Source organism: Miscanthus floridulus, chromosome 7, assembly GCF_019320115.1.
Source record: "Miscanthus floridulus cultivar M001 chromosome 7, ASM1932011v1, whole genome shotgun sequence".
In the NCBI taxonomy this organism is placed as follows: Eukaryota; Viridiplantae; Streptophyta; class Magnoliopsida; order Poales; family Poaceae; genus Miscanthus; species Miscanthus floridulus.
Window position 1 is genome coordinate 2,131,593 of NC_089586.1, and position 72,089 is coordinate 2,203,681.

Below are 72,089 nucleotides of genomic sequence, written 5' to 3' on the forward strand. Positions count from 1 at the left end.
CTTATAACCTTACTCCTTATAACTCTCTCAGTTGTTTACAAAATTCTCACTAGGTGTTCTTTATAAGAAAGGACCTTTTGAATATCAAGCTCATCCAAACATAACTGTTCCTCGGGTACCCTTAAACATTTCTTAAGTTGTGACACATGGAAGACGTCATGAATACTTGAGAGCTGCTCAGGTAACTCTAGCTGATAAGCAACTTCTCCTCTTCTATCAATGATCTTAAAAGGTCCCACATACCTAGAAGACAACTTTCCCTTAGTACGAAACCTCTTAACTCCTCTCATAAGTGAAACTTTGAGGAAAACAAAATCACCGATCTCAAACACCAAATCCCTTCTTCTAGTGTCAACATAACTCTTCTAACGAGATTGTGCAAACCTGCTGGCCTCTGATGCTTTGCATTTACTCTTTGGCATGTATCGCATATGGCCATATATTTAGCTACATCTCTCTTTAGTTCGTACCACCAATATCTCTCTCTAAGATTAAGATACATCTTAGTACTTCCCAGGTGTATAGAATAAGTTGAGTCATGAGCTTCCCTCAAGATAGACTCCCTAATAGATTGTACTTCTAGCACATAAATCCTTTTACCAAACCACACTGTTCCTTGATCATCCATATGGAATCTTGGTGCTTTACCGATCACTATACACTCAGTAATGTCCTTGATTTTCTCATCATCCAGCTGTCCCTTACGAATCTCTCATTCTAAGGTAGGTTCCACCTCTAATTCCATAGTATTAGCCACAATACTCAAATTCAAGTGTTCAAACTCTTCACATAACTCCCTGGGTAATTGAGTTGCATAGGCCAGGTTGACATAACTCCTCCTACTCAGAGCATTTGCTACTACATTAGCTTTAACCTGATGATAGTGTATCTCTAAATTATAATCCTTGATTACTGTGCTGCCTCAAATTTAGATCTGACTGTGTGAATATGTACTTCAAACTCTTATGGTCCGTATAAATCTCACACTTATGACCAATCAGGTAATGCCTCCAAATCTTGAGAGCATGTACTACAGCCGCTAACTCTAGATCATGAATCGGATAATTTAACTCAGGTTTTCTCAGTTGTCTGGATGCATATGCAACAACTCTACCCTCTTACATAAGAACACAGCCAAGACCTCACCATGAGGCATCATAATAGATAGAGAAGCTTTTAGTAAGATCAGGTAAGGTGAGCACTGGGGCAAAAGTCAGTCTCTTCTCCAATAGAGCAGTCATAGGTTTTGCTATCTTGGAAACCCCTCGATAAATCTCCTATAGTACCCAGCCATACCAAGGAAACTCTGAATCTCACTAACATCCTGATGTGGATTCTAACTCATTACATCTCTAACTTTCTTGGGATCTACCGCTACTCCTCCATTAGAGATGATGTGGCCAAGGAAAGATACTTCTTTTAGTCAGAACTCATATTTACTAAACTTAGCATAGAGCTGATGTTCTCTAAGCTTTTGCAAGACTAGCCTCAAATGATCCTCATGCTCTTCTTCATTCTTAGAGAAGACTAATATATCATCAATAAACACAACTACAAACTTATCAAGATACTCCATGAATACTTTGTTCATCAAATACATGAAATATGCAGGTGCATTTATCAAACCAAAAGACATAACTGTTGTAACACCGTCGATGTTACACTGTACAGTCTTTTGCTAAAACATTGCATGTGCATCATACTTATGTGTAAATGTGTGTAATATAGGGTGTAAAGTAGTATACGTAACTTGAAACATTCATCGGAAACATGAAACGAACGTTATATTTCATATCGCGTTATGTCACTTAGGGTTCCAAATGATTTTTTATTGAATGAGAATGCTATAGAAGGTCTATACGGAACTTTAGTAAAGTTTGTGGTACAAACTTCATAGCTGATGATGAAATACTTGTGGTCAAGAATGGGATTTGCTAGCTAGTGTATCGAATGGCTTCGAAATAAAATTCAACGCGAAACCGATCAAGGCTTTGTCAAATTTCTTAAGTTAGAAAACGGTGTGATGAGGCTAAGTTTGGGAATTTTTATAGGAGAATCGGGTTCGGTAGTGGTATGGTCTTAGGGCTTGTTTTAGTGGCCTGACATACCACCTTGAGTGTTAAATAGTTGGTTTAGCAATTGAAGCATGGAGATGGATTTTTGGGACGCTTTAAAAAAGCGTGCAAGACACGTTTCCAAAAGGTAGCAGCGTCTGACCGTGGTCACCGTGACTTGGCCGACATCGCCGCTTGCCGTGCGTGCACCACCGCCTAGGCCGCACCACTGTTGTCGCACCTTGGCACGCGACTCATGCGCACACACGCATGCTAGGGCCCAGCGAGCCTAGCCACTTTGCCTGCCATTGCGTCCACCTAAGCCACTATGCTCGCCGTTGCATCGAGCTACATCCCCAGTCGTGCTGTGCTCCTACTGCCGCTCATGCGGTCACTGCTGCTTCTGACCCTTTCACGGCTGCACGCGCATGGGTTTGCCCTACCTACCATCACCATAACATCCGTGCCCGATGCAATGCCACGCTGCTGCCTCCTAGACCGGCGCCAGCCGCCTAGGCACGTAGGGCCAAGCCGCCATCGTCTTGTGAGTCAAGCCGCTACGGTTGCACGTCGTCATGCTGGTACCATACGCATATGTGGAACCATCACCATTGCGCTGCCATCCTCCCCATTTAGTGGTTGCGCCACACCACGCTCCCCGTCACGTCACCTTAAATGGCGTCGCGTCAGCCGACCGAGCCATGCTAAGGCAAAACCCACAGTGCCTGGCCCTATCCTCGTAATTGTGCGCGTCTAAAGCTTGATTTGGAGTCTAGCATCATGCCAAGCCTACTACTATTGCGGTCGTACGATGTCGGGGCATCAATTTGAGTTTTTGCCATCACCGACCACCATAAGACCAAGCTAAGTCATCCATCTAATTGGCCTTGCATAGTCCACCTCCTTCCAATTAACCGTGCACCCAACTAGCCCTGTTAGTTAGCCTGCGATTAGAGTCATCCCGGCGAGCTTCCATCCTCCAGTGAGGTAATGCGGGGTATTTTCCTCGTGGTGGTCCACCATGACCATCGAGGCGGGTGCTCGGCAAGGGCGTCGCTCTGTGCTCTGTTGTTTCAATTGAGCAGTGCTTTTGCGTCGTGTTGACTTAGTTACCTTGCCCATGTAGCAGTTTCGCTGGTTGAGCAGCAGGTCACCGAGGACGCCGTCACTATGCTTGCCATGAACTAGAGCAATCCCGTGCTCGTGGCCAACCACCCTACTGAGCCCCACGACTTTGTCTAGCCGTCCTTCACATATCTGGTGAGGCACCTTCGCTCCTAGGGTAGCGGTAGAGGCGTTAGGCTAGGTTAATTCACCGATGCTGATGTCACCACGGCCAAACCCTACCATGGTATGTGGCCATGCCTCTGTGCGACACCAATTGTGGTGTTTATTACCTCTATAGAATGCGCTTGTGATGAGGAGTGTTGCGGTGGTGAGGATTGAGGCCGAGGAGGTCCGTACTCATTGGCGTTAGGCCGGAGGGGTCGTGGCCTCTATTAAGTTTTGGCTAGGGACTATGAAACGTGAATTCAAAGCAAGCCGAGGGGTTAGTGAGAGCGTTAGTGAGAGAGGGGAATAGTAGAAAGGACTATGGGTCCATTTGATTGAAAGTCGAGGGCTTTTTTGCATAAATGTCGATGCGCGTGGGTCTTCCCTTCGTGGGCCGAGCCACGTTGGGCCTCACCGACGTGTCACGTGCACGCGCGCACTGTGCCGGAGTGGGCCGAGCCGCTCGCACTTTGGGCCGCGTGGTAGATTAGGTTTTCTATTTTCTAGTAAGGTAATAAATGCTTATTCAATTTAGTTTTGAGCTGAACTTTGAAAAACTATAGTAAATTCTATAGATGTCCAAAAATAGTGAAACAAAATTTGTTAGGTTCACAAAAAATACTATCTATCTGTTGGTGTAGTTAGTTTATAGTTAGCTGTGGTAATGATAGACTCATAAAATCACTTTAGAAAGTTTAGTATTATCTAGCTTAATATTTGAAGGAATTTTTGTGGCAAATTGGTGATAGCTTTAGCCATGAAATTTTTACAGTAGGCTCATTAGATTATTATGTGCTTGTTGTAATTTTTGTAGCCCTAGAGTAGGTTGATAAAGAGAATAGCTAGTACTCCTTGTTTTATCATATGTAGAGTAAATCAGTATTAAGAGTAAGAAGGCCTTTAGTTGCTAAGGTAGTACATACCATGTTTCATACTTGTTAGTGGTAACAGTAGGTAACTTAGCACCTTAGTCGGTAGAACTCGCTTAGTAGCTTGATAGATGTATTTTTATTTTAAGAGTTGTTGTTGTCGTATTACTAAGTGTTGCATCATCATTTCATGCATGTAGATCATGAGTTGGTAGAGTTCGTGCCTGTGGACGAATAGGACTATGAGGAGATTATTGAGGAGTACGAGGAGGAGGTTCTTGTATAGGAGGGAGCCCCAGATCCATTTGTTGCTGACTTTGTTGATACACCGCCTGCCCAAGGCAAGCCCCGGTGCATAACCCCTATTTTTGAATGATTATGGAATATATATATATGATGTGCATTTACGTTATAGGCATTTTATGGAAACTACATGCATAGATATATCTACCTATGAGTCCTACTAGTATAGGCCAAGTAGTTGTTATGCTCAGGATTTTGGTAGCGTGAGAAAATTATGATCACTCATGATAAAATGGTGGAAAGGAAAAATAGTGATTGGGTAGGGATATGGTTTGGTTTATTGGTGGGTGTAAGAGGTTGTGTCCTATGGCCAATAGGGCATAGTTTGGTTACACTTTTTCCCTGTCTGTATCGATTAAGGACCAGCCGTTGCATTGGGCTCTAGGCAAGTCACAGATTTATTATCTCAAGCACATACTTAGGTATGGGCGCAGGGAAGACTTGTTGCTCTCCAGTCGTGGGTTCTAGCTCTTTCTGGACGAACTGATTGGAGGAGGGGATGGTGGAGGTCCTTGCACCGTACTGAGTCTGGGACTCAGGAGCAGGGGCTTAGAGTCTAAGTTTGGATGGGGACCTAGACCCCGTGATAGGAGGGTGATGGGTTGGTCCTGCTTGTGCTTGGACTACAAGCGGGGCATGTGTTTTTGGGGTACCCAGCTGGGGGTATTGATTCATGAATCACCGGGCGATCCGGTATGGCTTGTCTATGGTCTAGCACCATAGTAAGACTGAAAGATGAAAGGTGAAAAAATGGAACTAATTGCTCAACTCTTGCTTGAAAGTAGAACATGTGCTTACATAGAATGGCTAGATAAAGAATTAATCATGGCTGCTAATAATAACATAAATAAGGATCCACTATTAGCATTGCATTCTGAAAAACCATAAAGCTTTGCATATCCCTTGGAGTCAGGAAATTATTCTCCCTAGTCGGATAAGTCTTGCGAGTACATTATGTACTCAGGGTTTATTTACCCCTATTGCAGGTTAAACTTGAGGAGTACCCATTGTGTGAAAGATTCTTCTGGTGGGCACAGATGGATCCTTGTTCATTACTGATAGGTGTTTATTATCATTCCATTGTTTAATATTCCACACTCTGAATTGGTACTATAATAATATACTTTTAAGAAATCTGGATGTATGAAATGGATTAAGTATTATAACTCGTTCTTATTATTGGATCCTTGGGGGGAAATGTGGATCTTTCGGGCTCTCCCTTGGGATGTGCCCGACGGAACCCACCCGCTATAGCTTGCTTTCGAGGTGCTTAGTGTCTGGTGGAAGATGAGCGCCTCCATAAGTGCGTTATTCCAGGCGGTTCTGCCACAACTGTGAACTCATATAGTCCATATCAGGTCACAAAAGCGGGTTTGGGAATGTCAGAACATCTTATTCTCAATAGATGGTATCTCGATCAGAGGTTGATCTTGGAAAACACACAAGCTCCTTTCAACTAGTCAAAAAAGTCATCGATTCTAGGTAGTGGATACTTGTTCTTAATTGTTACCTCATTAAGTGATCTGTAATCTATACACATTTTTTGTGTTCCATCTTTCTTTTCTACAAACAACACTGGTGCTCCCCAAGATAAAGAACTAGGTTGGACATAACCCTTATCTAGCAGTTTCCTTAATTGTTTCTTAAGTTCCGCTAATTCATTCACTCCTATTCTATATGGCCTCTTAGCTATGGGTGTAGTTCTAGGTAAAAGTTCAATATCTCATTTAGGTGGCATACCTGGTAACTCATCAGGGAAGACATCTGGATACTCATTTACTATCCGTATATCCTCTATGGATGTACCCTTCAGTTGGTTAACCCAACGGATTTCTGAAGCTGACTATGTTGCAACATACTCAACTTTCTCCCTAGATGGAGCGGTTAGAATCATAGAACTATTCTCACAATGTATAACTACCTTTCGTGGCCTCAACCAGTCCATACCCAAGATAACATAAATTCTAGATGAGTCTATGACTACAAGGTTGGCTTGAAATTCTACCCCCCTTATGATGAGACTAGCAGCTAAACACACCCAATTTGCTTTCATTTCCCCTCTGGGTGAGTTTACTAACATGGGTTTCTTCATAACATATACAGGTATGCCATGCTTCTTTATGAAAGTATATGCTATGAAAGAATGCGAAGCACCAGAATCGAAAAAACTATAGCTGAGTTTGTGTTGACCGAAAACATACCGATCACCACATTAGGTGCCTCTTGAGCTATCTCTGTAGTCACATGATTGATCTTTCCATGGATATAATTCTACTGCACATTAGCCAACTTCTTAGGACATCTATTGGAGTAATGTCCTGGTTCACCACAGCTAAAACATTTGTTGTCATTGATAGCATTTGGCGTCTTTGGTGCGCCATTCTTTGGTGGAGCATTAGGAACATTGCCCTTCATAGGAACATTGTTAGCTTGGTGCTGACATTGAACTGGTGCCCTGTACTGTTGTGCTGCTATGCATGCTATGGCTGCTGATTACAGTTGATCAGGCTTGACTGACCTTGATAGCGCTGCTGTGGGTAAGCTTGTTGAGGAACAGTGTAGACACGAGTGTGGCTCCTAGACTACTACCCCTGGAATTTCCTCTTCTTGTCCTCCATTTGACGGCGCTTGTTCTCTACAACCAAGGCCTTGTCCACTAGCTACTAGAAACTAGCAAAGGCATGGGACAATAGTTGGTACTAGAGACCATCATTCAGACCTTCCATGAATAGCTCCTGACTCTTATCATCATCTTCCACTTTAGTAGATGCGTACCATGACAATTGTATAAATTTGTCACGATACTCAGCCATGATCATGCCTCCCTATTTGAGAGCAAGGAATTCCTTCTTTTTCAGCTTCATCAACCCAGTAGGAACATGGTGAGTGTGAAAAGCCTTACAAAATTCTTGCTAAGTTATGGGGTTAGCTTTAGTATGGCCAAAGCGGAAAGACTCCCACCAGTCAAGTTTAGCCCCTTGCAGTTGCCTAGCTGCATACAACACTTTCTCCTGGTCATCACATTGTGCAATCTCAAGTTACCTCTCAAGTGCACGTAACCAGTCATCAGCTTGGAGAGGGTCAGTGGAATGCTTGAAGATAGGCGGATGTCCCTTCAGAAATTCTCCCCTCTTGTCTCTAACTTGAGGGGTGCATTCCCATTTCCATTCCCATTGTTCTGCATATTCTGAGCCATCTGCTGCAGTAGTTGAGTTTGCATTATCATCAGTTGCTCCATAGTGACAGGGGGTGGTAGAGGCAAGTTCTTGTCCCTTGGTTGTTCCTCCTAGTGTTCACCATCTATAGATACGTCATATAAGTCTCATATGTCCAGGCATGTAATATTTAAGATATAACAGCATGTTGAAGGTAGATGATATAGAACCAAAGTCAAGAGATATATAACGTATACAAGAAAGATAAGCAGTCTGAATTTTTCTGGCAAGTTGGTCAGACAGTAGTGCAGTAAAATGAATATATGTTTCTCTCTATTTATCGTATGAATGCAAAATTTACATTTCTAGAAAGCTTATAAAATTCTCTACAACTTTTATTTAGAACACATGCCCAGATTCTAATGTTTGGTTAGGCAAAAATAGATGACAAGCAATACTGCTCTAGATTTCTGACAGCACACAAACATCAATTTTGCAACAGCTATATCTCACAAGCTGTAATAGGTATTGAGGTTGAGTATTAGAACAAGGATAATTTTTGCAACAGACAATAGACAAAATATAGGCAATAATTTTATAGTAAATTAAAAACAACAAAATAAAGGTGATATGATCCTAAAAACGTCCATTTCTAACTAGGTTGATCGTCCTACAGTCAGTTAAAGCTTTGATACCAATTTATCGCACCCAATTTTGCATAGCAAAATCAAGTACTCATATATGTGCACCCAGGATGTCCAAACACATATATAAACTCAAATTGTAATAATATCAAAGTAAAGTACTTTATTACATCGCATATCTCATCGCAAAGTTATCACATAGTCTTGCTCATTAGCAATAATATTACATAAAGCAAAAAACTAAACCCATGTCGCCACATGGATTCCAACTGGTGGACTTCAATCTAGTAGTCCTAGACATCTTTAGGGAACTCTTCATATATGATATTTGTTACCCATCTGGGATTTTCATTGAATGTGAAATAAGTGTAAGTGCATCATGCTTAGCAAGTATAACAAAGAGATCTATGAGGCTCAAAGGCTAGACATGGTTTGACTGCGGTTAGCAATTTTAGTTAATCAAGTTTTATTACACCTGAATCACTATTTTAGTGAATAAACCAACCCAAGTTGTATTAATAATTAATCAAGATTGAGTCAATCCCAAACCAACCTTGGTAACCACTAATCATGAAGGATCTAGGCCGCTCGTATCCGTGAGCCCGGCTATTATAACAAGTTAAATATTTCTACAGAAATTATATAACTTTACCCACCGAGCCATGATTCCCAATGCCAGGGTTTGTAAAGCCCACACCGCCTCTACCAAGGAAGAGTAGCAGGGTTTCACTACATAACCCTTTGCTAGTCGCACTAACAAGCCGTAGCTGCTAAGGCTTCAGTCGTCTAGCCATATGCGGCCCTCCTCTAGGAGTGGCACTTATGGCTATGGTATAGTACACATCCTAGAAGGAAAAAAACATATCAACTAGTGCCCCACTCTTGCCCTTATGGAAAGCTACAGATGAGCTAGTACAATCTAGATACCATGCTAAAGTCAGAGTCATTTGACACTTGGGGTTGTACGAAACCTCTAGGGTGGCCGCTTGAGGATTGAGTCCTTATGGAGAGGCACTAGAGTACTCAAACCCAGCACTCTAGCCCCCTAAACAATTGCTATAAACATAATTTCAGCATATTGCATATACCATTAGTCACGTTTATTATTTATTTTGAGTTATGCGCTGCAGCATCTATCCAAAATGCATCCCAAACCATAGGTAACAAGGATATGTAGTACAAGAAATAATCTAGGTAAAGTCCATAAGGGCAATTCAATTTTAAACACATGCATATGTATGAATTATAGAGTTCATAGGTACAAGGGGCCTATGCTACACTTGCCTTTCTAAAAGTTTTCTTCTTGGTACTGCTGGTCACCCAACTGATCCTTAGCAACCTCAAACTGATCACCCTCTAAACGTGTTCCAATTCACCAATCAAGCATTTATTCCCATCATCACATGCATATAAATATACTTCTATTAGAATAGTACACCAAATAGTAAAAACTGAGATTGAAAATCTTATAAAACTAATCTACGTACTGCTACGAACACATGAGCGAAAGAATCACTCTAATCGGCTTTAAAACGCAAAAGTTATGCATAATACAAGTTTCAATGGCATTTCTGTAAATAAACTGAACTCAAATTTGAATTTAAACTAATAAAATCTGAATTTTAACGTGTTCTGGATGGCGCGTACTATTATTAAAAAATACAGGGGCTAAAATAGATAAATATAGGACTAAAAATTCAAATTCAACCTCAAACAACCTAGCCCTACACTCAACCAAAAATAGTATGTTTCGTCATGAATGCAACAAACATATTTCTAAATCTTATAGTCAATTTTAATTAGCCAAAAATTACTATTTAACCTAGGTTAAAATACACAAAAATTAATTTAATGCTCAAATTTAATTACTAAATTCTAAATAAATCTTTAGGGTGTTACATTGGTCTCTATGTTGTTGATTCTCACGAATCGCTCTACCCGGCTAGGCTCGTCATCGAGTCGCTGCCAGGCTGTGGTGATTCGTGTTTGTACACCATGGAGTACTCCACCATAATTGAGGGGGTGGCGTATCTATTGTTCCTCACTAGGCCTCCCTCCAGCATAGTGGCTGCCGCAGACCCAGATGAAGTGGCCTTGCTACGTCATCCTGAGCGGGTTGTGCGGGCCGTGTTTCTTGGAGCCTCAAGGGGTTCCTAATGGTTTCATTCGACTAGATGATGTGCCCACCATAGTTGTTTTGGCGAGCACAAATGTTTCGCAAGTGAATCGCTCTTGTGGACTTGGTCCTCATCGAGCTCGTCGTGCGGGATTTGTCCTTGCCGAGGTCGTTCACTCAGTCTTCTTCTTTCGAATGTGTGGGTCGGCCACGAATGACTATTTTGCTTCTAGCTCGGGTGGGTCAGCTTACTCGAGCGTCATGCATGCTGAGGGCTGCTTGACCATCATAGACCTTACTGCTCCCGCATGCAGTTTTGCTAGCGTGTGGGCCTATCTTGTCGTGTTGCCACCTATGTTCCTCTTGTTTAGGTTGGAATGTGCTCCTTCTCCATTAGCCTTGAGAGCGCAGGTGCGTGTTATAGCCTAGGGGTTGGCCTGCAAAGCTAAATGTTATGTGGCCCAATGTTGCGGTCAAGGTGTCAGGGTCAGGTCACCGATTTGTTTTGATGCAAGAGGAAAAACACACAGAGGGTGTAGGCTTCGATTCTCTCTGTTCCGCCTGCTCGGGCAGAGTGGCAATCTACTTCCTTTTGCTTCTCATCCACATGAGTGCTCGACTTTGCCCTAGAGCTGGTCCAGGAAGCTTGGTCTGGGAGGCATCTCGTTGCGGTTGAGAGGTTGGGAAATAGTTTGTCGTTCTATCCTACCACGAGTATGCATGGAGAGGCTCAAAACAGGTCCCTCGTTCGACGACAGATGGTGCTTGGGCTCTTTTGCACATAGTGTGCAATTGGCGTATTCACTTGTCCTTCTACTGTTCTTTCACTTACTTTCTATTCGAATTGGAATGTGCTTTAGCCCTTAGATCTGTGCCCACAAATGCGTATTTTAACCTAGGGCTGGCCTGTGGGGCTAAAATGTGCGTGATCCGTTAGAGCGACAAAATGGTGAGGGATGATCACAGGTCAGGCATGATGCAAGAAGAAAGTGGGGGAATGACATGAGTCCTCTTTCCTTTTCACTCCCCTAGTCCTGAGCGAACAAGCTTCCCATTTTCTATCAAGCTCGTGCGTAGGTGCCTGGCCTCACCTAGGAGCTAGTCCATCGGGTCGGCGGGGCGACCTGAGCGAGAGGTCAAGACGTGGGTTGCCAGCTCATCGTGGTGGGGGAGCGATCAGAAGACACTCAAGAAAAGGTCATGGTGGGGGACGCGGGTTGCTATGTCGTGGGACATGTATATGCGCCCTCGTGTGTGGCCTCTACTAGTGAATCGTATATGGCTGCTAGGGCGAGTCGGGTCGGGTCGCTCAGGAATTTAAGCAGCTCTAGGATGTGGTGCTCGAGAACATTGTTTCGTGGCTCGTTCCACAGGTTAGCTATGGTTTTCTGGAGCTAAGGGCAATCCTACATGTGTATGTGGACATGTTTGGGCAGAGAGGTTAAGGTCAAAGTGGATGTGACTGACCGATGTACCAAAAGTTGTCATAGGACTGGTTGCCATTGCTTGAGGTGTGGCGAGCTCTCGATCGTCTGATCATGGCAGAGTTGTTGTTCGAGGTGTTGTGAGACCCTAGTGCTTGCTCGCGATGGAGTCGTTGTAGTTCTTGGGCAGCGAGCTGATGGGGTCACTTCTTGACTACTTTGAGTAGTCGTAGCTGGCGTGGATCAGCCTCTTGGGCAGCCGTGGACTGGTCCCTACCAGCCTGACATCCTCAAAGGGCTCATGACCCCCAAGGGATGACTTCTTCGCATCTGGCCTGTTGTAGTTTCTGGTCAAAAGAGCTCATGCATTTTGGAGTTTGAGTCCTCCTGGCGCGACAACGTCATTGTCGTCACGTCTTCGCCTCTAGGCGTAATTTCCGCTTTTGATGGAGAGCTATCATGACCTATCGCTGCGGGAGCTAGCTTTGAGTGCGACGTGGTTTGATCCGCTCACCGCGCTATGGTGCACTCAAGGAGCCCACTTCCTCGAATGCACGCGCCCCCAAGGGACAGCTAACAGTTTGTGGAGAGCTATCGCTCGGCTTGTCTATGAACCAGGATTGGATCCTGGTTTTGGGCTTAGCCCTGCATGGCGGCGGGTAGTTTTGCCGCTCATGTGTGCCCTAGCTCATTGCGTCCTGCCAACGGTGGAGACGTTGTCTAGGGTGTGGCTTTACCGTGGAATCCAGTTTTCCCACGCGGTAGGTCTAGACCAGGTAGGAGCCAGTGGCGGGCCTTGACCCATTGGTTCAGGTGATCTCGTGATTCCTAGAAGAATGTGGCCACCACGGGCCATTTCTAGGGCAAGCTTGCCATGAGCCATAGGCCTTTGGCTTCCTAGGTGGAAGTCTTGGCCCTGGCCAGTGATGAGAGAGGGTATTAGGCCCCCTACATCGGTGAACTCCAGGATGCAACCCTCGAGGGCAGTTCTAGGTGTTCATCTACCATGGATCATGGGGTCTAGACCTCCAGAGTGGCGGTCTAGGCCATAACTGAAGGCGAAAGCGAGCATTGGCCCTTTGGTGTGGTTAATAGCATGGTTTCCCAAAAGGATGTGGCCGATCGAGGCCATTCCCTAGGTGAATTTGTTATGAGCCATGGACCTTTGGTTTCCTAAATGGGAGACCTAGCCACGATCGGTGATGAGTGAGGGTATGGGCCCCATTGGGTAGGTGAACTCTAGAATGCAGCCCCCAAGGGCAGTTTTGAGAGTGTGCCCATCGTGGACTGCGGGATCTAGATCTCTAGGGTGGAGGTCCGAGCCACAGCTGAAGGAGGATGAGGGCGCTGGCCCTTTGATGCCGACAAACTCATAGTTTTCATAGCGGATGTGGCCGTCGTGGGCCATTCCATGAGTAAGTCCACTAGTGGTGCAAGGTGCCATCACTTCCTTCTCAACAATTGAGAGTGCGCGACTGTCCCCTACTTGGCACACCAACTATCGGTGTTTCGTAAACTAGACTAGTAAACTTATACGATTGCCATGCTGCTCTAGAAAGATGATGGTAGCATCCAAAAGACACGAGGATTTAAACTAGTTTAGGCCAGAGCTCTACGTCTAGTCTCAGAGATGATCGCGTGCATGTTCCTCGCTTGAATGCTCTGAAGTTCTTACAATGGGAGTGCAAGAATGGTGGAAGAGGAAGAAAAACCTATGCTAGGCGATGGGCTACCCGAAGGGAAGCTTCAAGAGCCCTGTTATGATGGAGAGTGAGTGAAATGAGTAGGGGAGTCAAAATGTTTGGAAAGGGTGCCCTAGTTGCCCTTATATAGAGTTCGGGGCCAAGGCACATACAAAGCAGGAGGTTCTCCCGACCAAAGGGTCGTGAGCCTGAGGGGGGCCTAGCTAACTTAGCTTGCAAGCTATGCCATCTTGTGGAGCACATCCGGGTGTGGCTGTCATCATTGTCTTATGGCCACATCGTGGCATGGTGTGGCATGGTGCTATGCCAGCCGTGATGGCACTGTAGGCACGATGGTGGTTCGACAGCCATCCTGTGCGACGTGGTCTCCACTTGGGTCTTTGTCATCATCTCCTGGTTTCCTAGGGCGTCGTACAGGAGTTGGTGGATGCCCCTAGGTAGTGGATTGCCTTGTTGTCTTGAGGAATGGGGGCCATGACCCCTATCGCTAGGATCGTGGTTCCCGCCAGCCTATCATGGCCCTCATCGTGGATTTCATCCCATAGTGGGTAGGATCATACTCTTGTTTTGTCAGGCCGTATTTGGTTGGTGGTCATCGTACCTATCGTCACCTCTTTAGAGCAGTATGGTCTTATCTGTGTGGCATGGCACAGGGTTGGTGTCTGACCGGACCGAGATGACTGTTGTCCCCTTATCCCTTGCGAGGTCAGTGCGTCACGCCTGTCCTTGTCAGAACAAGCATACTTGGCGGGGCTCAACCTCTCCCCGTCCCTTCAGGAGTCATGATGGAGGAGAGGTCTTGTGTCCTCGGGGCATCGTGCGGTTAAGGCAGGAGGAAGGGGTCACGGCTAACCCTGTCCTTAGCATCTTGGCCTGGTTTGTTGGACTTAGCTAGGCCTCAGTCGTTTGGGCTTTCGCTAGCTGGTGTATTGTGAGCCGCGTAGCCTGTTAACTAATCGGTGCCTTGAGACACCCCGGGGTTATAACCCCGACAAATAGCAATGTTACATATATGCACTAGATACCACTAACTCCTACCTTGCTATCTAGGATGAAGAAAAATGGTGCTCCTTCATCCATTGGGTCAATGAGGAGTGGTCTGACCGCACGTAGGTGTATTTGAAGGCGATGTGGAAGTATGTTCTGAAGGATAGAAGGGCTCAAGACAGACCTATTGAGGACCATGAGGATGTAATTATTCAGCATCATCAAGTGGTGGTGGAAAAGAAGCCACTGTATATGAAGTTAAAAGGGCCTCCAAGATGCAACAGATGTAAGCTATCTTTTGGTTTTTAATAGCAAAGTTAGGTATATATGGTAAATATGCTAGATGTAAGGCAGGGCCCTTTAAACTTGTAAGGCTATGTTGGGTCCTCATATATGCCCTCACTATTGAAAGGGCCTTAGGATAGATAGAGGGAGTGAATAGCCTATAAAAATTCTTTCAAAGGCACAAAGAAAACTAGGCACACAATTAGTAACAAATGTAATCCTTAATAAGCATTATGGGCCTAGCCTAAAACCAATGCAAGCGCTTCTATAAAAGTCTAGTTAACAAAGCGCCAAAGCAACAAACCAAGCACTATCAACTACTAGCAGAGAGCACAAGCATGAGCTAAACAACTACTCAAGCATGAACTAGAGAGCTACTTGAATACTTGCAAGAACAACTACACGTCAAACAAAGTAGAGCAACCAAGCTACTCAACTAGAACTAAGAACAACTACTGGAGCAAGCTAGCAACAATAGCAACCACAAGACTAACAAGCAAGCTAGCTAAACAACTACTCAAGCAAGGATTGCACAAGTAAAAGAGCAAGTGCCCAAGACAATGGAGAAAATGATTTTTCCTCCAAGGTTCAATTACTTGCCGGCAACATACATCCCTGTTGAGGCAACTCCAAGGATTGGCACTCCTTTGCAAGCTAAACAAACCCTCAAGCTTGGCCCCTATGTGGGTGCTCTCGTATGAGCTAGTCAATGATCACCGAAGATGTCACCACTAAATGAATAACGGTCAGATCCCACAGATATATTTAGACAGTCACTAGGTGATGGACCAATGCATTCTGTGGCACTCCACCGAGGCAACCGCTAGAGAAATCCGATGGTTGCCTGTAGCCAAGATGTGTTACTCACAAACTCTGCTAGTGGTTTCCTCTGGTGACCCCCAAGGGTACCACCAGAGAAATCTGGTGGGTTTGGAAACCTTCTACACAAGGTTTTTGACACCACTGGAATACTCTGGTATCCCCAATATCAGACCACTGGAGAAAGGGCTTCTCCTTTTAAACTTCCTGCGCACACACAGATCACCGCCACATGCCCCCCTCTGGAGCCTAAGCTCTGGTGCTTATAAGCACCACCAAATAAATATAGTGGTCCAACAATCAATGCAAATAGGTTAAACAAACATGGGTCAGAGGATGGAGCCTAAGCTATGGTGCTTCCCTACCAGGGGCATCGAATAAATCCGGTGAGTGCAGAAACCCTACACTAAGCCCTTCTCTCAAACACCTTTTCAAATGTGCTAACTCCCAGAAATGTACTCCATTGAAAACAAATACCTTTAAGCACTTGATTTAGCATTTTCAAAACAAATTTTCAAACATTTCACTTGCTTCGTCCTCACAACGTCACTATGTCTAATGCATATGCCATGTTAGTCCTCACCTAGTGGCACTAGATAACTTCAATTTCTTTAGAGTTCCCTTCTTAATAGTACGACTATCTATCTTAAATCCAATAATCATGCACTCTATTGCACCTTAGCCGGCGAAACTAAAACCCTATGAGGTATACATTATCCTTTGGGCTTGTTTCCATCTCCAACTCCTTTTCATCCAACTTGAGCACTTGATCACTTCATGGCCATCACCATATCCTCCATGGTTGCTTTCTTGCTCAACACTTGGTGTGGACTATGCCTAGCTTAATCAACACTTAAGCACAATCATTATTAGTCCAACCAAACTAGGGTTTTCAGCAGCCATTAGGGTTTGGGAGCTTGAACTCAACCATGGTGGTGAGGGCCATGGATCATAAATGGCTCATGGGAGGATTGGTAGAGAAGAGTCAAGGAGGAGGGTTGGGGATGGCTCACTAGTGCAAGGAGGTGCTCTAGGTGCAGGAGCTTGGCATGGGGTTTCTCAAGGAGGGAGATCCGCTTTAGGGCACTGCCATGAATTGAGGAAGAAGAAGAGCTTGGGAGAGGGTTTGTGGATGAACGTTAGCAAGGACAACATGGTGGACAATGTGCTCCTCTGGCTATGCTTCGGCAAGGCACTCTTCTTCTTGCTCTCGTCTCTTTCTCTATTATGTTGTTTTGGGAGAGGAAGGGAGTGAGAGTGAAGGGAAGGGCTGGTGTTGGTTGTGTGAAGGTAGTAGGGCTAGGGCGGTGTGTGTGACACCTCACATTTGGTGGATCATCTTGGAGTCACGGTGACCATTCGCCTGCACTAGTCAAGGTGGGGCTGACGTGGACTTAGGCGGTTCGTCGGTTTGGATTTTTGGGTGGGCTTCTTGAGGTCGACTAATTTTGATAAAGAGTACATCTACTTGGGACCAGGCCGAGTATAACGAAAAATAAACCCGCTGGAATACTGGATCTGGGCCCAAATTATAGGAGCAATACAGCTGAACTCGTGTTATTAGGCTCTTGGCATCGAGTGGAGTGGCTCAGTCGCGGTCGTGGCCCGGACTGGTGGCATTTCCAATTTGCCATTCGGATGCAAGCCTCGTGCTCTCGTCTCCCTCAGCAACGCTTTGCGAAATTTTCATCTGGTGATCACATACGCATGCATGAACGAAATTTATGATAAAATAAGCACAGTTTCACCCGAATTCAATTTGCATTGCACTTGATATTACAGCTCCGAGACCGTCAGCAAGCAATAAGCGGCCTCACGTCAAGCATGCATCTAAAAGCTCGAATCAACAAGAGAGACGACACCGTACACATACACGTTATATACCACCCCCCGGCCCTGCAACTGCATGCAACGCGCGCGCGCGCGAGCTCTCAGTTGTGGCAGACCTTGGCGGTGGGCATGGTGACGCAGATGGGCGCGTACTTCTTCGCCTCGGGGCTCCCGTTCTTGGGGTCCGCCATGGCGGCGCCGGCGCCGCCGATGGCCGCCACGGCCGCCGCAGCCGCCGCGAGCATGACAGCGCGGCGCCCCTCGGCGGCCTCCTCGGCCGCCGCCGCCAGCCTGGCGCTGGCGGGCTCCTGCTGGCAGCGGTCGGCCATGGCGGCCCTGACCACGGCGAAGCTGCCGCGGCGCGAGGGCGCGGCCACCGCCACGGCGGCGAAGGACGCCATCATGGTGAGCGACGCCATCGCTTTGCGCTGGGGCTGCTGGTGGCGACGGTGGTGGACTGGTGGTGCTGCGTGTGGACGTGGATTGCTTGCGCTTTGTGGAAGAGCTTTTGGCGGCGGGCCTGCACTGCGTGGTTGGTTATGAAGCTGCGGTCCGGAACGGAGAGGGCGCCTTATCCCGTGTGGGGTGAGCGGCCACTGGGCCGCTGCCATGTGGCCTGGCGGCGTCACGTGGCGGGGGCGAGGGCGCGGGTGCTGGATAACGCGAGGGTGTGGTGGCCTGGTGGGAGATGATAACGAACGGGCGGACCGCACTGAGCCGTTGCGATCGGGATCGGGGCCCATCATCAGCTGTGGCTGGCCTAGTGAATTCCCACCAGTCATTCATTCATTGATCTTGGTTCAAGAGAACCTATCAGTAGTAGCTGATAAACATTACATTTGCTGTGTATAGAGAGGATCGGAATTACATCGCTGAAGTAAACACACCACACCAACCCTGTTCGCTTGAACATTTCAGCGAAGCGAACAGGGCCCAAACGTGTCCTATGCCCTTGTCCCCCTTCGGAAATCATTGTGCCCAGAGCTTTGCTTCAGCGTTGCAAACTACCATTGTGCGTCTGAGGTTAGCCGCATCGTCTCTGAAGATCACGTCGTTCCTTCGCTTCCATAGTCGCCAACAGCAAAGGGCAACAAAGGTTCTGAAATGCTTACCTGAGATGTGTGGTGGACAGATCAAAGTATCTAAAGATTCCAGCAACGGTTGTAGTCTCCGTTGGCATGCTGATCCCAAGTTTAGACCAGAAAAGTTCAGCAAAGAGGCACCCAGCAACTATGTGGCTTGCTGTCTCATTCAGTTGTTGACGGATCTCACAGGTCGGACTATCCACGATCATCTTTCGATGGAGATTGACCCTGCATTGCACCCTTTCCTGTGTCAGCAGCGAAAGAAAGAACTGAACCCGGGGAGGGACGTGGCTTTTCTATACTTTGCCTTCAAACTTTCCTTGCCAGTAGGCAGAAGGGGCCACGGCGCCGCGCCGGTCCCTGACTCCCTGGTGACCGAGAGGACAGTAGACTGAATGATGCTGCCCAGCTCCGTCAGTTCCGAAGTCACCCGAGGTGAGTCGTGGTCGTGGCACCACGAACTGGGTATCCTGCACTTCAAAAGCAGAGAGACCTGCGCCACCGTACTGTTCTTCTTACAATGGCCACCGATCTGCCTGAGGTGCAGGGCTGGAAACCGATCTGCCATGGAGTCATCATTATGCCAGGCGTCATACCAAAAAGAGGTCTCCTCCCATCGCCGACGTCCACCGTGGTGACAGCTTTGTATGCCTGCGCATGAGTTTGTGACCGCACATTTTAAGCTCGAGCGATTGCTTCATCAATTTCAACCCTGAGATTTTGTTGCCTCGCGTAATAATCACTCAAAATAGTTACCCTTCCTAAAAGAACTAACATAGTTATAAATGATGTACGTAAAATCTGTTCAGGCTGTAAGTATGCAAATGAAATTAGCACAGAAATTTGACACCAAGGTCCATGTACAAACTACAAAATCTAAGCTACAAAATTTGGGCCAATTGCTAAGCTACAAAACTTGGGCCAAAAATGAAAGCCGACCCAAAAATGAATAAAGAAAAAGATGAATGTATTTGGATCTGTAAATAAACTGAATAATTTACATAACTTTCCTCGCGGTTAGTTGCCGAGATGAGACCAAGATATCTCTTGTGTATATATTTGTGAGGGCAAAAAGCAGCAAAACGAAGACTACTTGGGCGCTCACTATTCCGAAATGGCTAATGCTGTTGCCAATCTCCATCCAACTACCGGTATTCCGTACCTGTGGGTAAAATGAACAGGAATATTCAGTACATTATTTTTTGTTGAAGCAGGAAGTCCACATTGAATACATAAGGCTAATGTACATCAGAAAATGAAATACAAAACAACTTGGTGCAGTTACAGCTTCAAATTTTCCAATGATGCAATCACACAGAGCCCTGTTCGCTTAAACTTATCAGCCGTACCGTTTCAGCGAAATAACAGTATTTTTCTCCCACAACAGATCAGCATCAGCATCAGCATCAGCATCAGTCGTTTTTCCAGCCAGCCGAACAGGGCCAACGGCTAGTTTGCTACTTTATTCTGTTAGCATATAGCAAACTATGGCGTCCAGGACATGGCAAACCAAACAAAATTTACCCACTAATGGACAAAATTGAAAGAACAATTATATAGCAACTAAATATGGTCAAGGCCATGGAGCATGTCTTTTTTCTTAAATGTAAAATGCATGAAATTGGGTTATGAATTATAGAAGGGAAAAGATGTACATACCAGGAAAAAGAAATGAATAGTCATTACATCTGAAAGCAGTATTACAAGAAAATAACAGCCCAGTCGTGGGATGCGGACAACCTTGGTAACCGCACTAAACGTACATCTGCAGTTGTCACCAAGGTCAGCTTAATGAAAAGTAGCATCAAGTTCAACGCAAATTAAAAGAATATACATAATTAAGGTAAGGTGTTATAGAAAAATGTCCAAAGACCTAACGTTTGGGGGAAAACCTCATCTTTACATTTATTTGTTATAGCTTGTTAACCTAAGCATGAACTGCCTTTTTTTTTTTAGAATGCAAGAACTGCCAAATTAATCTTGAAGTTGCTCAACAGATAACTATGCGGAGAGTATATAGACAGTCTATATAGAGATATCAAAATGAACATTAAATTACAAATGGATTGTTGCCTATTTTTATCTTTCTATAGCAGAAGATGACCTAATTTGTGACAAGAACTTTCATTAAAGACTTACATGACAAGCATGAACGGAATGAACAACTTAAAGATAAGAAGTCCTGCCATAAGAAATGGCTGCCAAGAGAAAAGAGAAAAACATTAGTGTCTAGAATAATAATAAGTAAAAGGGTCATTCAGAGAAATGTAACATATAAACTTACACTAAATACTGTAATGAATCTGTACACAGACGAGATCTCAAAGCTTGCAATACTTGCAAAATTACCAGTACCAAAGAAGGCGACATTAAATAAGATCACCTGCAAGACAGAAAGATACCATTAGTTACACTATTATGTTTTCTGCTAAAACTACAACAAAAGTGCTCTTAGTTTCTATTGATAATAAATGATTGGATATTTACAAACAAAATACACATATGCATATAGTGGAAATATGGAATATAATGCAAGTATGAAGATAGCAATACATTCTGAAAAGAAAAAATTGTCAGCACGAGACGAGTATCCAATACATGCATTCATCGTAGTTTCTTGTTACATGTTATCCAAAATTATTGAATGTATAACCATATAGAAGCAGGAAGCATTTTTTTGGTTATAAATATACCAATATCATTTCCTTGTGAAACTAAATACGTTTGTGCATAAAGTTCTCAGAGTCCGACTTCACATATTCTACAAAACTTCTTCAGAAATCAGAATAGAGGGAGTAGCTTCGATTGGTCATCCCTATTTCAAATGATTTAGCATCTTTGCATAATTAATCCTGGAGGATTATCTAGAGTGAATATAATCTAATGCCTACTCTGCCATATAAAAAATAATGCATTGTATCCAAGAGCTTCCGCACCTCTATAGTCCATAAGACAAATGGAAATTGTCAGACTTACAAATAACAGAGGGATTCTTAAATCAGATAGTCGTAGGTGTCTTTCTTCATAGCCAAAAACCGAGTCATCCGCAAGGCTTCTGCGACGTGCAGAACCACTTTCTGAGCGATACAGGTTGGCAGATTCCACAAATATCCATCCAATGAGTACCATTGCAAAAGCGCTATAGAAAACTGCTTCATAGCTGTGAAGATTTAACAAAATTTGAACAATCATTTTCATGTTAAGAGCTCAGGTACAGCAAAAAGAAAATGATGTATAAACTACAGCAGAAGGTAACAGCATACCCAATAGAAAGCAGCAGAAATGGAGGAGCAAAACCCAAGAATATAGATGTAAGACGGGATAGAACACTAGGTGGTGAGAAAAGAGGTAGCACCATAGCAACACCTGCAAAATATATGACATGTTAAAACAGTAGAACCATAAAGCTCACAAGTTCAGGATGAACAATCAAACAGGATGAACAGTTGAACACTAGGCTTGGCTTCAAAAAAATGTCATATTTAAAGGGCACAACAAGATTTCCAATAGACAAAGCCCCAAAATGGCGTAGACCTGTTAAAGTTTAGAATGTTTCCACCTGGGGCTACAGGCTTAACAGGTATTCCCCAGTATAAATGTCCATGCAGCCCGAGGCACGACGACACGGCACGAAGCCCGCTTTTTTAGCCCGACACGAGCACGGCACGGCCCAGTGACATGTGGGCCCGGGCTGGCCCGGCCCGAGGGAGCAGGTCGTGCCTGGGCCGCTGCTCAGGCCCGTGGGCTGGCCCGGCCCGGCCTACGTCAGCCGGCCCGGCAGCGGCCCGGCCTCCCCCCTCCCCCTCCTCACTCCTCTCCTCCCCTCCCGGCCTCCCCGCGGCCCAGCTTTCGTCCGTCCCCGCCTCCCCCCCTCCTCATATATAAACCGACGCCGCGGCAGCAGTGGCTCACACACGAACCCTAGCTCATTTCATTGGCCTCGCCTCGCTCTGGTCTCGCGGGTCTCGCCCTCGTAGTCTCGCTCTCGGCTTCGTCCTTTCCGACTCCGGTGAGGTGACCTCGACGATCCGCCTGCCGCCGGCGAGCAGCTCCCTACTCCTACCTGATCCCCTCCCTGCTCCCTCTCCGCCTCTCCCTTCTCCCTATCCCTATCTCCTCTCTAGATCTCGGTGACTATGTGAGTTCGTGTCCTCGTCTGCCCCTCCTCCGCCGCTCGCTGTCCTACTAACCGGTGTGTCGTCTTCTCTGGGTGGCCCTCGTCTTCTCCGGCACTGGGCTCCGATTGCGCAGGTACATCCCTAACCCTAACCCTAACCCCGCCTGCCGCCGGCGAGCAGCTCCCTACTACTCCTACCTGATCCCCTCCCTGCTCCCTCTCCGCCTCTCCCTTCTCCCTATCCCTATCTCCCCTCTAGATCTGGGTGATTATGTGAGTTCGTGTCCCCGTGTGCCCCTCCTCCGCCGCTCGCCATCATTCTAACCTTAATGTCATCTTCTCTGGGTGGCCCTCGTCTTCTCCGGCACCGGGCTCCGGTTGCGCAGGTACATCCCTACCCCTACCCCTAACCCAAACCCTAAGCCTAACCCTCTTCTTCCATTGATGAATGGTTTATGATCTATTCTGATATACTGTTTTCCTCCTCCTCCATGTCTTTACGCAGGTCGGTAGCCGATGCGTCGTCCTCTAGCTATGGCATAGAGCGACCAAGGTGGCCCCGCGCACCGTTGAGGAACGGTGCTAGAGAGGGCGCCATGGCTGGTGCTGATGATGAGATCATCTGGCCGCTCACCAGCAACGACGATCTCATCGCGGCAGGCCTGGCACCTGAGGACGACGACGACACCCAAGAGGACGCTGCTGCCTTGTTCGGTCTGGACGGCGGCGGTGGTGAAGGGGCGACGGCGACTAGGACCCCGGTCTACTCCAACAGCTCAACTCCATCTGTTGCTGGTACTGGCACCTCATCTGGAACTGCTGTTGGTAAGCGTAAATCTGCTGTGTGGGCTGATTTTGATGAGATCTATGAGACTATAAATGGTAGGAAAAATTGCACTAAAGCTACCTGTAAAATGTGTAAGCATACTTTGTCTGCTAGATTTAATGCTGGCACTGGGCACTTGAAGAGGCACCAGAAATCCTGTAGGCAGAAAACTGATCAAGCTGTTAGGGTTCAGTCTAGGCTTACTTACAATGCTGATAGTTCTGTGCATAACTGGGACTATAAACCTAATGTTGCTAGATTAGAATTGTGTCGCTTGATTGCTATGCTTGATTTGCCGTTAGGTATTGGTAAGACAGAGGCTTGGGAGGATTACATTGTCCGTGCTCATAACCCTAGGTTTGTTAAAGTATCTAGACAGAGCACCACTAGAGATCTAAGTAAATTGTTTACTGAACGTCGTAATATGCTTAAGAATTCTGTGTTGTCTGTTGCTTCCTCTGTTGCTCTGACATCAGACATTTGGTCTGGTAATGCTAAGGAGGATTACATTAGTGTTGTTGCTCATTTTGTTAGTGCTGATTGGGAGTTACAAAAAAGGTTATTGGGCTTAGGTTGATTGAGCTGAAACATACTGGTGAAAATATTGTTGAAAGAGTTGCTTGTGTGGTTGAGGAGTTTAGTCTCATTGATAAGGTTTTCTCTGTAACTCTAGACAATGCTTCTTCTAATGCTAAGGCTATGGAAACTTTAACACATATGTTTGCTGGTTATTTTGGTCCTGATCCTACACCTAAGTCTATCGATCCTTCTAAGCGTAAGTACAGTCTTGTGCATCAACGTTGTGCTTGTCATATCAGATTACTGATTGTAAAATATGGTTTAAAGAGGTTCAAACCTTACATAGAAGATTTTAGAACTACTATTAACTTCTTAAATTCCTCTAATCAAAAAATTGCTATGTTTAAGAACTATTGTACTGCTCAGGGTGTTAGACCTAGAAAGTTTGGCTTAGATATGGATGTTAGATGAAATGCTACATATCTTATGCTTAAACACTTGGTTCCATATAAACATGTTTTTTCTGTGTTCATTAATTCCAATTATGGCTCTAAATTATTGTCTGCAAGGCATTGGTATATAGCTGAAAAGATATTGGAGTTTCTAGAACTATTTTATGACTCCACTGTTGTTCTTTCTGGTGTTTACTATCCAACTAGTCCACTTATCCTGCACCATCTGCTAGAAATTGCTTCTCATTTACATGCAAGTGAAAAATATCAAAATCTAATTGTTGTTGTATATCCTATGAAGATTAAATTCCTTAGATACTAGCAGCATATACCTCTGTTATATTCATTTGCATTCATTCTTGATCCTAGAGCTAAGATGAGAGGTTTATTTAGAGTCCTGGAATAACTTAAAGAGAGCACTGCTTGTGATTATACTTCATATTATGCTAATGTGAAAATTGAAATTTACAAGTCATTTAACAAATATGAGAGAAAGTTTGGTGTAGCTAGAAGTCAAAGGGTTGCACAGCCTGCAAGTCATACAGGTAAGAGAAAACAAGCATAGGGAAGAATCTTTGGAGGCCCTAGATCTGTTGTTGGTCCTTCCCCTGCCTGTGCCCCCACTTTATCTGCTTCTACTGCTAATGAGCTCTCAGTTTATCTGGACAGTGACAATGTCACTGCATATAAGGATGATTTTGATTTACTTCTCTAGTGGCGTGACCACAAACTAACATATCCAATCCTATCTATAATGGCTAGAGATATTATGTCTGTTCCTATCTCTACTGTCTCTTCGGAATCATGTCTTAGCTTGACAGGAAGGATAATCGAAGAGCGGCGACGCCGTCTGTTGCCTGAAACGGTGGAGATGCTTGCCTGCATAAAGAATTGGTAGTTGGGAGAGAGCAGATTACAACATACTGTTGACAAAACAAGAACTGGAGGACTCCTTCAAGAATCTGTACTTCGATGATGATGTAGATGGGGATGCTGGTACTGCTGGTTCATCTGGGGCTGGGGCTAGGGCTAGTTCATCCGGGGTTGGGGCTGGTTCATCTAGGGCTAGTACATCTAGGACTAGGGCTACGGGTAGTTAATCTGTTATCTCCATTTTGTATCTGTCATCTATGACTAACAAGTGTGACTTGGGACCTTTGAACAATGATGGAAGAGTTATTAAGAGTTGTGTTGCACTCTTTTTCCCTTTCTAGGGTTTTTCATAAGGGTGAGTTTTACCTAGAAAGGTTTTTAATGAGACAGCATTGCACAAATAGCTCATTTATCTTATCTCCTTTGGTGCCTTTTGTTTTGTTGGATTTGGTCATTTGGAGTTTGCTAAGTTCTTGACTTAGAAGTTAGAATCTGTGTGATCAGTTTGTGGCTAAGTGTTGGTCTGTTCGATGAGAATGAGAAGAATTTTGGAGTTTGCTTAGTTCTTGACTTAGAAGTTAGAATCTGAGAACAATTTGTGATCAGTTTGACAGTTTGTGACTTAGAAGTTCTTGACTTGTGAGTTGAGATTTTGAAATTTGAATGAATGAATCTGTGCTAACTGTTGGATGAGAAGAATTTTGAGGTGACTTACGATCACCGGGCTTTGGGCCGGCCCGGCCCGCAGTTCTGGCCGTGCTTCTCGGGCCAGCACGGCACGAATTTCGGCCCGTAGGGCCGTGCTTAGGCCGAAGGCCAGGCACGACGCCCGGAGGGGCACGGCACGGGAGGCACGGTGTGCCGTGCTTGGCCCGGGCTCAGGCCGGGCCGGGCCGGCCCAGCCCATTGGCCAACTATATTCCCCAGAGGCCAGAAGCGGGGACCAATTTTCCATTTTGCATCTTTTCTCTGCACAGTTATTTCTCTGAATGTGTGCCAGTACAACTCACTTTATATTTCCATTAAAAAAACAGTAACCAAAAAGAGGCTATGAATTGTAGGATAGGAAAATTATTATTTTATATCCTTTTCATAATTCAGTGGATGATACATTTATTACAACAATGTCAGCCAACTTTACAGGCCATTGATCGTATTCAGAAGGTTTCAGAAAAACGGCTGTGTGTGGAGCCCAAACTGATTTTAGAAAATATGGTTATCAGTATTCAGTACTGTAACCAACCTTTATCAACATATTTCATTATAGAACAAAAGGCAAAGAACCAGAGCTCCAATTACAAATATACAAAAGGATGCTAAGGGAAAGATCCATCAGAAATACAAGAAAAGCATTTTAAGGACCTTGAACATTTTTTATTCATTTTATTTACTACCACTCAATATTGTTTTTTTGAAAGAGCTACCACTCAATATTGTGAGTTTTTTAAGCCCAGGCAAAGGATTAAATCAAGGCCACAGTTCAAAAATTGCCAAATAAGACCCAGCGTCATTCTTGCCACTCAAGTCCAACTATTGGTGGACCTTAGAGGTCCTAACCACGGAGCACAAAGTCCCAAAACACATAGCTCCCCTTGGGGAATCCTTTAAATATTTACCTAAGTCCAGTGATGAAGCCAGAAAAAAATCTAGGAGGGGCTGAACAAAAGAATAGAGGCTTTTCAAACTTCTCTTAACCTTAGCCCCTCCTACCTAATAAATATATGCATAAAATTTTAAGGGAGGGCTTAGGGGGGCTCCACGTGCCCAGGATCGGTAGGGAGGGCCCCCCCCCCCCCCCCCCCAGCCCCACCGCTGGCTCCGTCGCTGCCTAAGTCCATCAGTCCTTGGCAGACCATACATTTGCTCCAAGACGCAGGCCTCTAAGTAGAAAAGTAAATGTCTGGGCTTGAGTAGCTCCTGGCCCAGTGGGTCTGTAAAACTCACTTGGACAAGATGTATTTTTGAACCAGACAAAACAAGAAGTGTTAAAACCAAAAACAGATCAAGAACCTAAACTATAAGACGAGTAAGCTCCGCCAGACCCTTGGATTGATGCAAACATAAGCATGTGTACGTAGACTTACTACATACAAAGGCTAGCTGTGTGTAGGCCTGTAGGGTTTAGACTAGTAAGTTGTCGCTTTATAGTTAAAAGAAGACACGATGTATAAACAAATCAGATATCACCATAAAACTGAAAGAGAGGATCCAATGACACTGTAGACAATTAACAACACAAATAACAAATCAGTGACTTACCAGCTACAGACCAATTGATCAACTGGTGCAGTGAGTGCAATTCTCTGTTCTGGGACCGATGTGAGGTAGATAGCCACACCATTATCGAAGATAGTGCAACTAAAATAACCTAAAACATGATAAACGGTTGAAAACAATGTCTCAAACTTGAACTTCCAAGAAAGAAACGCCAACCACAGGATATAACTATTTGAGTTCTGCACCTGAATAAAATACAGTTTAAAGGATTGAGGATCCTGTTTATTTGCTCGAGTGAGATATAGCCAAAAGCTGGAACTATTCGATTTAATCCATCTTGAAGCTAATCCAATAAGTATTATGAGCCCTCCACTAAAAATTCTGCATATAAAGAATTCATCAGACTAAAAGCTACAAGGAAACAACCAATTAAACCATATTTGATAACATCTAGATGGCTAGCAGATTCTTAAGAAATCATGAATGACACATAACATTATTAAACGGTATTACTATATATATGTAACAGCTTGTTCTCTACTGGCACAGGTTAAAGTGTAAGGGAAAAAATGCATGAATCCTGTCAGCTTGTTCTCTACTGGCACAGGATAAAGTGTAAGGGAAAAAATGCATGAATCCTGTCAGCGAAAGAAGCATACACCAAGTTGATGTTTTCTGGAATTTCAGCTGGCATCAAAGTGAATACAGACAGGAACCAGCAAGCAAGCCATATGTATATCGCAAGTGCAGGGCTAGTTTGAATAAACAAGGCTACATAAGTTGAACCGAGTATCCCGAGGACCAAGAAGCACCACGTATAAACTTTCCTATCAAAGAAGCTCATAACCTGCCCACAAGTATCAAATTTCACATCAAATCTCATGAAGTCTTAAAATGATTGCTGTGTCAACAAGTGGGTACATACCAGAAACTCCAATACAAGCAGTGCAACAACTGAACTGGTCAGGACATTAAAAATGTACTTGAAGGGCTTATTAGCTAGTTCTCTCCATACGGCCTTCAAAAATTCAAAGTTTTGTACAATTCTTGTCCAAAGGAATATTGTCATAAATACATAAGCATGGTAAAGAAGTGGTAACTTCTCTAGAAGTAGTATAATGGATGACAAACCCATAAAGAAACATCCACCAATGTAAACCTGAAACCAGAGGAGATAAAATCAAATCGTCTTAACTATGTCACCATGCAGTTCAGCATGAAATTAATGGAGTAGTTGTCAAATTTTGATGAGCAACTTTGATTGCACTAAAATTAATAGTGTTAAGACTCATCTACTGTAGGCCCATATGGCCCATGAGGCTCTATATATATACATAGCTATCCCTCTATTGGGACTACCTTCTGAGATCCCCAAGGTTAGTAACATGGTACCAAAGCCAACGACCATGGTTAGGGTTAGACTAATCTAATCCACCAACGATCCATTTTTTCCCCGCATGGGATTGGGATCTCATCTGTTTTGTCGGTGCGGCACATCGTCGCCCCGTCCGCCTATCTCCGTTGAAGCCATCGCTGCATCAGCAATCTGCTCCGTTCGGTTCGGCTGCATCATCCGCGGGAGCTTGTTCTCGGCCGATTGTGCGCACATCCGCGCTGTCGATTGTCCACGTGCCCGTCCGCGCCGTCGGCTCGGTCATCTGCTCGCACGTCCGTGCCCGTCCGCACGGGGCCGTCCGCCTGGTTGTCCGCCCTTCGTCTGCGTGCTGTCGGAGTCGTGCCTTTTCGTCTGCCCCCGCTCGCGCGGTCTCCCGTCGGAGTCGTGCCCTTCCGCCCGCGCGGCCTGGTCGTCTCTGCTCAGCTGCGTGCCAGAGGAGGTGCTGGTGTTCTCTACTTCTCTGCGGTCTGCTCTGCTGAGGTCTGCTCTCCTGTTGGCTGTCTGCTCTGTTCTACTTCTGTGCTGTGGTGCCATTGGTCTCTTGGAATTACAGAGGTCTGTATCAGTGTTGCTTGTGGTGTGTTGGAACTCAGAATAATGGGTTCTGATATCACTGGATTTGTCTCTATAGCTGCTGCCTCTGATAATATTACTCCTCAGTCTTGGATTTTGGATTCAGGGGCTTCTTTCCATGTCACATCAAACAAGAATCACCTGATTGACTGCAAGCAAATTGTTGATGGTTCGACAATACACACAGCTGATGGTACATCTTGTCCTGTTACTCATGAGGGCATTTTTTCTTCTCCTCATTTTCATGTACCTGATATCTCTTTAGTCCCTCAACTATCCATGAATTTGTTATCTGTTGGACAAATAACTGATATGAACTGTTTTGTTGGTTTTGATGAATCATCATGTTTTATTCAAGACCGTGGCACTGGCCGTGTGATTGGGACCGGTAATCGTCATAGAGATTCTTCTAGCCTTTATGTTTTGGACAATTTACATCTCCCTTCCTCCTCTGCTCATGTGTCATCAGCTGTGTCCCCATCCACCTCATGTTTTGCCAAATGGCATCATCGTCTTGGACACTTATGTGGATCTCGCTTGTCCACTCTTGTTCATCAAGGATGTTTGGGGCATGTTTCTGTTGACTCTACTTTTCATTGTAAGGGTTGCAAGCTTGGCAAACAGATACAACTTCCATATTCTTCTAGTGCGTCTCATTCTGTTAGACCATTTGACCTTATTCATTCAGATGTATGGGGTCCAGCACCTTTTGCTACCAAGGGTAGTCACAAGTATTAGGTTATTTTTATTGATGATCATTCTCGCTGCACATGGATTTATTTCATGAAACATCGATCTCAGTTGTATTCTATTTACCAATCCTTTGTTCACATGGTTCATACACAGTTTTCTACTGCTATTAGAGTTTTTCGCTCGGATTCTGGTGGTGAGTATTTGTCTGATGCTTTTCACCAATTTTTGTCCTCAGAAGGTACTCTTCCTCAGCTCTCGTGTCCTGGCGCTCACGCTCAAAACGGTGTTGCTGAACGTAAACATTGTCATCTCATAGAAACAGCTCGCACACTTTTGATTGCCTCCCTTGTTCCTTCACATTTCTGGGGAGAGGTTGTTTCCACATCTGTTTATCTTATTAACAGACAACCATCATCTAAATTGTCTGGCAAGTGTCCTGGTGAAGTTCTTTTTGGAACTCCTCCAAGCTATGATCATCTTCATGTTTTTGGATGCTTATGCTATTTCTGCTTGCACCTCGTGAGCGAACTAAGCTGACTGCTCAGTCGGTTGAATGTGTTTTCCTGGGATATAGTCTTGAGCACAAGGGTTATCGTTGTTATGATCCTTCTTCCCGTCGCATGCGTATCTCTCGTGATGTAACTTTTGTTGAGGACCGTCCTTTCTTTTATAGCTCCACTACAAAGTCATTATATGCTCCTACAGAGTCCACATCTTTTATGTCCCTTCCCCCTATTCCCATCAAGGATGATGTTGTTCCATCGTTTGTCTCCGCTATCCACCACTACTCTTGCACCTCCTCCACCCATTCATGTTCCTTCTCCACCTTCCCCATCCATTACAGTCATTCCTGATCCACCAACTCCACCTCCCCCATCGCCTCCACCTCCGCCACCTCACTCTTTTTCCAAACCACCTATCACACAAGTTTTCCATCGTCGTCCCAAAGACCCTCCTGCTGTTCCATCTAGTTCCCCCACCCCCACCTTGGTGAACCCTGATGAGTTCGATGTTGATGTTTCTAATAATAATATTGATGAGTTACATATGGCTTCTGATGAGTTACAGGTTGCACCACGATATAATCTTCGAGACCGCAGTACTATTCATCCTGAAGAGAAGTATGGGTTTCCCCATGTAGTCTTGTTTATCTCACTGTCACCAGACCTGATATTGCTCATGCGGTCCATATTTTGAGTCAGTTTGTGTGTGCCCCTGTTAGTCGCTGAATTCTCACTCTTGGTAGTAGGAGAATTCTTACTCTCATCGAGAGAGGATGACACTAGGAGTTGGGGCAATTTTCTTGTCTATTTCTCACACAAGCTCACACAAATGCCATACCAACCTGAGGGGTTGGGCTTACATATTTATAGGCTGCTAGCCAGCCAAGCATATGCCAAGATGCTAGTCTAAGATGCTAGTCTAAGATGCTAATATGCTGTCCTAGCTAAGATGCTGTCCTCTAGTCTAAGATGCTGTCCTCTAAGATGCTGTCCTCTAGTCTAAGATGCTGTCCTAAAAACAGAAAAACAGCCACAAGGACCATGACCATGTGAGCATCATAGCCCCACAAAGACCAGCCACACATGAGACTTATCCATCATTCTCCCCCTAAGTCTTGTGCGTCGTCTTGTGGGAGAGTTGAACCATCCCGGTCCTGGAGCAGAGCTCAAGGAACTTGATCCTCCCAAGGGGCTTGGTGAGCAGGTCTGCAAGCTGGTCCTTGGTGTTGATGTAGCTCGCCTTGATGCTCCCTTCCTCCAAACAGCCTCGGATGAAGTGGTACCTCACCCGGATGTGCTTGCTGCGTTCGTGGAACACGGGGTTCTTTGCCAGGGCCAGAGCGGACTTGCTGTCCACCCTGAGCTCCACCGCTCTGGTGTCTCTGCCGAGGAGATCACCAAGCAGTCGAGCGAGCCAGAGCGCCTGAGTCGAAGCGGTGGAGGCCGCTATGTACTCGGCCTCGCAGCTGGACAGGGCCACCACCTGCTGCTTGACCGACTGCCAGCTAACGAGGCACTTGCCGAGGAAGAAGAGGATCCCGCTCGTGCTCTTGCTGATGTCGATGTCGCCGGCGTGGTCGCTGTCGCTGTACCCGACGAAGTGTGCCGCCCCAGGGCACCTCGGGTAGTAGAGGCCGTGGTCGAGAGTCCCCGCAACGTAGCGGATGATCCTCTTCACAGCCTGCTGGTGCTCCGTCGTCGGTCGCTGCATGAACCGACTAACGTAGCCGACGGAGAATGCCAAGTCCGGCCGTGTGTGGGCGAGGTAGCGAAGGCTCCCCACAAGACGCCGGTACTGCGTAGCGTCCACCTCCTCCGTCGTGCTGTCGCGGCTCAGCTTCAGCCTCTCCTCCATCGGAGTGAGAGCTGGGTTGCAGTCGGTGAGCCCAGCTAGCTCAACGACGCGCTTGGCGTAGGCGGCCTGTCGAAGCGTGATCCCAGAGTCATCCTGGTGTACCTCGATTCCCAGGTAGAAGGAGAGAGGCCCCAGGTCACTCATCTGGAAGGTGGCCTTCATCTCTTCCTTGAATGCCGCCACCTCCGCGTCCTTGGTGCCGGTGATCACCAAGTCGTCGACGTAGACACCCACCAGCAGGGCATTACCTCCATTGCCCCGTCGGTAGATGGCCGCCTCGTGCGGGCTTTGCTCGAAACCCATCCCCTTTAGCGTGGAATCCAGCTTGGCATTCCACGCCCTCGGTGCCTGCCGCAAGCCATAGAGGGCCTTGCGCAGGCGGAGCACCTTGCCCTCCTTGCCGGGGATCGCAAATCCCGGCGGCTGGTGCACGTAGACCTCCTCCTTCAAGTCGCCGTTAAGGAACGCCGACTTGACGTCCATGTGATGAACACGCCAGCCCTCCTGGGCAGCTAGCGCAAGGAGGAGTCGCACGGACTCCATCCGTGCCACGGGAGCAAAGGCGTCGTCGAAGTCGACCCCCTCCTGCTGCACGAAACCTCGTGCCACCAAGCGAGCCTTGTGCTTGACGATGGCACCGGCTTCATCCCTCTTCAGCTTGTACACCCACTTAAGGGTGATCGCGCGATGACCACGAGGAAGGTCAGCAAGCTCCCAGGTGCGGTTCTTCTCAACCGCATCCATCTCCAACTGCATCGCGGCGCGCCATGCCGCGTGTCTCTCGGCCTCTGCGAACGACCGAGGCTCGCCGTCGTCACACGCAAGGTGCAACTGCGCCTCCAGGTCCTCCAGGTCGTGAGGCACCAGTCCCGGCACCGGCTGGTCGCCGAGAAGGTTCTCCACCGTACGGTACCGCAACGGCTCACCGTCGTGGTACGCGTCGACGCGCTCCTCGTCGTGAGAGAGCGGAGTAGCGAGCTCAACCGGGCCGTGCTCGACACGAGCTGGTGGTGGAGTAGACGTGCCCGGAGTGGTGCCTGTCGGTGCTGGAGTGCGTGGCGTTGCCGGCTGTGGTGGAGCCGGCGAAGAGCTCATCGCAGCCGAGGTCCTGGCTGGAGAGCGTGGTGCTGTCGGAGTAGCAGGTGCCGGGGTCGGTGGAGGCTCGGAGACTGGGGTAGACGCGCTCGCCGAAGAAGAACTGCCTACTCCCCCAGCTCCCTCGAAGTGGACGTACTCGACAGTGAAGTCGTCGTACGTCGGAGCTGAGCCGTCGTCCACTGCCTTGTCCCACGCCCATCCTCGCCCTTCGTCGAACACAACGTCGCGCGCCGTGCGCACACGCTGTGTCTTCGGGTCGAGGATGCGGTAGGCCTTCGAGCCCTCCGCGTAGCCGATGAACACTCCCGGAGTGCTCCTGTCGTCGAGCTTGCTGATGTGGCCAAGCTCCTTGGCGAATGCGAGGCAGCCGAAGACCCGCAAGTGGGAGACCGCCGGCTTGCGCCCATGCCAAGCCTCGTACGGCGTCCTGCCGTCGAGCGCCTTGGTAGGCGAGCGGTTGAGGATGTAGACGGCCGTCACCACCGCCTCTCCCCAGAAGATAGCCGGCATCCCCCTCTGCTTGAGGAGGGCCCGAGCCATCCCCACAACCGTCTGGTTGCGCCGCTCGACGACGCCGTTCTGCTGCGGGCTGTACGGCGCGGAGTAGTGGCGCTGAATGCCCTCGTCAGCGCAGTACGACGCGAATTCAGCCGCCGTGAATTCGCCGCCGTTGTCGGTGCGCAGCACGCGCAGCTTGCGGCCGCACTCCGCCTCCGCAGCAGCCTGCGCGCGTCTGATGGCGTCCGCAGCCTCTCCCTTGCTGCCGAGGAGCATCACCCACATGTAGCGGGAGAGGTCGTCGACGAGCAGCAGGAAGTAGCGTCGTCCTCCCGGTGTGGCCGGTGTCACCGGGCCACACAAGTCCCCGTGCACGAGCTCGAGCCTCTCCTTGGCTCGAAAGCTCGCCCGCTGGGGAAAGGGGAGTCGCCTCTGCTTCGTCAACACGCAGACGTCGCAGAGCTGCTCCACATGGTCGAGGCACGGCAGGCCTCGCACCATCTCCGTGGCACTGAGCCGCTTCAGGGCCTCAAAGTGAAGGTGCCCGAAACGCTCGTGCCACTGCCACGCCTCGTCGTCCCGACGAGCAGCGAGACAGAGGGGTTGTGCCACCTGCACGTTAAGGACGTAGAGTCGATTTGCGCTTCTGGATACCTTGGCAAGAAGGCGACGGCGACGATCCCAAATCCTCATGACTCCGTCCTCAACCACCACGCGCGAACCGTTCTCATCCAGCTGTCCCAAGCTGATGATGGAGTTCCTCAACGCGGGGATGTAGTAGACTCCGGTGAGCAGCCTGTGCTCACCAGACACGGCGGTGAAGATGATGGAGCCGACGCCCTTGATCTCCACGCCAGAGGCATCCCCAAACTTGACGGAGCCTCGGACGCTAGAGTCAAGCTCGGTGAAGAACTCCCGTCGACCGGTCATGTGATGGGTGGCGCCGGTGTCGAGGCACCACCCGTCAGTCTTGTCGTTGCCGGAGCTGTCGCCGAGGAGGGCGTGTGCTTTTGGCTCGTCAAGGTGGAGGAGAGCCGCTGCGGCCGGTGCCGCTGGAGGTAGCTCGATGCTGGCATGTGCCATGAACAGAGCCGGCTCCTCCTCCGCCTGTGCGACGTGGGCCTGGCCACGTCGTGGCTGTCGACAGTCCTTGGCCCAATGGCCAAGCTGGCCGCAGTTGCGGCAGGTGTCGTCTCGTGCCGGCTTGTGCCTGCCGGCGGCGCCGCCCTGGGCGCCTCCGCGGGCATCACCCTCGGCACGTCCTCGCGCCCCGGCCTGGGCGTCTCTGCGCGCCTTGCGCGGCTTGCCACGCTTGCGGCCGCCTGTCGCGGAAGAAGGCTCCCCCTTCCTCCGGTCACCCTGGCTGGCAAGCCACTGCTCTCGAGTGAGAAGGAGCTTCCCGCCAGTGGTGATGGGCCCCGAGAGGGACTGTGGCTCATCACTATCGACGACCTTGAGGCGACCTATCGCCTCCTCGATCGACATCGTGGAGAGATCCAGCAGCGACTCGATCGAGCGAGCCATCTGCTTGTACTTCTCGGGGACGCAGCGGAAGAGCTTTTCGACAGCTCTCTCCTCACCGTAGGTGTCGTCGCCGAACTGCACCATCTTCTGCAACAGAGTGTTGAGACGGAGAGCAAAGTCATCAACGTCCTCACCTGGCTTGAAGGCCAGGTTCTCCCACTCCTTGCGAAGTGCCTGCAGTGTGGACTTGCGGGCGCGGTCGCTGCCGATGCGTGCCGCAGCGATGGCGTCCCAAGCCTCCTTGGCAGTCCGCTTGCTGATAAGCGAGAACTGCATCTCGGGCGGGACTGCAGCGATGAGAGCATCCAGCGCCCGTCGATCTAGGTCGTAGTCGACGTCGCCGTACCGGACTGCCTCCCACATGTGCCGCACCTGGAGCTTTACCCTCATCACCGCAGCCCACTCGACGTAGTTGGTCTTGGTGAGGGTAGGCCACCCACCGCCGGGACCGACGTCCCTGACAACAGCCTGGAGCCCGTGGTGACCACGGTACCGATCCGGGGATAGAGAGCCATGCTGCCTGTGAAGGCCGCGCTCTCCATCGACCCGTCGGTACCGATCCGGGGAGAGAGAGCCACGCTGCCTGTGAAGGCCGCGCTCTCCATCGACCCGTCCGCCACCGTTGCCGTGCGCGCCTCCTCCAGGAGCGCCACCGGCGCGTCCGCGCCTGTCTGGGCTGCCGCCGCGCTCGTGGGCGTGCGCGGCCGCCCCAGGAGCGCCACCGCCGTGCGCGCCTCCTCCAGGAGCGCCGCCAGCGCGTCCGCGCCTGTCTGGGCTGCCGCCACGCTCGTGTACGTGCGCGGCTGTCCACTGCGCTGCCCGCGCTCGCGCTGCCTCCCTCTCTAGCAGCTCGAGGTCCGCGTCGGCGGTGTCGTCAGCGGAAATGGAGCTGCCGATGCTGCCGCGCAGAGCCTCGACCTCCGCCGCCGCCGCACGCGCTGCATTCGCCGCCGCCGCTGCTTCCGCCTCCGCTCTGGCTGCTGCCAGCTCCGCCGCTGCTAGCCTCGACGCCCTTGCCGCCGCTGCAGCGGTCTCTGCCGCCGCTCGCTCGCGTTCCTCTGCCGCGGCAAGTTCGGCCTCCTGCCGACGCCGCGTGCTCGAGGCGACCGAGCGCTGAGACTGCCCTGCGGACATGACGCGCTACCGGGGGGCTGCTGCGTGGGGAGAGGGCTGCTTCAGACGAGCTGGGAGAGGAGTGAACAGGAGCGGCCGGAGGAGCTGCTGCTGCCAATAGCTGGGGCTGTTGTGGGGCTGGGAGAGAAGATGAGCAAGAGATGCTCAGGCTACAGGATAATACGGCTCCGATACCAGTTGTTAGTCGCTGAATTCTCACTCTTGGTAGTAGGAGAATTCTTACTCTCATCGAGAGAGGATGACACTAGGAGTTGGGGCAATTTTCTTGTCTATTTCTCACACAAGCTCACACAAATGCCATACCAACCTGAGGGGTTGGGGTTACATATTTATAGGCTGCTAGCCAGCCAAGCATATGCCAAGATGCTAGTCTAAGATGCTAGTCTAAGATGCTAATATGCTGTCCTAGCTAAGATGCTGTCCTCTAGTCTAAGATGCTGTCCTCTAAGATGCTGTCCTCTAGTCTAAGATGCTGTCCTAAAAACAGAAAAACAGCCACAAGGACCATGACCATGTGAGCATCATAGCCCCACAAAGACCAGCCACACATGAGACTTATCCATCAGCCCCTACTTCAGTTCATTTTGGTCACTTCGGTCTGCTACGATACTTACAGGGGACATCATCTCGCTGTTTATTCTATGCTCGTGATTGTCCACTTCAGCTTCATGCTTACTCGGACTCCACTTGGGCAAGTGACCCGACAGATCGTCGTTCCATAATTGGGTATTGTATTCTTCTTGGCTCTTCTCCTATTGCCTGGAAGTCCAAGAAACAAGCCGCTGTATCTCGTTCTAGTACAGAGGCCGAACTTCAAGCACTTGCCACTACTACTGCAGAAATTGTATGGCTTCGATGGTTGTTGGCTGATTTTGGGATTTCGTGTGCTGCCGCCACACCTCTTCTTTGTGATAACACTGGAGCCATCCAGATTGCCAATGATCCTGTGAAGCGCGAACTTACAAAGCATATTGGTGTTGATGCCTTCTTTACTCGGTCTCATTGTCATCAACACACCATTGATCTATAGTATGTGCCCTCAGAGCTGCAATTGGCTGACTTCTTCACTAAGGCACAAACTCGAGAGCAGCATCAACTGCACTTGCTCAAACTCAATGCTTTAGATCCTCCGCTTCCACCTTGAGTTTGAAGGGGGGTGTTAAGACTCATCTACTGTAGGCCCATATGGCCCATGAGGCTCTATATATATACATAGCTATCCCTCAATTGGGACTATCTTCTGAGATCCCCAAGGTTAGTAACAAATAGTATGTAGCCCTAATTCTATCCAATGCCTATGCTTTATATGCAGAATCAAACCTTTGGATTCTACTATATCTGCTCCAAAGGCAAAAAAACAAATTTCTGGGAAAAATGCAAACAGAAAAATATAATGAGCTTGAACAAAGCACATATTGGCTGCAATCTAGATTGAGTAAAACAAAAACACAAGCATATGATTTTGTAACACATAAAAAAATAGACATAAATTTGATAAGGAAAGAGTGGAAAGATACCATACTTTCATGGAGGTATTCCTAGGATACATTTGAGCCCTCTTGAGAAGAATTGCAGGAAATGATGTATAAGACTGTAGCACATGTATAATGAGGTTCACCATCCATCCAATATATCCAAGGGTAATTGTAGTCATTAACATGAACCAATCATATGTTTGGAAATAATGAAGACCAGCAAGAGCCAGCCTTCGGAGCTCCTCAGATTGCTCCATGGCAGTTTCATAGTCCCTTCCAGATATAAGATCCTCAATCTGACTGAGCACTAGAGAAAAGTTTGCCAGTGGCTTAAAAGGTTTGAAGTAGAGTGAACTGGATTCCTTCAGCTCTGAGATCGATAAGGGAAGACATGCTTAGGAGTAACAGTATGATTTATTGTTTAATTTGGTCGTCTTGGTCATCATAAATTTGCATTAGGAAAAAAAAAAAGGAAATTGAATGGCACGATGAGATCCATCAGCCTACTGCTATGGGTGACTCCAATAATAGATCAACAATGATGCCTCTAGCACCCATTCACACTACCACACTACAAGCTTAGAAGCATGGAGTAGGAAAATTTTGAAGTTCAAGTATGTAGCAAAAATTGTTTTGAAAGGATACGTGACTTTCGGAGAAACTGGTTAAGAATTTGCTTTGTATTGGCCAGAACAGCTTCAACTTCATCAGTCTGTATAAATATAGGGAATAAACTTTAACAAGCAGTGTTGAGCCAAGCGCAATAGATTTTTTGCATAGAGTACAGTTATTGTCAGACCTTGCTTAGTTTCAAATAAGGAGTAGGTAAGCTCCCCACAGAGTTCATCGGGCATGGCAACCCCACAAGTGTAGCCTGCAAAAGTTGTGAAAATTTGAGAAAAGAAAAAGGGTTTACTTAAGAAAACTATATGGAACTGAAGAACTGAATATATGGTTGCACATGGAGATTTTCAAGCCACCATTAGGGGAGCTATGTCAGCCTGGTTGACATCTACTCTTTCAAAGCCTTCAAGGGCCCAGTCTTTTGGAGTGGGTGTATCATGTTTGTGGTCATCTACAAACCGAAAGCCATCATCAGGTTTCTCTGTATAAGCCAGGAACTTTGGGCTTCTAATTCCAGCACCCCATGCTACAAGAGGAGTATCTGCATTTGAAGGGTGTCCGTCTCCATGGCTTCCTGTAGGTAGCAGTGCTTTATCAGGCATCATAATAAAGGAGTAATAAATAGTACTAACCTAATAGTAATATACTACCAAGTTAACCAATAAAAATGAAGCCTTTGCAATTAGTAATAGCCTAATGGGTCAACAACCCTCATCCTTGTGATCGACCCAAGACAGCATTGCATAAACCATAAAGTGCAAGTGTGCAACTAAATTTAGTGCGCTAGAAAGCATTACATGCCAGGATTGGATTTGTCAATACAACTAAAGAATGTGGCTGCCTAGGCGCTACGGAGCATAACATGAGTAACCTTGTTGGTAGGTAATGCAACTAATCCATTACTGCAACCAATAAGCCATTCATTTTGGGAAGCTGCTGATTAGGGGATACTTTCCACATCTATATGCATAGTTTTGCAGAGGAATAGTCTCTTTTTTTTATTTCTGTATTTTTGCTAAGGTGTGAAGAGATTTTTTTTTTCGCGAACGTTCCCATGCACGTGTTTCATTAAGAGGGAAGAGTTTTACAGCACTTTGGCAGCCACAGGCGAGATACCCGGAATTACCAAAGAGGTGGAGAACACAAAATCAGGTCAGGCAGACATACAGACGTATACTTATAGCAATTACATGGTACTAAAATTTGCAACGAAACACCGAAGGGCTAGCTCATCCATCCACCTAGGCTAAGAAGACCGATGGGGCCTCGTACCCGCACTGCAACCCAGTCATTTCCCCCATTGACGATCGTCATTGTCAAGGTGGGAAGAGATAGATGTGGGGAATGGTATTATGGTAGTATTCAAATCTAATTTAACTCCCAAAGTTTCAAGCTCATCAGTTTTACAGTTTCCTGGTGGTGACAACTGAGATGCCACACTCTCCCAGAAAAACATAACCAGCCAGTTGCCTCCAACATCCTGGACCCTGGCAAGGAATCTAGTCTAGCTCTAAAAACTATATAAACATGAGCAGCAAAAAATATATTTGTGAAACCATTTGGTGTATAACTTACCTTTGTCACTCATTCCATGATCTGCAGTAAACACATATGCTGTTTGATTGTCATTGAAGTAGTTCTCCATGAGATTGTACATACTTTCAGCTATTTGATCAACAACCTTGACATTGTTCAGATAGATGCTTGAATAGGGTCGGTGTGCATGGCCATTGGTATCACAACCCAGCAAGTGCAGAAATATAACCAACTTATCTTGTAGGAGTAACTGCCTCAATTTAACATCATCAAAAGACCTGTTGATAAGACCTTGAAACTGGTCAAATGACCAATGATCCAGAAATGATGCATCTGCAATCAAGGTCTCTGACAAAGTAAAAAACATGATTCCAAAAGGAAAAATAAATTGCAAAAGCAGAGGATTGATTATTTAGACTCTGTGATGTTGAGTCGATAATGTTTTCTTTGAAGAGGGGCACATCCTTCATGTATTTAAAGAGGAAACAGACTTATTTATACAATTTGCCTCAGAACAGATTTATTAGTTACGAATTAACCTGCACATCTGTAAAATCATTATAGTAGTTGTGATTTGTAGTAAAAAAAGCTCAGACCAAGAGTATATATATAATCCTTCTGCAGGATGAACTTTTAGACTAATATCAATATTTCAGGAAGAAAGGATGTGCAGTATGAGAAATCACAAAGTTATCTGGTCCATCGAGAAAAGCACAATGTGATTCCATGAATACGACAGTACTGGTAAGGCAGTTACAAAAATACAATATCATAATAATGGCTTAAGCTTCAGGAAGCTACATGTACTGCCAATAAATCTGACCTGTTGCAAAGTCTTCATATTCATGGGGATAAGTGCCCCAAGTACTGTGAGGTAGGTTACTGCAGAATATAGGAACAATATCTGGACTTCCAAATGAGATAGTGTGCCGACTCTGATTGAATACAGAATCAAACTCAACAGGATTGGCCTTCCATCCTGCCAAATACAATACTCACTATTTCAGCATATAACACTTGTTTAATTTAACTAAGCAATATTAACCATGTGCAGGATGTCAGTTATACACATTTCTCTCAGCTATAAAATACTGGCACTAAGCACTATAATTCAGTACACGTTTTTTGGTTAACAACCATGAGGGTATGAGTACCGCTAATACTAGTTCAGTAGCAACAACTACTAAAAATGGCAAAGCAATGCAATTACACATTAAAAGTGCAGCATACTTGAAAATTAAAGTAAACTGAAAGACTTGTGAAAACATTGCATCAAATTGAATCACGAACAGTCTGCAGTGGTACACTAGAACTAGCACCGGGGCAGCACACCTTTGGTGACAGCACTGGGATCCTCGTAGAAGCCAGCGATGAGGGAGACATGACCGGGCCTGGACTCGGTGGGCGGGCGCGCGTGGCTGACTCCCCACCGTCCCTTCTCCTCGATCACGCCGCGCAGGAACGGCGCTCTGTATCTCCCCCGCTCGTCCGGCTCGAAGAACTTGTCCGCCCTGAGCCCGTCCGCTGCACGCACCAAAAGCCCCCAGCCAAATAACACACCCAACATCGAGCCGAAGCTTAATGAGACGGGATCGGAGGATCAAGGGGACACACCGACGAGGAGAACGAGGCGCTTGGCGGGGGCCGCCGAGAGGCGGGGCGGCACGGGATCCATGCTGTGCACGATGGGGGACTTGAAGTAGATGTCGAAGATGCTGAGCATGTACACGGCGTGGAGCGCGACGCCGAGTACGACCAGCCACCGCTCGCGCCGCCGCGTGGAGGCGGACGGCGAGTGCAGCTCCGTCTGCTGGCGCGGGCGGCCGGCCATCGCGAGTGACGGAGCGCCGGGCGAGCCGTGGAGGTGGGCGGAGGTGGATCTCGGTTCTGGAGGGAAGGGCTGGAGCTGGGGCGAGCGCGAAGGCGAAATGCGTCGTAAAGACTGACGGATTGACAGGACCGGACACGCCTGGAGCGGGTGCACGGATCCAGAGTTTTATCAAAGAGCAAAGTGCATAGCCGGTCCTTATACTTGTTGGGACGTGTCACTCCGGCCCATAAACTCTCAAAATGACTAATTTAGACCATAATCTCTGTTTCTGTGTCGCTTAAGTCCATAATGGTGCTAACCGAGTGTTAGTCCGTGGTTATATTTGCAGATCACCCCTCAGATTGGCATAGAAAGAAAATCTCCTCATTCGCTCTTGTTCTTGGACACCGGCGCCACATCTTCGTCGTCGCCGCCGCAACCGCCGCATCTTGGCGAGCGCGAGGCCAAGGGCTGCTGCGTTTGGTTCAGATTTACTGCTGTGTTTGGTTCAGAGCTCAATTGTACTTGTGTTGTTAGCCCTTGTTTAGTTCGCGAAAAGTTTTTTTAAAAAATGCTATAGTACCTATCACATCAAATCTTGCGATACGTGTATGAAGTATTAAATGTAGACGAAAAAAAACTAATTGCACAGTTTGGTTGGAAATTACGAGACGAACGTTTTGAGCCTAATTAGTCCATGATTGAACACTAATTACCAAATAAAAACGAAAGTACTACAGTAGCTAAATTTCCAACTTTTTACCAACTAAACACGGGCTGTTGAAGCCAAGAAAGGAGCAATTGCTGCTACGTTTCTTAGGAATTGGTTCAGAGATCATATATGTGAATCCTGTTTTGGGATTGTTTTTTGCTTTTAGTAGGATGTAAGAATGGTACATGTACGGTTTGATGAATAAAATTTGGTTAAAATGTGAGTGCCAATTGCCTGTGCAAAAAAATCACCTCTCGCAGTAAGAAGCTGACCTCCAAACTTGGTTTTAACATGGCATCCATCAAGGCAAATTAAAGGGCCTACAGCCAACAAGAAACCCCTCTTGCAAGTATCTAGTGACATATACCAACTACTCTCTCCGTCCATTTATCTTCTCCATCTAAGCAATTTTTTTTCTCCAAAAGTCTCCTTCGTATTAGTCTGGGACCACGGGTTTGGCTTCTCGTACGTGCTGCGCATTTGGTGCTCATTGGCTACTCCTTGTCTGTATTTATTGCTCATTGGCTGCTCCTTGCCTTCAATGTAAATCGACGTTGTTTACTGCTCTTTAGTCATTATGCCGAAGGCTAATACGATGGAGACTTATGGACAGAAGGGGTACTAAACAGGTTGCCCTGAAGATTAAGGTAGAAAGAGCTTCCAGGGTTACTCCTCCTCAATTCATTTCCATAATCCCACAATGAATTAAACTGCAACACCTCATCCCCATGATAGCCTTCATGATCAATCTTCTAGCTCTAGCAAGTTTGCTCCTTGATGGTGTAAGGTTCCAGTCCTTTTGCACTGTCCTTCCAAAAACAGTAATGCTCATCTTGTCATTCGCTCTAAAGGAACCAATGCACTTTGCAGCCAACCAATTTGCAGTGCATATCTTTAGAACCCATTCCTTTTGGCAATTGTGTGCTCCATAATAAGTCTTAACCACAAATGAATTGCTCCTGGTGTCCAAAGAAGTAAATAGGTTCCATGGGCAGCCATCAGCACAATGAGCCTTTACCCTTGTCTTGTCATTTCTTGGCATCTTAATTTCAACCTTATTCCTGTAACACTAAGCCAACATGAAAGATTGGGTTTCCAAACCTTCATCAGCAGTGTCCTCTTCATCACTTCCCTGTACAGTCTAGATATAGCCAGTGTCTTCAATTTGCTTCCTTTGGCTTTTTTGTTGTCTTTAACCACATTCATATGAGAAGATACAAGGTCCTCAAACAGATCTGCATCTCCATCTTCTATCTCATTATCACTGTCCCATAGCACATCATCTTCACTCCCACTCCCTGTGTCATTGTGAACAACTTGATCCACTCTAATATTCTCCAAATTTGTGTAGAAAAAAGGCAACTTTTGTATAGGATTCTTCTCTGCATACTGCGCTTTGCATGGGCTGATGACCTTTGGCAATTCAGGCATCGGATTTGCAACAAAATCATCCCAATTAACTTCATCGTACAAGTCCTCATGATCAAAATACACTACCAGATTTTCACATCCTCTGCACATGTTGCCATTACATTGGTGCCAGCATTTGAAAGTATGAGACGAAGACCATCTGGTACTGTCTTCCCTGGTAGCAGCCAATGTATCTCCAAGTTTAGATTGTTCTGGTAGCCTAATTGCTCTGCAAAGTCCGGAAACCACAAAGGAGACCATGTATCTGCCTCTATATTATCAAACCAAGACACCCTTTCATCCACATATGATCTGAGATTCCCAGAACCAACAAAAAACCCACAATGATGAATCTCTACTGTGAATACATCTCTACAATCACCTACAGAATAGACAAAAAATCAACAAAATCAGGTACATTGCAGTGAAGACGAAAAATGCCAAAACCCTAAAATATTGCTCCAATTCGACGACCGGACATGGCAAAGTCTTGCCTTTCTACCTCGTGCATCCTCTTAGCCTACCAAATCCGATGAATCGATAAGAGAAAGCACCGATCAAACTCACCGTACACAGGAGGAGGTGCCCCTTTTGGCCACAGCGTCGCGACCATCCTTGTAGCCGCAGCGTCGCCTCTCCAGTGCTCAGTCGCCCGTCTCTCCTGCTCCGGTAGTGCGGAGGCCCTCACTGCTCTCGCTGCCCTCGCCGTTGTCCCTTCAGTCGCTCGCCTCGTAGCCCTCGACGCCCTCACCGCGAGCCGTGACGATGAACCCAAATGGTCACGAGGGCATGCGAATTACAGATCTAAGGGGCCTAATTGCAATAAGACGCCACGCCATCCTTGCTTATGGACTTAAACAGCACAGAAACAGAGATTACGCACCTAATTAGTCGTTTTGAGAGTTTATGGACCAGGATGACACACCCCAACAAGTATAAGGACTGGGTATGCACTTTGCTCTTTATCAAACTATACACTTTCAGCCTTCAGGGTTTTGGTTAACCGATTATTACTACTGGAGTATACTAACTAACCAGAGTCGTGATTAACTTTCTACAAAGAAAGATTAGTTAATTAACTTTATTGTATGAATCTCTTTTTCGAAGGAGATCTTGTGTTTTGTTATCTTGTAAAACGAGCCAGGTTGGCAGTGGCAGGTTTCTGTATATGTTGTAAGAGTTAATTTGGATAATCAAAGTTCATTTAGTTGCAACCATATCAGTTGAAACAATGTTTTGAATTTGCCGGAGCAGTCCACATAAAAAATATTTTAATGTAAGATATAGGCCTATTTTCATGTTGCAGTACTAAGAAACTACGATATAAGAAAGTATAGTTTATAAGATAAATATTGTGCAAAACCATAGTTTAGAAAAAAAATCTCAAATGGGGTTTCTTAAGCTCCAAAAATCTTGTTTTAATAATACAATGGTTTTAAAACTAGAAGGTTGTCGGAGAGATGTTTATCTTCAGGTAGGTCAATTCTGTTTTTCTCGACTTGTGTTTCCCCTTGCTACAGTAGACAAGACAAATCGAGAGCGAGTTGCTTTCAGTGTCGATCTCGGCAACTTCCCCTTGCCTCGTATGTCCTCTTTGATGCTGGAGGGGTGGGAGGACCTCGATTTCAATGGCCAGTATACATACCCTATGCTACTAGGTATGTATTAGGTAGGTTAGGGTTCAGTTTACGCATGGCGGTAACGCTACATGGGTGCTTTTGCTACATTCGCTTCAACGCGACACTCGCGTGGAGGACTTCAGCATAGTTAGTTGTGGGGTGTCCTTCGGCATGCAGTGCTCCGTCTCCATCAAGTAAGGCTTTCCTTCAATCATTTTTGCGAAGGGGTGGGCACTTTCGGCATCCCTTTTGGTGGATTCCTTGTTCGTGTTGTTGACGGTATTGACAACGACGAAATAATCTTATGGCCGTCGGTCTCATGGTCGGCGGCGGCGGATCCCTCTTCCTCTCCTTTTCTTCACATGTTGGCGGCCGATGCTAGTTTAGCATCATCGATGCATTCTGGTGGAGTTTCTAGGTGCTCGCTCTTGCGACAAATCCATGGTTTGTCACCCATTGTGAGCCTAGAAGGTGGATCTTGGTTGACGTTTCTGGTGGACGAAGTTCAAGCGACGACAACGAGAACATTCTGGTGTTTTGGATGTTGCGTGTAATTTCTAATTTTGCAAGGGTGTTATATATAAGACTAGGGATGTACCGTGCTACTGTTTCTTGATGTAATTTTCTCCTCTTTCGCAGAGAAAAAACTAGAAGGTTGTCGTTGTTGCAGCATTGAACATTCTAGCTTGCTTTCTTTGTTGTTATAGTTGTTATGGTCTTTGTTGTCGTTAGCGAGATTGCTGTTGCTTATTGTATTGTCTAGTCTAGATTTTTCTTTTTTAATACAAAATCGGCAGAAAAACTACAAGGTTGACTTCATTCAATTTCAAACACATAGCAACTTCCCAAAACCATTTTTAAAAGGGTCTGTCGGGCTCGTGCGGGAGCTGTGTTTTTTTTTTAGACACGGGCTTGTTCGCTTCTCTTATAATTCGTCTTTTTCAACTTATTTTTTTAGTCGGAACAGTATTTTTCTCTCACAACAAATCAGCTGAAACAATGTTTCGATTTTTTTTTTCAGCGAAGCAAACAGAGCCATGGCCTCCCATCCCTATTAATGTGTAGCCTGTGTAACCGTACGTCCGTGCATGCCCCTAATATCTAGGGTCCCCAAAAGCAAACACATGCAGCCCAGCACCTTCCATCGTTTGCTAGACTATTTTTTTTGTTAAAGTATGAAATGTATGGAATAATGAATTTGTAGAACTTCTGTTTTGCATTGATCTAAGGGCCGAATGTACTATATACAAGGTGAAATGGTACAGTGAAAGGGTGTCTTATCACGAAAACACAAGGCAACTATTCGAACTTTCCGTGCCAAAGGACATGCCAGCTATGTTAACTATCGAAAATATTGATGAGAAGCACCTGTTTCACAACACATTTCGGGTCCGTTCGGCTGCTGTGAGAAAAATACTAGCCGATAAGGAACGCACAAGCACGCACAGTCGGTCAGTCACAGATCTCGTGAACGGCTGAACCCGAAGCATTGCATCTGTTCGTCTTCGCCGGAGCAGAACGGCGGGTACGCAGCACGCATACGGGACCTCGCCCACTCGAGTCCCCTTCAGTGTTTTGGGAGAGCCTATTTCATACTATTCAGTTTCTATGTCACGTCTTTAAAATTGAGACAAAATCTTTCACTATAACTGATTTTAGCCATTGTGAACAACATTTTGCTAGTATTCTAAAACACAGTTAGGGTTGTTTGAAATGATGACGTGGTACATCACAAGTCTACTCTTCAAATTTAACGGAATAACAAAGGGAATTGTAGGCGCCCGGACGTCCAGTGGGATAGGATTCCATCGGACGGTAACCTAGGCACACTCCCACCAAATGGCATAGCAGAAGGGCCCATCAGAAAACGCCATCGCGTGACCCCGGCTTCGGTCGCCGGACTGCCTGCCCGCGCCTGCCGTTGCGCCGTTCGCTGCTGCACGCGCGTGTCCGTCCCCCATCCGCCTCGTCCCGCCCCACACACGTACCCCGCCCACTGTGGCAGAACCACCTAATCTAATACCTCCCAGGAGAGAACATCAAATTACGCAGTTCCGTCGGGCACACCCCAAGGGAGAACAAAAAAAATCCACATTTTTTCATCAGGATCACAAATGAGAGAATAAAGTTTACATTATTATTAACCATTTCTTACATCACTTTTAATACAACATCATAGTATAATATTTATTATTTATAATAGAGGAATATGATCATGTTATCAGAGTTATGAACAATTTAATTTAATAGCGGAATATAAATATGTGATCAGAATTACAGCGGAAATAAATATCTATTCATGACATGATGAAGCATCGATATATAAACTATGACAACAGATTATAAAACTTTCATTTATAAAAATATTCAGTGAGAGTTATAAATAAAGACTATGATCGCAGCGTAAAGGAATCCTCTATGAGCCCACCAGGAGGAATCCACACAAGGGTCAGCTCTAGCATCCACCTGCCACCTGCAACAGGAGAAAATAAAACCCTGAGTACTCAATTGTACTCAGCAAGACTTAAACGACAGGAGGAAAGAAAAGACTCTAAGGGTATGCAAGGCTATCTGACTTGTGGGTTTATTGCATCTGTAGGAAGCATTACTAAGCGTGCGTCCTTATATTCGATTTTTTATTAGCAGTCGCATTAGTTCATTAACTAACCATTCTATGTAAGCACATGTGCTACTTTTAAGCAGATGGTAAGCAATCAGAATTATTTTACCATCTTTTATCTTCCAGTTCTTACTACGTTGCTAGACTATAGACAAGTCGTACCGGAACGCCGGCGATTCACGAATCAATGCTCCCAGTTGGGTACCTCAAAAATACATGCCCCGCTTATACCTCAGGCACAAGCAGGACCAACCCACTACCCTCCTGTCGTGGGGCCCAGGTCCTCGTCCAAACTGGGACTCCAAACTCCCGCCCCTAAGTCCCGGACTCAGTACGGTGCAAGGACCTCCACCCAAAAACTATCCTGACAGTCGGTCCAGAAAGAGCCGAAACCCATGACAAGAGAATAACAAGTCTTTCCTGCGCCCATACCTAAGTATGTGCTCGGAATAATAAGTCTATGACCTACCTAAAACCTAATGGAACGGCCAGTCCTTAATCGACACAGACAAGAAAAACAGTGCAACCAAGCTATGTTCCGTTGGCCGAAGGACAAAACCTCTTACATGCACCAATACATATACCATATCCCTGTCCGGTCTCCATTTTTCTTTTCCACCATTTATATTTTTCAAGTGATAATAATACAGTAATATATTTCCTATCTCTCGCGAGTGACAGGCAATCACTCGACTTCTATCAGAGTCCTATAGCATAGCAATCTACACGATCCTATCATACTAGTAAGACTCATAGGATAAAGATATATATATATGTAAGTGGGTTTCATTCAACTTTTTAAAACTTAATGCACAAATATAATTTAAAGTGCAGAAAAGTAGGGGTTATGCACCGGGGCTTGCCTGGGTAAGATATATATACTGAAAAGTTAGTATCTGCATCCTCAGATCATCCACCATCAACTGAATAGAAAGCCCATTGCATCATCTCCTGGAGAGAATACCATTACACCATCTTCAGATTCCCAATCATCCTTCAATTGATCTGTTGATCCATCATCGTACCTATATGATATGCGTTGATGTAGATGATGCAACAGATAATTAACAAGGCAACAACAACTCTTAAAACAGAGTACATACTACAAACTAACAAGCTAGCTTAAATGACTAGCATACTAATCTACGTATCAACATCGTCGAGAAAGGTGTCATTTCCAAACAAGCGTTTTAGTTATACAATTCCAAGGTGTTTCTTTATTCTATTCTATCGATTTAATCTTTATTTGAAATAGGATATCATTATCTATCTAGCAAACTAATTATTCTGGAGCTACAAAAATTACATTGAGCAGCTAATAATATTAGAAATTTACTGTAAAATTTTTAGAGTCAACACTGTCACCGATTTATCATGGAAATTCCTACAAGTTCACATTTTAACAATATTAAACACTTTAAAATAATTAGAGAAACCCTAAAAACATATTGAACCTATGCAAATGAAATACCCTATCAGGTAGATTATGCTTTTAGAAATTTAACGAAACTGGTTTGGTATTTTTATGATTTTTCTATGATTTACTATGAATTTTATAAGATCCCTATTTTTGATAAAAGACAAAGACTAAGAAAAGGAAGAGGACCGCTTGGGCCAACACTAGCCCAGCTCGGCCCACGCGCGCGGCGGCAATAGGCACGGGCGGCACAAGGCCAGCCCAAACGGGCGCATGGGCGGTGGTCTAGGCCATGGCCCACGGCGCGGCTAGCGTGGCCCAGCAAGTCGGCTCACACGTGGCGCAGGCATGGCCCATGAGGCGCGTAGGAACAGGGCGTGAGTGGCCCAACGCGGGGACAGGGTGCGCGCGCGGCGCGAGCGGCCCAGGCGCGGCGATGATACTTTTGCGAGAAGGCCCCTGGGTTATCTCGAAACTAACCCACAGTACAACATACTATTCATGATAGTCATTGATTTTTGCATTGAGAACCCTAAAGAACTTTATTCCTTACCCCACGGTCCCTCTCGTCCTCCTCGCAAGCAGAGCATGGGCATAGGACGGCGACTCCGGTCGATTTCCACTAGAGGAACGGTGACCAGGCAGCACAGGGCAGCATCGGACCCAGCCCTGCACGCGGACGTCGGCGGCACAACCAAAGGTGGCCCACGGCACCCTGGCCACACATGCATGCGATCAGCCATGGGACGATGGCGGGGCATGACAGGAGGTGGAGCAGCGGAACCACAGGGGCGCGCCGACGACGACCTGACGACCGGGGAGGCGCGAGGCCACGACCGGGCTCGCCTGGCCACGGCGCGGACCAAGGCAGAGCTTGGCACGGCAGCCACATGTGAGGGACGCGGCGGGGAAGGCGGCGTGCTAGAATCTGGCCAGAACAGATGGCCACTCATGGCAGGGCGCTCATGGTTGGTCGCCCGGAGCCGTGAGCCACGGGTGTGGCCACACGGGAAACGTGGCGCAGTGACGGCGGTGCAAAGGATGCTCGAGGCGAGGTGGAGCTACGCGCGATGAAGCCGTATCGGCGGGGACGCTGATGGGGCAGCGCTACTGGCTGTAGCTCCAGCGTGGAGCCGTGGAGTGCGCACGCGCTCGTGAGGGGCCGGGCGATGGCGCAACAGGCGTGATTGGAGGCGGCGTGGTGCAGCGGGCACGGGCGCACGACGTGGGGAGGGAAAAGGAGGGGCGGCATCGTGGACCAGTGCGGTAGTGGGGCTCGTGACGGACGGGTAGGAGGCGAAGTAGGCAAGCAGTGAGAGTGAGCAGCTACCGGCGGTCGCGTTTTATGCGAGCAGTAAGAATGGCGCCCTGCCCAACAGTTCGGAGGGAGCGCGCGTACGAGCAACACAGCGCCGGCATCGGAGCGCACATGGTCGGGCGTAGGACAGCAGTGGCATGGACGGGATGACTCAACCTGGCAGGGCGCGAAGGCAGACAATGGCGCTGCGACTAGGACAATAGCGCGATGAGACAATGGAGGCAGACCATGGTTGAGCGACAGTGGTGGCACACATGCTGGCGCTGCGTAACTCGTGGCCAGGGAGATCATGCGCACGTAGTGCCATTAAGGCGGCGATAGCGCTGTGCGGGGAGGGGCTTCCCCATGTGCACGCAGCAAGGGCATCGGGAGGCCGACAGCGTTGCAGCAGTGCAGGGGCCTGGACACGACGTGAGACGACAGGAGCACAACGCAGAGCGAGGCAGTGGCGGCGGCCGAGCTAGCTGGAACTTTTAAAAGCGAACCGAAAACAACTTACTAATACGACGAAGGCTCAAGTACACACTTTGATGCAACAAATCATACCAAAACACAAAACTAAGATTTAGAAAATTTTGTTAGAATTCAAACGCCAAAAATAGCATTTTTATCGACTAAACTTACACTTCAAACTTTTATCTAAGTATGAATTATAAGCTATATTTTATTTGGTTTATAAAAATTGTTTTTTCACACTTAATCCCATAGAACAAACCATTCGCTACTTATTTGCTAGAATTGTTGTCCGACATTCCTAAATATTTTTATGCACTGAGTAATTTGACCTGGGCGTTTATTTGAGTCCACAAAACTGAGTCACACGGATTCACCTATCGCTTCAAGTGTGTTTTAAATCAAAAATTTGAGAAACTCGTTTCAGAAATTTTTCTTAGGTCTAAATCTTGGTGCTAAATAAGATCATAATATCAGGGGTGTTACAATCAACCCCCCTAAAAAGAATCTCGTCCCAAGATTTGGAGCAAGAATTAAAAGAGGGAAGAAAAAACGTGATTACATTTCGTAGATCAGAAATTACATGAAAGATTACATGACTACGAATACTAAACCATACGGGGATTTAGGGATACATGGTTATGAGCAACCTAATCCACCTAAGACTTAATCTAGAAGGTGAGATAGACGAGGGCAATGGAGAAACAAAAAGATAATGATTATCCCAAAATATGGCTTATGACCAACAGATCTAGAAACAGGAGACTGAGAAGTCAAACATCGTGAACCCTAAGATCGAACTAACCAAAGGGAACTTGAACTTCTTTGATGAAACAAGACCCTTCTTCTCAGGTTACATCATCACCTCTGACTGACGAACCTAGTTCCACGACTGACGACTGGATCTCATAGCTCTACTCTGAATGCGAGGGGAATAGGGATGAAGAAGAAGAGCAAGGACCAATGATATCTTATAGTGGCGAACGGAGGTCAGGCACAACTATAACACCTCTGGTGTTACGAGCTTGCTTAGCATCGAGATTTAGACATAAGAGGATTTACTGAAATGATTTTCTCAGATTTTAAAATTTGACTTAGGTTTAAAAATGTCTGATAGCAAATAAAAGGGGTGAATGGCTTGTTTAGTTGATTAAGCATGAAAAACAATTTTTATAAACAAAATTAGCTGAAAGTAATTTTTTTTGCTAAATAATAAAACCTTAGAGCTTTAGTTATGCTTGTAAATGCATAAAGTTGTTTTAGAAAATGAATTTGTGGAAATTAAAATAATATAAAATATAAACAAGAAAAATCGTATCATCAGTAAGATATGAACATCATGAATATGTGGGTATGCTTGTTCGAGTAACAATGTGATGTTGTTAGTTTTAAAATAATAACGAAAGTGCCGCTGGCCACTCAGCTTACCTACCTCGCCGGTACGACGCGCGCATTAATGGATGATTTGTCGGGCTGGCTGCCTTCGCATCCCGCTAGGTTCGAGTCGTCCTGTCTATGCACTAGTTTGAGAGATGGTGGTGCCTCGTCATTTTCTCGCATGTACTTGGCCTCGACTTAACTAGCAGAGCACTCTCGCCTTGGCCATGCCTATCTCCAGTCAGGCCGCTGTCACTTTTCATGTTGCCCACAGCGCCTGGCCCGCTTGTGCCCCTGCATGCACTGCATGTGTCGATGCTCACACGCGCTCTGCACCCCGGCACATCGTTTTGCCTGTGTCACTGTCCTTCACTCCCTCGCTTGTGTCGTGTCTGAATTTTTAATGGGAGCACATGGCCCTGTCGTGCCCACACCCCGCTAAGCGCCACCGTTCGACTGCCAGCTTCATCGCATCATCTCTGCCGCACCATGAATGCCTCTATCTGCCTCTCCGTGTCTCTGCTGCTCTTTTCCCTCTTCCAGTTGAGCTCTTCTTGAGCTCCCAAAGCATTGCTGCCCGCCCGTCCTCTCTTCCCTTTCCCCTCTCGCGAGCGCGCCCCTCGATCCCCACGCTGGACCACAGCTCTCAGCACTGTCCTCTCGTGCCCCGCCACTACATGGGCGCACTGCGTGAGCGCGCTGCTCATCCGTGTCGGTCCGCCTGCTGCCTGGAGCCAGCGACCCCCCCCCCCCCTCAGTGCACCATGGCCGCCCACGCATGCGGCCAAAGCTGCGATGTGTGCGCGTGGCCGTTGGGCGGTGCCCCGCCTCGGTCCGCGCCGCGGCTAGGCTCGAGTCTGGCCGTGGTCCGTGTACCTCCCCACGATAGCACCACCGCCGACGAGCCATCCATTAGCCGGCGGAGTACTTCCCCTGCTCGGTGCTCTATTTCAAGGTAGAAAAGGGACCCTAACGCAAATAGGATTCTTTACTGTGTTCATTGTGCAAAAAGGTTAGACTCATAGTGAAAGTGCATCTAGCCCTTTAGTGGGTTTTGGATGATTGAATGACAACGTGATTAAAGGTCTAACCCATTTGCAAAGTGTGGACCGGTAATAGGTTATCTCACAGGTACTTAATGAAAGCCAAAATGATGAGTTGTTGTATAAACAATCTAGTTCAAGCACAAGACAACAATATAAATGGAATTAATGCAAATGCTTATTTATTGTGGGATTTCCATGTACTATGTGAAAACAAGCTTGTAAGAATTAATTAATGAGACATAAGGGATTGCATATGGAATGGTCTCATATTTGAAGCTTGCTAAATCGAAATGAAAAAGATAACAATACATGAATGGATGATTCAACACAAGATACGACTTGATGGCTTAAGATGGTGAAGATAGCAAGGAAAGGCTTCGAGGTACTAACCAAGGGTGAAGGGCAAGCGATGGCTTAGCGGCTAAAAAACCTAGCTAGGGTGAAGAAGGAAGTACTTGCATTTAGTTGAGATACTAATCAAGCTATGATGGTCATGTTAATGTGGAGGATCAAATCACTATTGGAGTGTTTGATGGAAGTGACTTGATACATTTGGGATTATTCAAATTTGATGAATGGAATCAAGTCACGTGCTCAAGATGGCTATGCTCAAGTGAAAAGATCAATATCAACATGTTGGCACCCTCACTTGATGAAGATTGGAATACACGACTTCGGTTGAAAGAGATCAACGCAAAAGGTTTAAATTCGTTATACTTTTAAAATTTGAGTTAATAGGAATGCCGTACTATTAAGAGGGATGCATCATGTTGATAGATAATGTTTCATAAGTGCTCAAGCCAACCCATGTGAGTTTTGAGTGTTTGAGAGACAAATGAGCTAATCTATTTTTGCTAGTCTGGCAATACCAGACGTGTCCGGTATTTGCCCAGCAATGGTAAAAGTGTTGTTCTCGGGTTGGTTCGTCGGGAGTTCCGACAATGGTCGGGAGTTCTGATGTCTCGCACTTTAACTGACTTAGATGGTTCACTGTCTTGATCATACCGGACATGTCTGGTATGGACGTCCAGAGGCCAACGACTAGTTTTCAAATGCCTTGAGGGTCGGGAGTTCCGACATGAGTCGGGAGTTCTGATGGTCGAAAGTTCCAGCATGCGTCGGGAGTTCCGACACCTCATAAACTTTAACTCAGTTACTTAGTTTTCAAATATGTTGAGGGTCGGGAGTTCTGACGTGAGTTGGGAGTTCCGACGGTTGGAAGTTTCGGCATTCATCGGGAGTTCCGATGCCTCACATTGTCACTGTAACTTAGTTACTGTTGGGACAGTATAAGTCATACCGGACGTGTCTGGTGTGGCAACGGCTACAAAATGGCTAGTTTTTCCAAGGGGGCTATAAATACCCCCAAACCTCCACCTTTGGAGGCTGCTGATTCTGCTAATACACATACACGTTTTTTAGCCTTGCCAACTCTCCCAAACCCTCTCTTAGTGAGTGTGTGATCCAAATTGCCAAATCAATTAGTGGGTTGAGAGAAATTCAAAAAGAGAGCAATCCATCCACTTGAGCACTTGTGCATATTGTCAATCTCATGATTTACATTTGTTACTCTTGGACTCTTCGGTCCTAGATGGCTAGGCATCGCCGGAGAGCACCCGAGAGATTGTGGTGTGCCTCGAAAAGTTTGTAATGGTCGATTCCGCCGCCTTAGAATCAACTAGTGGAAGGAGGAAAAGGAGTTGGAAAAGTCTCTGGCTAGAGTAACCTTCGTGGTAACCTCTAGGGCTGACTTTCGCTGGGTCGCCTGCAGCCCCCTCAACGGAGAGTAGGACTCGAACGACTCCGAACTTTGATAAAACAAATATCATGTCTCAATTCGCATTTTATTTGATATTTGTGTTGCTCCAGCTCTTGTGCAGGTTCTCTGTGTATATTGTCATCTCTAGTAGGTACCTATAGTTTGGCTTGAAGATAGAAATCGAAAGGAGCAAGTTTGGGGTTGCTCTATAGAAATCGTGTATACTGGACACGTCCGGTATTTTGTACTTATGCTGAAAATATTTATTCTCTGTTCTAACTTTGTGTTGCAGTGTTGTAGGTTCGAGATATATTCTTTATACCTTGCTTACTCTATGGTTAACTTGTGAGAGGTGGTATTACTCTTAATTTAGAGTTTCCATTTTGGAAACTCCCTTTTCTAATTGTTTCCGCATTTAAAGGTGTTAATTTTTAGAAATGCCTATTCACCCCCCTCTAGGCGGCATCCTAGGTCCTTTCAATTGGTATCATAGCGAGGTTCTCACCTAAAGCTTCACCACCGTGAGAAAAAGATGTCGATGCCTATCGAGTTGGAGCCGGTGCTTCTCCAAAATTATGGTTCAAACTTTCTACCTTGATCAATTTATGTACTCAATGCTTTTCAGGATATTAGTCCTCTTGTTGAGCATATTGTTGGTGAAAGCATACCTCTTCCTATAGTTGATTGGAGCAACTACAAAAATTTGTCAAAAGAGGAAGAGATATGCGTGCAACTCAATGCTTAAGCAATTAATGTCATATTGAGTACATTGAGTGCAGAGGTTTAAGATGAGGCAATCTTCAATGGACAACCACCTCTAGAGAGTGCTCATCTCATTTGGACTAAACTTTTTGATTTATATGAAAAATCCAAATGTGATGATGCACTTGAGATCGAGTCAATGGAAAGTATGTCAATTGTGTCTTCATGCAGCGAAGAAGCCTCATAAGACCTCAAGAGTGCCGAGCTAGAGCAAGAAGTGCAAGCAGCGCATGACTTGCTATCTACCTACACATACCGAACGTGCCTACCAGACGTGTCTAGTATGGCCGAGGCAACAGAGCAGCAAGCAGCTATTTGCAATGATGCTCAAGCCCGATGGCGACCAAGTGATGAGTCAACCTCAGTATCTCTTGATACTCATCACTTGTGTCTCATGGCCAAGAAAAGCAAGAAAAAGAATAACAAGAAAGATTAAGAAAAGGAGAAAGCACAAGTGGATGATGAAGATGTGAGTGATGTTGAAGTTGAAGACAACTACAACCTTGATCATCTCAACCGCAAAGACAAGTTCATCATCATGAAGATAGTTGAAAAGAATGATGAGCTTGAAGAAGAGATTGAGAAGCAAGAGCAATCACTTCAAAAGCAAGAATTGTTTCTCATCTCCAAGATGGAAGAACTAAAGGCTCTAAGTGAAAGGTATGAAAAATTGTCAATTGAGCATGCTTTTGTTACTAACTCCTCTTCTAGTGTTTCACAACTAGAGAAGGAAAACTTTGAGCTCAAGGCAAGGCTAGATGAACTATCAAGCAAGTATAATGTGCTACAAGCAAACTATGTTCATCTAAAGTGCTCTCATGATGAAGTAGTAGAATCAAGCTTCATGCTTGAGGTAGCTCATGAGGTTGTGATCACATCGGTAAAATTTTATCAACCTCTTACACATTCACTCACTAGTACACCATCTCAATTAAATATTTCTTGTATTAATGAGTGTGCTCCTCAAGCAAGCTAATCTTCGATTGAGCTAAATCTTGTAGAAAACATAAAGCTCAAAGAAGAGGTGAAAAGATCAAAGAAAGATGTGATTCGGTTGAAGGGTAAGGAGAAAGCACAACCTTCTTAAGATAATCGTGATAACATGGTGAAGAAGCTTGAGAAGGATTCAAACCTTGCTTCCTCCAAAACCCAACAAAAGAATCACATTTCAAGTAAGGCCAACACAACCAAGAGCAAGAAACATGGAAAAAGGTTATGCTATGGTTGTGGATTATATGGACATGAGTGGGCCATGTGTCCACATAAGAGTTGGGCTGACAAGTGTGAAGTGGCCGAACAAAAGGCCTCAAACAAGTTGGCCAACTAAAAGAAAAGTGATGGACAAAGCGCTTGTCTCATAAGCAAGAAATTGGGGTATCCTACCAATAAATGCCCAATGTACAAAGAGGCAAGAAAGGAAGCCCAAGTTGCAACAAGAAGATGCTATGGATGCAATGAGATGGGCCACAAAATTGATACATGTCCATACAAGCAAAACAAGCATAGAGCAAACAAAGGCCGCATATGCTATGCTTGTAGAAGAAAGGGGCATCTAAGCTATGAATGCCCAAATGGTAACGCTCCTAAGCCGAATAAATTTATTTATAATGATATGCTTAGGAAGACCACAAATGGAGTTAGCACTAGCAAGGTGACGTGTTCACCACAAACTAGTGCTAAAGCCATTTGGGTGCCTAAGCACTTGTTGACTAACCCAAAAGGACCCAACAAGAGTTGGGTACCAAAGTGTGCTTAGGTTAATGATGTAGGTACTTGGTGATGAGATGAAGGCTTTGGGTTGGTTGAGCAAGTAAATTGAAAATATTTACTCAATCTATCAACCAATTCTTATCATAGTCTCCTATATGGTTGACCCAAAGATAAGTTAATGAATATATCATCTACTTCATCCTCACCATTGACAACAAGTACCTAAACCCTATAGGATAGCCACTTTTTTTATTTTGTGCTAAATGACTCACAAATAGGCATATTTGTAAAAAAAAATTGAAAGTGGCTAATTAGTTGTACTTGATAATTATCATGTTTGCCATATGGTGCTTTTAATAGTTCTCTAGTAGAGCAATTTATTTGTTGAGATGCAAGTATACAATAAATAATAAAGCTAAACGAAGAATCACAAGCAGCGAATTAATTGTTTTTATCCTGCACCTATCGGACGTGTCTGGTATTACTATCGGACATGTCCATTATGGCCAGGGACAGAAATAAAGTGTTTTTGTTCTACGTATTCCAGACATGTCCGGTATACCTATCGAATGTGTCCGGTATTGTAGGAAGCAGAACACTAATTGGATTACAACTGAGTCTTTGATCCATATATTTTCACATATCCTTAATTCACTCAGAAGCTTGTGATTTATCAAATCTTAATGGATTGTGAGCATCTCTTAAAATCAAATTTAAATATGGCAAATTATTTGGTTGTGGTTCAAAATAGAAAATTGACTCCCAAATTCTTAATAGAATGAAGTGCTAGATAAAAGTCATTCAAATTACTTAAAGCACTTATTTAGGGGGAGCTCAGTTTCTATTTTGCACCTTGTGGACTAACAAATTTATCTAGCATTCTTTGTAGTCCTTTGGATGAAAAATTGATTTCATATCTAGCATGATTATTTGGCAATTAAGGTCAACAAAAGATTATCATGCTATGTATCTTCTTAGTGGTATTCTAGTGGGCTCAAGGCAAAGGTATGTTTTTACATACATGCATTGTAAGTGCATCTAAGGCCCTTTATATGTTAGAATGTGCATTTGTGTGACATAGGTGAGATATTTTTCAAAACTCATTACTAGCATGTGTAGGTGGTGTGAATTTGAAAAACTATTTGAATCTTGGTCTTTGTGACCTAGCCTCATCATGTGATAATTATAGCTCTCCTTGATTGTTTGATTGGCTAATTACACATGACATGAATTTCTTAAGTCCATAATCTACTATGTCTCACAATATCTCTCAAGTGATCAAAATCTATATATGCCAAATATTTGGAAAAGGGAAGTGATACTCATGGCATTTGGTTAAGAAAAGTATTTACACCTTATTTGGATCAAGGACATACATGTTTTTGGATCAAGAAATGATAGAGAAGGGGATTAGAATTAAGTGAATGAAATTTGGAAAAAGAATAGTCAGCCCGCAAATACCGGACGTGTCCGGTATGAGCGGGATTATAAAAACGACCGGTACCCCTTCGGCCAAGTTAGGTTTTTCTTCTTCCTACCAACCTAGCCGCCTCTCCTTGATCTTCATTGGTGATTTCAAGTTTTCACCATGAAAAGGAAGAGAGGGAGATTGGATCAAAGGAGATTTGCATCAAGATCGAAGGCTCCGAGACTTGGATTTCCAATCGTATCTTCATTCACTCTCTCAAGGTACCCTAATCTCGGACCTCATCCGATCTAAGCGGTTAGGGTATGATTTTGAAATCCCTTCAGTAGAGATGCTACATTACCTATCTAGAAGCAATGCCCAGAGTTTGGATTGGATTGGTTGAAGATTGAGCGAAGGGCCTAGTTAGGGTTGCTGTCCGCTGTATGTCCGGTATGGGACAGCAGAGCAGGTTTTGCTCCCTTGTGTTAATCTTCTCAATGGTTGATTCATAGGACTAAGTTTGATTGTCTATTGTGTTTTGTGAACCTTGTGACCTAGTTTGGTTGAGGTGATTGCAAAGCATAGGATAATTATTCTTATTTCTACATTTCAACTAAAATAAGCTATCGTTTGGGTATGTATCTAAAATTCCTTACATATCTTTAGATACAGGACAGTAGTCATGAGCGAAAGACAGGAGCCTAGGTCCAAGCATAGGCATGATCCAGCTTTGGAGAAACACAAGAAGGCAAGGCAAGACATGCATCCCAAATTCAGTCAGCAAGAGCCGGGTAGTAGCAGGAGACCCTCTAGAGCCACTAGGGGTGCTCCATAGTATAGAGAGGGTGGTGATGGTGATAGCAGCCCCTCTTCTGGTGATGAAACTAAGGATTACAGACTTGAGCATAGGAAAAGGAGGAGCACTAACAGAGACTCAGACAGAGAGTCAGATGATGGTGACAACTCTGAGGAGATAGAGGAGGAGCAATAGGCACCTTTAGTGCACCACCCAGGTCAGGGCATGGACTATGGCCTTCTTGAAGTACATGCTTCCATTTTACCCAACTATGTTGTCAGAGTCAACTACAATGGAAAGGGTATGACTATGAGAGCAAGAGATCAGAGGAGGATTGATCCTAGAGGTTTGCCTAGGATTTAGTATGATCATCGCTTTCACACTATGTTCCATCTAGATTATTATACTAGTGTGATACTTGCTTGGAATCCTGTGGTAGCCAAGTCTTAGTGGATAGATTGGAAACATGTGAGAGAGCTACGGAAGTCCTCCATTAACTATGCTATTGCCACTTGTCAGCGCACAGGTGTATACACACTCATGGAGTTTGTGCATGATTGAAACTCTAAAGTTATTACACAGTTTTATGCCACTCTATTTGTGGAAGAGGAGCCAAGGCATATGCATTGTATGCTTGAAGGCCAGTGGTATAGTGTTGACTACGACACCTTTGTAGCTTTTCTTGGCTTCTTAGAGGAGGACCTCCAGAGAGACAGGATCCACACCAAGCAGGTGTTACCTCCTAAGCAGCTTGCCTACATGTATCCACCAGGAGGTGAGAAAGGGGCAGTGGGGAAGGTTCTAGGTCTTCACCCTACTTATAGATACCTAGATAGGATGTTTAGGAAGACTATTGACTACAAGAGTGGAGACAAGGGCAACATTGTAGATTATTCTAGGAACCTGCTCCAGAGGATGGTACCTGATGCTCAGCCATTCAGTATGTTTGACTTTATTTGGTCAGAGATTAGGAGTGTGGGAGAGAGGCCCCTCAAGGGCTATGGATTTGCACCTTACATCATGTTTATGATTGAGAAGGTCACAGGACACACATTTGAGTATGACAAGAAGCATAAAGTCCTAAAGATTGTAGATGACTTGATAGAGATTAGGGTACCTCCAGTAGGACCAGGAGGAGGAGTAGCATCACAAGAGGCAGATTCACTTGCAGGTGGTGCAGTAGCTGGACAAGCTTCTCCTCTACCACATGCTCCTTCACATTCTTCTTCACATCACCGCAATCCTCCTTCTCCTATTTGTAAGATGTTCAGTGCTATCTTTGGGATGTGCAAGGACATACGGACCTGTCAGCAGAAGGAGAGGGAGGCTAGGAGGAAGGATACTCAGACTTTGAAGCAGATTGCTTCTAGACTTAAGTTTGATCCTCCTAGGTCTCCACTATCAAATGAGGCAGCTAGTGAGCCTGAGATTGAGGAGCAGCAGCAAGGCAGGTACGACGCAGAGTTTGCTGAGTTCCTTCAGCGACAACAGCAGTAGCAACAGGCTCTAGAGTACCCTGACACTTTACCACTACAGGCTCGGGTGCCTACTCACTCTCTGCCATATCCTAGTGCTGCAGATGAGTATGCTTCAGACTAGTGGAGTGACCTCACGGGTAGCTTCTATGACCCGTCTGGTGCGGGTGGTTCTCGTCTAGCCGGTGCAACATGCTCAGATCATGAGGATGCTGGTAGAGATGAAGATGATGATGAGTGATCACAGCTTTCAGAGATAGCTTGTAGCCCCTTTTGTCCTTAGTTTGTCATTGTTGGACCTTTGTGGTGGTAGATGACAAAGGGGGAGAGAGACTGATTAATGCTTCAGGATATTTGTCTCATTTGGCTTATCTTTGTACCTAAAGATATGTACTGTAGGCTGTAGTTTTTGTTTTTGAGCTTCATTGATGTATCTTGAGTTTGAGATAGATTGTATCATGTGAGAGATGAGACTTACTTATGCTTTATCTATGTATCTCTTGAGACATGATCTTTATTTATATATTAGTGGCTTGTGGACTTGAGAAAATTTATAATGAGTGCTATGTGTGACATACATATGTTATATTTATTTTCATAAGGACTATGCATGCTAGAATGAAAATATTTGATGTGATGCCTTTATATTTATTCTTGTGTGATATATCTTGTCATATGCATCATGGTTTTACTTTGTCACACACACATGCACCCCACAGATGCAATGATTTAGGGGGAGTCACCTATATGTTTTAGTATGTGCAACTGATATTTGAGGTCATTTTGTGAATTCTAATCATAAGCACATATTAAGGGGAGCCTCTCATAAATCATTGAACCCAAAAGCTTAAACGTTTATATTCTTTTGTAAGTTTTAATCAAGTTGTCATTAATCACCAAAAAAGGGGAGATTGAAAGTGCATCTAGCCCTTTAGTGGGTTTTGGATGATTGAATGACAATATGATTAAAGGTCTAACCCGTTTGCTAAGTGTGGACAGGTAATAGGTTATCTCATAGGTACTTAATGAAAGCCAAAATGATGAGTTGTTGTATAAACAATCTAGTTCAAGCACAAGACAACAATGCAAATGGAATTCATGCAAAGGCTTATTTATTATGGGATTTCCATGTACTATGTGAAAGCAAGCATATAAGAATTAATTAATGAGACATAAGGGATTACATATGGAATGGTCTCATATTTGAAGCTTGCTAAATTGAAATGAAAAAGGTAACAATACATGAATGGATGATTCAACACAAGATGTGACTTGATGGCTTGAGATGGTGAAGATAGCAAGGAAAGGCTTCGAGGTACTAAGCAAGGGTGAAGGGCAAGTGACGGCTTGGCAGCCGAAGAACCTAGCTAGGGTGAAGAAGGAAGTACTTGTATTTAGTTGAGGTACTAATCAAGCTATGATGGTCATGTTAATGTAGAGGATCAAATCACTATTAGAGTGTTTGATGGAAGTGACTTGATACATTTGGGATTATTCAAATTTGATGAATGGAATCAAGTCACGTGCTCAAGATGGCTATGCTCAAGTGAAAAGATCAATATCAACATGTTGGCACCCTCACTTGATGAAGATTGGAATACACAGCTTTGGTTGAAAGAGATCAACGCAAAAGGTTTAAATTCGTTATACTTTTAAAATTTGAGTTAATAGGAATGCCGTACTATTAAGAGGGATGCATCATGTTGATAGATAATGTTTCATAAGTGCTCAAGCTAACCCATGTGAGTTTTGAGTGTTTGAGAGACAAATGAGCTAATCTATTTTTGCTAGTCTGGCAATACCAGATGTGTCTGATATTTGCCCAACAATGGTAAAAGTGTTGTTCTCGGGTTGGTTCGTCAGGAGTTCCGACGTGAGTCGGAAGTTCCAACGGTCGGGAGTTTCGAGGATCGGGAGTTCCGGCAATGGTTGGGAGTTCTGACGTCTCGCACTTTAACTGACTTAGATGGTTCACTGTCCTGGTCATACCGGACGTGTCCAGTATTCATATTGGACGTGTCCGATATGGACGACCAGAGGCCAACGGCTAGTTTTCAAATGCCTTAAGGGTTAGGAGTTCCGACGTGAGTTGGGAGTTTCAACGGTCGGAAGTTCCGGCATGCGTCGGGAGTTCTGACACCTCACAAACTTCAACTCAGTTACTTAGTTTTCAAATATGCTGAGGGTCAGGAGTTCCGACATGAGTCAGGAGTTTCAACGGTTGGAAGTTCCAGCATTCATCAGGAGTTCCGACGCCTCACATTGTCACTGTAACTTAGTTACCATTGGGGCAGTGTATGTCATATCGGACATGTCCGATATGGCAACGGCTATAAAATGGCTAGTTTTTCCAAGGGGGCTATAAATACCCCCAAGCCTCCACCTTTGGAGGTTGCTGATTCTGCTAATACACATACACGTTTTTGAGCCTTGCCAACTCTCCCAAACCCTCTCTTAGTGAGTGTGTGATCCAAATTGCCAAATCAATTAGTGGGTTGAGAGAAATTCAAAAGGAGAGCAATCCATCCACTTGAGCACTTGTGCATATTGTCAATCTCATGATTTGCATTTGTTACTCTTGGACTCTTCGGTCCTAGACGGCTAGGTGTCGCTGGAGAGCACCTGAGAGATTGTGGTGTGCCTCGAAAAGTTTGTAACGGTCGATTCCGCCGCCTCAGAATCAACTAGTGGAAGGAGAAAAAGGAGTTGGAAAAGACTCCGACTAGAGTGACCTTCGTGGTAACCACTAGGGCTGACCTTCGCTGGGTCGTCCGTAGCCCCCTCAATGGAGAGTAGGGCACGAACGAGTTCGAACTTCAGTAAAACAAATATCATGTCTCAATTCGCATTTCATTTGATATTTGTGTTGCTTTAGCTCTTGTGCAGGTTCTCTGTATATATTGTCATCCCTAGTAGGTGCATGCAGTTTGGCTTGAAGATAGAAATCGAAAAGAGCAAGTTTGGGGCTGCTCTGTAGAAATCATGTATACCGGACACGTCCGGTATTTCATACTTGTGCTGAAAATATCTATTCTATGTTCTAACTTTGTGTTGTAGGGTTGTAGCTTCTAGATATATTCTTTATACCTTGCTTACTCTGTGGTTAACTTGTGAGACATGGTATTACTCTTAATTTGGAGTTTCCATTTTGGAAACTCTCTTTTCTAATTGTTTCCGTATTTAAAGGTGTTAATTTTTAGAAATGCCTATTCACCCCCCCTCTAGGCGGCATCCTAGGTCCTTTCAATTGGTATTAGAGTGAGGTTCTTACCTAAAGCTTCACTGCCGTGAGAAAAGGATGTCAACACCTATCAAATTGGAGCCGGTGCTTCTCCAAAATGATGGTTCAAACTTTCTACCTTGGTCAATTCATGTACTCAATGCTTTTAGGGATATTAGTCCTCTTGTTGAGCATATTGTTGGTGCAAGCATAACTTTTCCTATAGTTGATTGGAGCAACTACAAAAATTTGTCAAAAGAGGAAGAGATGTGTGCAACTCAATGCTCAAGCTATTAATGTCATGTTGAGTACATTGAGTGCAGAGGTTCAAGATGAGGCAATCTTCAATGGACAACCACCTCCGGAGAGTGCTCATCTCATTTGGACTAGACTTTTTGATTTATATGGAAAATCCAAATGTGATGATGCACTTGAGATGAGTCAATGGAAAGTATGTCCATTGTGTCTTCATGCAGCGAAGAAGCCTCATAAGACCTCAAGAGCGTCGAGCCAAAGCAAGAAGTGCAAGCAGCGCATGACCTACTGTCCGCCTGCACATACTGAACGTGTCCGGTATGACCGAGGCAACAGAGCAGCAAGCAGCTGTTTGCAACGATGCTCAAGCCCGATGGTGACCAAGTGATGAGGCAACAGGGAGAGAATGATGTGCCAAAAATCTAAGAACGGTTGCCCTATAAGTTGGCAACAGTGGAAGGACGTATAGGATGTGCATCCATGCATATCTTATTTGTGCATTGTAGCGCTCGTATTACTTGTGGATACGCTATCCATAGGTGTCACGCGTGTCGTATTGTGCACAACTGATTCGTTCCTGTTTTGGAGTTATTTCTACACTATGGCTTCGTGCTCCGTGTTTGCTTGTGGTTCACGCCAGTCATGACCCATGTCTCCTCATACTCTTTTCTACGCTCTTGTTGGACCCTTGCCCTGCAGTTGTACTAGTCAGTAATGGCCTCGGACATCGCTTGCCTCGAACGTGCGAAGGATTTGTTCGATTTGTTCATAGTGACCCTGCGTAGGAACCCTGGTGGACCTCACTAGGACCACTAAATGCTCTACATTATAAGCAGAGCCTGAGTTAGCCATTGGTACCACCACTCGGCGCACTTTAGCTAGTCTAGTTTTTCCTTTGAGCAAGCTTTTCGCTCAGTCCTTCCTCACAACCATCGCTAGGAATGGCAGGAGCCTAGGTTAGTAGTTACTGCTTGAACGTTGAGGGTTTTCCTAGAATCCTACATGCCATCCTGCAAAAGCTCAGAGTCAAAGATCATCTTGAGTATGAGGGCCATGAGTATGAGAAGCATGGCATCGAGCGGTGTGAGGTTACCATCTATATTGGAAAGAGTGAAGAGTTCCCTGACCTCACTGAAGCCTAGAATGTGACTGCAACTAGATTTCGCTTCATCGACACCTATCAGGTTGTGGCCCGCAAAGCCTTGTGGTACCTTTGCCAGATCTATGAAGAGCTCATTGCTCGTACCCCCATGAGGTTCTTTCCACCTTTGGAAAAGAATCGACGGGCATGGAGGGCTCGCATGAAGGCTTTGCAAGGGTGGGATGCGCAAGAAGATAGTCCTACCATGGTGCACTTGACTGCATACCTGCTTGCTCTGGATGAGCAGTATGACTGGCAAGCCTCGGAGCTGAGGAAGTGTCTCTATCGAGCCAAGGAAGCTGAGATCTTCTCTAGGATGCTCTAGGTGCAGCTTGCTGAAGCACATGCCAGTGCGGTAGCTGCTGAGAGTCAGGAGACTACCATGTCGGAAGCTTTGAAGGAGGCTAAAGATCGACATGCCCATCAGTTGGGAGAAGCCTATCTTGTCACTAGGGCCAAGCGGAGGACGTTGGTTGTGGAATGGCAGGATTCCTCGATCTTGGAGGGGATCCCTGTCCACCCAACTGAAAGAAGGAGAACTGGTGTTGTAGTGCCGCCAGCACCTCCACCCTCAGAAGTGTCAGAAGTAGAGCCCTTGATTCCTCTCACTCAGCCACTGCCAGGAGAAGATGTAGATCCATAGCCTGGGCGGTAGAAGAATCTGCCGAGCCTGGGAATGAAGATGCGTGGTCCAGAGTAGATTAGTTGCCTTGGGATGATGTACCCATAGCAGTAGTGGTTTTTGTTGCTGTCCTCCGGTATTGTAATCTTTCTGTTGTATTTCATCCATAGTGTTGAGGTAGTCCGACCGTAGGTGAATGATGTGTCATGAATGGGAGACTGAATGTCTGTATGTTGTACCCATATGAGACCGTTGGAATATGCATTTTATTTATTTCGCTGTGTGATTGCGTCCATCTGCCTTTAGGTCTCAGTAGACGTGCTTATGGTTTTCAAGGGCAATATTAAGAGGGTTACAAGAGAAGTTACCATTTAGATGCAATAGACCAGTCGTTATTGGATAATATAGGACACTATATCGACTAATTGTGAATGTTCCAGCAGAACACTTGAATCTCTTTAAATCAAATCCGCCATTGGATTTGAATTCATTGTCCCTTGTTATGAAGGGAACCCTTGTTGTTGAATCTTCCCTTGCAATACTCCTCTTATTCTGTGGTCTATGACCCCACCGCCTTCATGGCATGTGAGTTGGTAATAGTTGCCTGGTTAATAGCTTATGGTGCCGTGATAAAACCGAGGGCCCTTGTGGAATAGCTACCACATGGTGACGCTGCTTGGCATGCGCTAGTATCGAGGTTGTTGGCCAAGTACCTTTACCAAGTTACACCACCGTACTGCTTTTGCTACAAAATATTCTCCTTGGAAATATTCAGGTGTTCAAACGGGAGATCCACAACGGGTTGATGAAATAGTGTTCTCTCAAGGTAAGCAAGAGAACGTGGTTTTGGAGGAAGAACATATGACATGGTCCTAGTTTACATGAAAGACAGATGTGGTCAAGGAAGGGAAAGAAAAAGAAGAGTAGTAAGGAAAGTTAGTGGTGGATAGTCGGGAGTGATTGTAAAAGCCTAAGTGGATGTCATGTCCCAAGACCTATGTTTCGTTTGACCGCACTATGCATGCTGGGTTATTTCACTGTGTGCCTTGCGGACACTATCTCTGTTGGGTCCATTAGCACCCTGTTCTCACGTGGCTGCGGCATCATGCCGCACTCACCGTCCTTGTGCACTGTGTGCTTTTCCTTTTTCCCAGCATCTGGTTAGCTCTCGACCCCACGCCTCATCCCCCATACTAGACCCCCCATTCCCCCACCCTTCTTTCTTCTTTTAGGGACATGGCCGCCCACACGCCTACCTTGTCGAGTGAACCCTTTCCTCTCCTTATCCCCTCTACCGCTCGCATAGGAAGTGCACCATGGCCGACTTTATCCCCATAGCATGAACCATCTATGTATCCCATCCACGCCGTCTCCACTTCCAGTGTGTTGCGCCCCACCTCCGTTCGCCACTATAAGATACCCTTGGTCCTTGCTCTTCTTCTTCATCCCCATTCCCCTCGCATTCGGAGTAGAGCTACGAGATCCAGTCGACATTGTGGAACTAGGTCCGTCAGTCTAAGGTGATGATGTAATCTAAGAAGAAGAAAGGATCTGGTTTCGAAGAAGTTCAAGTCTACCGTTAGTTAGTTCAGTCTTAGGGTTCACGATGTTTGACTTCTTAGTCTCATGTTTCTGGATCTGTTGGACCTACACCATGTTTTGGATAATCATCTTCCTGTTGTTTCTCCATTGTACTCGTCTATCTTGACTTTTGGATTAAGTCTCAATTGGATAAGGTTGCTCTGAACCCTGTATCCCTAAATCCCTATGTGGTTTAGCATTTGACATCGTGTAATCTTTCGTGTAATCCCTGATCTATAGAATGTAATCACGCTTCCCCTCTTCTGGTTCTTGCTTTGAATCTCAGGACGAGATTCTTTTTAGGGGGGTTGGTTGTAACACCTCTGGTGCTACAAGCTTGCTTAGCACTGAGGTTTAGGCCTAAGAGGATTTACCAAAATAATTTTCTCGGATTTTAAAATTTGACTTATGTTTAAAAGTGTCATTTTGGCGAATTATATTGAACAACGAATTAATTAGTTCCTAGATGTTTTGTTTCTACAAGTCAGTATGATGTATGGATGAGTGTATGAAATGCGTAGCAGTTGGAATTAATTAGGTTTAGGCACATTAAAAATTACGGCAAAAGCACTAAAGGTTGTTTGTTCTAGCCAAGCTAATATTCTCTAAGTCGGAAACGATGATAGTAGTCAATGCCGATTGGACATTCGAATTCTAACAAAAATTATTAGGCACTAGATCTGTGTTTTTGGTACTTATTGGTTGTCCTAGGGTGAGCACTCGAGATGGGTGTAGGTTATAGTCGCGTGAGTGTCACGTGGAGCTCGGAGAAATTTGCCTAAGTTCATTAGAATGCGCTGCGAGCTTTGTGTCGATGCTCTATCGCGAACCGAAACTCCGAGGATGAACTCATTTTGGCACGCATGTATCTTCCTCTTAGGCGGTCCTTTTGTTGTGCGAGTTGCCTCCTTAGATACCCGATAAGATCAACCTTAGGGTCATGGAATTTATTGAACCTCAATCGTCATCATTAGTAGTTTTCGCGTTGCTTTAAATTTCATGCTCGTTGTCATTCGTCGGTGGCCCGGACACAGCGGGGAAGGGACATCTCTCTACCCTGCTCTACCATTAGCCAACGCCAGTGACCCCGCTCAGACCCGCTGCTACAATTTAGTGCATCGCGCCTAGTCTTTTTCTATTCGCCAACCGGGCCACGTGCTCGTGGTCGCTACCAGCTTTGTCGCATCATCTCTGCTGCACTTTGAATACCACTGATGTCCTGCACTCGACGCCATGTGTGAGCATCCTTGCTGCTGCCGCGCTGCCGCTATCTTTTGCCTTTAAGAAAGATGGCCGAGCTGCTACGGCCGTGTACGGCTTTTCCTTGCCTCCGTCTGTTTCCCCTCTCTCCCTGCTTGGTACGCCTGGACCCACCTCATTTCCTCTCCTCCCGACATGCGTTCACCATCAACATCTTTGTCTATCTGCCTCTATTGTCTGTCCTTGCTTGTCTTGCCTGCCTCCACCGAGCCGATTAACCATGGTGGCAGCGCCCATCTGTCACCTGGCCTTCGCGTATGCGCGCCGTGCACACTGGCGCGGCCACGCTCTCGCCCCCTCTACTGGCCATGCCGAGCCCCTCGCGCGCCACTCTTCCCCTACTGCCTCATGTCCATATCCGCACCCCACCATGCCCGAGCCTTCTTTGCCAACGCCTGCCTTCATCGAGCACCAAGCCTAGCGCAGCAACCGTCGGACCACACCATCCGGTGCTGGCCCTCCCACGCACGAGCGCATGAGCCCCCATGACCGCGCTGGACCTCCGACCCTGCTGTGCCAGCCCTCCTTTTCCTTCCCGCATCGCGTGCCTATGCCGCAGCATCTCCACCTCGCTCTCCCATGTTGCCTTCCCGCGCGCGCTCCACCTCTGTGCCGGGCCGTTAAGCCCTGCCATGGTCCGTGCCCTTCTACGCTCCTTCCCCGATGCCGCTGCGCCCTGCAGCATCGTTGCCACCGCCTGCCTGGCCGGCGCCGCCATGCCCGCCACCACGGCTCGTGTGGGCATGCTGCTGCGGGCCGGCTTGGGTCTTGCCGCGGCTAGCCCGTGGTTGCGCGGGCTCCCGTGTCCCTCACTGGCGGGTTTCCGCCGCTGCCATGCCTTCCTCGGTCGGGATTGACCGCTGGCCAGATGTCCACTGCTCCGTGCTCTACTTTGAGAATAAAGGAAAGGTGAGGAAGCATAAATAGGATTCTTTACCGGGTTCATTTCGCATAAGTGGTACACTCATACAGTTACAAGTAAGGGCTTAGTTAATTTAGAGAAAGCTCAGGGGCCTCACCGCTGAAATACCACCATCGCCTTGCCTAGCCACGTGGGCCAGCTTATTGGGCCTCTGGCCGGCCTGCTCGCGCTGGGCTACGGTCCGCCTGCCGCTAGGCCGCGCACGCGCCTATGGGTCGTGCATCCGCGTTGGGGGTTGTAGGGCCGCTCCATTAGGCCGCGCCTGGTTAGTAGGCCGCGTGCGCGGCTGCTAGACCAGTTTAGTTGCCACCGGCCCTTTTTCATTTTTGAGGTATTTTCTAATTTAAGGCTGAAGCAAACTTGTAAAATTAATATAAAATTGTGTAGGTGTCCAAAAATTATGAAACTAATTTTGTTAGTCTCCTAAAATCATGGTCTATCTGCTAGTATATTTTGTTCACATAGTTTGATAATATTCTTGGAAGCTATATAATTAATTTGAGATACTTAATATTGTAAAAAGGTGAACTTGTAGGAATTTTTGTGATAAATCGATGATAGTATTAACTCTAAAAATTTTATAGTAAATTACCAATATTATTAGTTGCTCACTGTAATTTTTGTAGCTCCAGAATAATTAGTTTGCTAGATAGATAATGATGTCCTATTTTGAATAATGATTAAATCGATAGAATGAAATAAAAAAACAACTTGGGTTTATATAACTAAAATAATTATTGGGAAATAACGTCTTATTTGACAACATGGATATGTAGCCTAAGTACGATCGTCATTAGAACTAGCTCGTTAACTTGAGAGGCATAAATCGTATTTTTACGAGTCACGATTGCAGTCGATTAATTACGTCTTTGTAAGATCAACGGATCAAGTGAAGGCTGAGTGGGCATCTGAAGATGGTGTAACGGTGTTCTCTCCA

General features: G+C 46.0%; 2 protein-coding genes across 3 annotated transcripts; both read right to left on the reverse strand.

Annotated features, from left to right (window-relative positions):
* Window positions 1-17,373: 17,373 nt before the first annotated feature.
* Window positions 17,374-17,978, reverse strand: LOC136466387 (photosystem II 5 kDa protein, chloroplastic-like). Its single transcript, XM_066464771.1, has one exon. The coding sequence runs from the start codon at window positions 17,878-17,880 to the stop codon at window positions 17,563-17,565; it is 318 nt and encodes a 105-aa protein (XP_066320868.1). The 5' UTR covers window positions 17,881-17,978; the 3' UTR covers window positions 17,374-17,562.
* A 141-nt stretch (window positions 17,979-18,119) lies between these two features.
* LOC136466386 (uncharacterized) lies at window positions 18,120-42,428 on the reverse strand. 2 transcript variants are annotated; one of them, XM_066464770.1, is made up of 18 exons: window positions 42,074-42,428; window positions 41,792-41,983; window positions 41,283-41,438; window positions 40,499-40,792; window positions 39,280-39,497; window positions 39,099-39,173; window positions 38,945-39,011; window positions 38,347-38,669; window positions 28,476-28,709; window positions 28,210-28,397; window positions 27,796-27,931; window positions 27,593-27,701; window positions 21,810-21,912; window positions 21,523-21,706; window positions 20,831-20,929; window positions 20,686-20,744; window positions 20,206-20,311; window positions 18,120-19,708 (listed from the first exon to the last, which is right to left on the reverse strand). In XM_066464770.1, the coding sequence occupies exons 1-18, from the start codon at window positions 42,288-42,290 to the stop codon at window positions 19,544-19,546; spliced, it is 2,925 nt and encodes a 974-aa protein (XP_066320867.1). In that variant the 5' UTR covers window positions 42,291-42,428; the 3' UTR covers window positions 18,120-19,543. The 2 variants fall into 2 exon arrangements, 1 of the variants encoding a protein (XP_066320867.1); XR_010761317.1 differs by lacking the exons at window positions 18,120-19,708; window positions 20,206-20,311 and having other exon boundaries at window positions 21,483-21,706.
* Window positions 42,429-72,089: the final 29,661 nt, after the last annotated feature.

What these genes read in the sequence shown, in the direction of transcription:
- LOC136466386 (XM_066464770.1), bottom strand. Translation starts at nt 42,290, where the DNA reads ATGGCCGGCCGCCCGCGCCAGCAGACGGAGCTGCACTCGCCGTCCGCC. An exon ending in ATATGAAGACTTTGCAACAG is followed by an intron (nt 40,793 to 41,282) that starts GTCAGATTTATT and finishes CCTTGATTGCAG; the next exon opens with ATGCATCATTTCTGGATCAT. An exon ending in TTAAACTGTATTTTATTCAG is followed by an intron (nt 27,702 to 27,795) that starts GTGCAGAACTCA and finishes ATCATGTTTTAG; the next exon opens with GTTATTTTAGTTGCACTATC.
- LOC136466387 (XM_066464771.1), bottom strand. Translation starts at nt 17,880, where the DNA reads ATGGCGTCGCTCACCATGATGGCGTCCTTCGCCGCCGTGGCGGTGGCC.